Genomic DNA, 70,931 nt, shown 5'->3' on the forward strand with positions numbered 1-70,931 from the left:
GTGTGACCCAAAAAGAAAAACAAAGGGGAGCAAAGGAGTTTTCGGCGTTTCCTTCATTCCTTGTAACGCTGCCCAGGTTGGATAACCACAAGCCAGTATTAACTCCATTTCTTAACCCACAGAACTGAGGCAGACAGGTAGATGGGGGAAGCGTCCCCATGGCAATGGAACTCCGAGAAAGTGAACAAAAGCTTCATGGCCACCAAAAGACCACCTGAGGGCACGGGACCCAAGTTCTGGTCAAAATTAACCCACATTAGGAAGCCCAGAGCAGGCTGGATCCCCCGAGGGAATAGGAACAAAGGCCAGGAAAGGAATTTCTAAGAGAACCATGGACCACTCAACTCTACCCCCTTGGCAACCACCCTAGCAATGGACTCTAGGTAGCTAGAAACTCCCACCAGGGGCAGCCTGGGGAAATCCCTAGATTAGCCACCTTGAACCAAGGGAGGGCGCTCATGTGTGCCCGAGCCCAGGTACTGCTCTTGCCTATGAGGTCCATCATGTCACGGGCTTCTCCCCTCCTGAGGTGTGGACTTTCGAACTGAATGCAACCTAGCAACATAGCATGTTCAGTGGCTTTCTGCACCTCTGGAGAAGCCGCACTCTCTCTCGAGCGTGTTACTCCCTCCCTCCTTCCCCTTCCTAAAGGCCTCCAAATATAATGTTTCTGCTTCATGCTCATCTCCTGAAATGCTTTTCTGCGAGTAGGACAAAGGCCCGGGGGCCTGAGGAGTCGAGGATCGACTGCCTTTCCCTGAAAAGGGCAATCCCTCCCTCCGGCCCAAGACCCCGGGAAGGCCTAGTGGGCGTCGTGGGGCTGGCGGGGCTCATCGCGCTCAGCAGTGCCAGCGCTTCAGCCAGTCCCGGGGGAGTGACATCTTCTCCTCTGCTTCTCATCAGCCCCCGATGAGGGCCCACTGACTTCAGAGTCATTCCATATTTCAATAGAGAAGTCCGCAAGGGGCAGAGAGGCAGGACAGTGGGGAGGGCACTTGCCTTATATCCAGTTGTCCGGGGCTCGATCTCCGTCAGCACAGGGACGTTAGCCGGCCAGGGTCACCCCTGGGCACAGCCACGTATGGCCACCCCACCCCACCCCACCCCCAGCCCACCCCCAAAAATATATATATAACTAGTAAAAAACCTTAAACTAACTAAAGATTCAAAACTATCATACACTAAAGAACTGTTAGAGAAAAAAGCCGCCCGCACGCGGGCAGAAAGCCCAGAGGCTCAGATTCACCTGTGTCACACTGCACTCGCAGCTTCAGTACTGAGCTCTGCCAAACAGGCTCGTGCCAGTCTCGTGGAGAGACTGAAAATGGCAGTTGGAGTCTAGAATTTTCTGAGGTAGAACTAGAATTCAGCAAGGAGGAGGGCATCATGGGCCATTCTTAAAGGGGCAGGCGCCACCCTTCGTGATGTCAGTGTGTGGTTGAGGCTCCGGAGGGCTGCCCGGCAGACGTCAGCACTACATGGCCAACGAGCCTCTGGTCCCTGCGGGGCCCAGTTCTGGATCCCCGGGCCCTGTGAAAGTGGTTTCAGAAAACTTTTGACAAATGTTTGTCAGTTACAGATCTCCAACTGAGGTCATTCAGCATCCCCCGAGTGGGACCTGGACCCAGTGACCCTGCCCAGGGCCCTCCTCAGGAGCCGGGCCAGGAAATCTGTGAGCCGGGGGGGGGGGGGGGGCGGGCGGGTGGACAGAGCGACAGGGCAGAGGCCCTGAGCCCGACCCTGACAGCCCTGCTCTCTGTGACCCCAGTGCTGTGAGCAACACTGGCAGCACCGTGGCCAGGGAGTGGCCCAGCCCACTAAGGCCTGAGAGATGTACAGAGGAGTATGGCCTGGCCTGCTCCAGATGGGACACAAGCTGAATGAGTGCGGGTCCCCTCGAGGATGAGTGAGCGGGAACCGGGGAGTGGGGGGGAGGTGGGGAGTGCGGAGTGACCTAACCTGGGGCCTGAGGACGAGACATCTGATGGTGCTCAGGGCTGACTCTGATCCAGTCATGGGAGCTCATCCTGGCAGGACCTGGGTGGGGAGGGATGTACAGGGTGGGGTGGGGTCAGCCACAGGCAAGGCAGGCTCCTTGGCCCTGGGCTACCCTTCCGGGCAAGGATACCTATTTTCTTTCTTTCCTTTTGTTTTTTGGGACACTCGGCAGTGCTCAGGGTTACTCCTGCGTCTGCACTCGGGAATCACTCCTGGCGCTGCTCAGGGGACCTATGGGGTCAGCCATGCACCAGGCAAGCGCCAGTCTTCATGTCAAGGTGCCCACGAAACACAGTGTGCAACAAGGGACTCTACAGAGAACGTCAGGGCCAGCAAACGCTACGTGGCAATCAATCAATTCTGAAAAAACACAAAAAGATGCAAAAGGAGGGACTGGAGTGAGAGCACAGTGGGGAGGGGTTTGCCTTGCTCACAGCTGACCAAGATTCAATCACCAGTCCTGAACACTGCCAGGAGTAATTCCTGAGTGCCACATCTGGCGCTGCGAGGCTGAGCCAGGGGAGGGCCGTCAGGGTGAAATCAGCACTCGAGTCACACAGGGTTCCGTCATTCAGGAGATGGCATGAATGCGTGCGTTTATTCAGAGCATAAGTACAGACTTAAGTATGTTTCCACAGCCTACCCAAAAGAAGGAAAGGGGATGGGACATGGGAAAGTGGATGGGACAATGAGCAGAGCCATGCACAGTTGGCCAGCCACCTGGTGACCCTTTCGGCATAATGCTATTGGTCAGAACGAACTGCTTTGATATAGCTTTGACATATCTGCAAAGATTGTGCTGTTCCTCATACATCATTTACAAATCATTTACGAGGGTGCATTTTCCCCAAACTGAAACCTCCTGTACTGGGAGGTTGCCCAGCTTTGAGCGGGACAAAGGGGGAATGAAAAATCAAGCATTCTTTTACTTGGTCAGTAGGCAACACTGAGCATCACTGAGTGTGACCCAAAAAGTCAAAAAAAAAAAAAAAGAAGAGAGAAAAACAGCGCAAAACAAAATGTGTTTGAGCCTCACTGTCTCCCTGAGACTTGAACACTCAGTGCCGTGTGTGAGCCTAGTAGAGTCTCCGGCCTGAACAAGCCCCCACCCCTCCCTGACAAAGATGCTAGCAGGCTCATGCCCTGGAACGTCCCTGCTTCACACAGGCGTGGCACATGGGTCCTGGCCTGCTAGCGGCCGGCAGTGATTCGCCAGGAAGCAGAAGTGTGAGACTAAACATGGGTCAAGTCCATTCCTTCAGCTTGGAGGGGAGGAATGTACGAGAGGGGGTTTTGAGCACTGACTCACAAGCATGAGGTCCTGAATCCAAGCCCCCGGGGTCAACCGTGCACCTGGCACAAACCTGGCAGCTCTGCTGTCCCAGCACCACGCAGGAAGGGGGGTGACCCCAGGGGGAGGGCCACCGAGAGAGGAGGGGGACACCACAGAAAGGAGGAGTGAACTCAGGGCAGGAGTTGAGGACTGCAGGGCCGGGAGCACCGGGCAGAGAGCATCCCTGGGGAACAGGAGGACACGCGGGCGCCCTTGTCACTGGCCACTCGAGGCAGTCGCACAAGCTGTGTGCAGACCCATGAGGCTTACAGGGCGCCAGGGACGGGGAAACCCCAGCAAGGATTTTTCTTTAAGTTTTGGGCCTTGGGGCCAGAAGTCTAGTACAGCGGGGAGGGCATTTGCCTTGCACACAACTGACCCGGGTTCAATCCTGGCATTCCATAGGGACCCCCGAGCACCTCCAGGAGTAAGTCCTGAGTGCAAAGCCAGGAGTGACCCCGGAGCACGTCCAGGTGTGACCCAAAAACAAAACTACAGCAGAGCAAGCAGAAGGGCACGGAAGCTCCGAGCCACGGAAACGCCGAGGTTGGTGCCCACTCGCCACCGCCCCCTGGCAGGCCAGGCCTGCTGCGATCAAGGTGCCCGAGTGTTTCCAGACAGGATCTGCCTCAGCGGCTCGGTGCGTCATCTCAGCCTATCACCCAAATCGACTGGGATTGACTCTGGTTATCTCAATGACTGGTTATCTTGGGCATCTCAGGGGCCAGCCGCCAATCCCCGTCCTCCCACCTGCCCAGGGCGGGATCAGGTGTCAGCAGCTGGGCCCTGAACACCCCACCTGCCCGTCCAAACACAACGCGAGCCCAAAGGCCAGGCTCGCCCCCAACTCGTAGGACACGACCAAGCTAGGGGCCCCGGAGAGCACTGGGCCCGAGGATGGGTCCCAGAGATCCCCAAATCTCCCTTGATCGACGGCCCGGCCCAGCAATCTGCATCAACCACCGGGCCCAAACTCTTTGCTTTCCTTCTGCTTGCTCAGCGAAACGTGGAGGGGAGGAACTCCAAATTTTTTTTTTTTTTTGCTTTTTGGGTCACACCTGGCGATGCACAAGGGTTATTCCTGGCTCTGCACTCACAGGGGTTACTCCTGGCTCTGCACTCAGGAGTTACTCCTGGCTCTGCACGCAGGAGTTATTCCTGGCATTGCTCAGGGGACCATATGGATGCTGGGACTCGAACCCGGGTTGGCCATGTGAAAGGCAAACGCCCTACCCGCTGTGCTATCTCTCCAGCCCTGGAAATTTGAACCTTATATAGAAAACAATGTATTTCACAATGCCATTTCAGCCATTCTGATTGTTGGGGGGTAAATTCTAAGCAATCATGCTGCATCTTTTGTCAAAATAATGAATGTAATCAATGTAGAGAAGAGCTAATTAGAAATCATTTGCCTCATAGGCATTGGGTGGGTGGGAGGTGGGGTATATTGGGGTTCTTGGTGGTGAAAAATGAGTACTGGTGAAGGGTGAAGAAGACGGTGTTTGATCATTGTATGACCGAGACTTAAATCTGAAAGATTTGTAACTTTTCCCACAGTGATTCAATAAATAAATATAAGAAGAAGAAAGAAAGAAAGAAAGACAAAAAGAAAGAAAGAAAGAAAGAAAGAAAGAAAGAAAGAAAATTATGGAAAAAAAAGTAAGGTGGAGCTCATGCCCAATTCAATCAGCTAATCAGTGGCTGAATAAATAGCAGTACTCCTACATAAAAACACAAACCATCAAACAAAAATCACTGTACCTGTGAGGCGAGTGCATCAGCAGCCTGATGGCGCCTCCACACTTCCAGATACCCCAAAATTGCTGTCGTGCCTTTGGCCAGACCCCAAAAACTTGGGGCAAAGTTTACCTAGAAAGTAAATGGCCAAAAGTTAGGTATGTGGGAAACACACCCACAAATCACCTCCGGCTCAGCTGTATCATTGGAGGCATGGCCTCTCTGGGTCCTGATTGAACTGCTTAATGGCCATGATCCCAGAGACTCAGAAACAAATCTCGAAATCCAGTGGCTTTTGGCAGAAATGCGTCTGGTCCCTGCAGTGCTGGGCCCACGGTTTCGTGCCTTGGCCTGTTCCCTCTGGTGGCCAGGTGGCCGCCATCCTCTAGAGGCCACTGGACAGTCAGGCTTGGGACCTCAGTGACAAAACTTGTTGGGCCTCACAGGATGGGGTTGGAGCCAGTCCTGTCCTCCCTGTCCCCAAGAGACCCCAAGTCATTGCCCACGAACGGCCTTTCTGGCTCCTGATCAAGCTGCTTAATGACCATGATCCCAGAGACTCAGGAGCAATTCTCGGGAACCCGACAGGTTTTGACAGAAATCCCTCCAGATTTAAGTGTTCAAATGTCAGAATTTCAAAATCGTGCGGCCAGTACTGCAGCCACGAAACATCATATGTTATTCATAACCAGCAATAGAAAACAAATTGTCTACTGTTGCCTTTTCAGCAGATCTGAGTGTTGGGGCAAAATCTCAAATAATAATGGTGGGTCTGGTGTCAAAATATTGAATGTGATCAAAGTAGATAGAGAGTAATGTGGAAATCATCTGCCCCACTGGTAGGGGGAGGGTGTGGGATGGGGATATACTGGGGTTGTTGGGGGTGGAGAATGGGCACTGGTGAAGGTACGGGTGTTTCATTGTATGACGGAGACTTAGACCTGAAAGCTTTGTAACTGCTCTCACGGTGATTCAATAAATAAAATCATAAAAAGTGAAAAAAAAAGTAAGGTGGAATTCATGCACAATTCAATCAGCTAATCAGTGGCTGGATAAATAGCAGTACTCCTACATAAAAAAAAAAGAGAGAGAGAGAGAGAGAGAGAGAGAAATCCAGAAAAACGCGGCAAATCTGTACCCCAAGCACACTTCTCCCCAAATGATCCGTTTTCCCCCACCCGAGATAAAGCTGACACGCTATGGGTCACATCCTCCTGCCACTGACCCCCAAAACCCGACGCTCCCTCCTCCCACCCTGGGGACTGATGGCACAAACTCCATCTTTGTGTCACGCCGTACATGACACATTTGTCACTAGCACCTGATGACTCATTGCAGAACCTCAACAGAAGCCACAAAGATGGGGAGCACTGCTCGGGGAGCTCCATGCAGGGGCTTCTCAGACCTTCCCTCTACCTCTGTCCCCCGCCTGTTCTGGTGAAGATGTATAGACAAATGGCCGGGGGTTGAGAACAGAGGAACCAAGCTGGGAGGAAGCGGGTGCTTGTGTTTTGTTTTCTCTGGTGGCCTCTAACTACGGTTCCTCTTAAGAGACAAAGAAGGCCACAAATAAGCAAACACTCTGACCTCGGTTAGCACCCAACTCTGATTGAACGCCAAGATCTGCTCTAAATGAACTTTGAAAGGGCAAGCTAAATATCTTTCAGGGAAGCAAATAACCTTAGGGGATTATCTGCTCTGATACTAAAAATGGGGGGAAAAAAGTCTGTTTTGTATTTCTTGAAAATGTCAGCTTGACTCAAAGGCAGTTCTATTTCATCCCGCGGTACAAATGCTTCCTCCCAGCTAGAGCTTTGGCTCACGTCTGCCCAGCGTCTTCTGGACAGGGAAACACCAGCCCTGGGAGCTGTGGCGTGATGGGCAGCACCACACACCGTTCTATGAGGAAGTTACATAAATATCAGTCTTTCGTTCCAAACAAAATGTCAGGAGCTGCAGACACAGTTCAAGATTATATAGAGCCTGAAGGCACAGGACATATGCAAACGGCATCTATTCACTGTCATCAGCCAGCCCAGTCACCCACCTCAGGCTGGCATTCAACTTCAAAATATCCAGATAGAGGAAATTGTCACATGTAAGGGGGAAAAATCAGAGTTAGCAAGAGCTCGAAGAGAAGAGCAAGCCGGCAAATAGGACTGAAAGAAGGTGACTCGAGGTGAGGCGGGTCTCTGGCCTCACCCAGGTCCTAGCCCCAGATGCCCTACAGAACCCGCCAGGGGCGACCTAACATGCCTTGGAAGACTCACGGGCACCCCACATGCTATAGAATCCCCCCAACGCCCACAGTTGCTCAGTTCTGACTCACACCCGCCCTTCCATGCAAAAGACCCGAAGGAACAAGAATCCCAGGTCGAAGCTTCTAGTATTGGGGCTGGAACGATAGTACAGCAGTGAGGGCATTTGCCTTGCATGCAGCCAACGTGGGTTCGAATCCCAGCACCCCACATGGTCCCCTGAGCACCGCCAGGAGGAAATCCTGAGTGCAGAGCCAGGAGTAACCCCTGTGCATCACCGGGTGAAAAAATTAACAATAAAAAAATAACACCGTGGAGATGTGCAGACTGGGGGCGGGGTGCAGAGGGAGACCTCCCAAAGAGTGGCCCAGACTGAGCATAACATCCCCAAAGATTCCGTAGGATGGGTCCGCCAGGTCTGGGGTGCAGCCTCACACTGGAGTCTAAGCCACCCTGGTCAGGATGTCCAAAGAGTCCTCAGAAAAGGACCAGAAACTCTGCATTGGAGCAGAGTAGAGAGGATGATTCAGGGGAAGGAAAGCATTAGGGGGCATCTTTCGAACTGCTCAGGGGCCCAGGTGACTGTTCAGAGCGGGAACTGTGTCTGCCTGCGGATAGCGAAGCCGGCTCCTGCCCGGCCCTGCCCAGCCCCGAGCACCCAAACAAAACATTCATTTTGAAAAACGGCGTATTACTACAGAGACACCTCTAACAACTCCCACCCGGTGAGGCTCAGGGGATACCCCTGGCTCTGAACTCAGGAATTATTCTGGTGGTGCTTCGGGGGCCATATGGGATGCCGGGGATTGAACCTGGGTCAGCTGCGTGCAAGGCAAATGCCCTCCGAATGTATATAGCTCCAGCCCTTGCAATTCCTCTTTAACAGCTACTAGGGTCATAACTGGTGGTGAGTGGGTCCCTCCTGTCCTGAACCCGGGGCTCCCCAGGTGATGCTGGGGCTATAGCCCTCTAAGCTATCTCAACACCACCCATAATTCCGTAAGTAAAGTGAAAAAAGTAAAGGCCCTCCCATTGTTCGTCCATTTGCTCGAGCGGGCACAGTAATGTCTCCATTGGAGACTTTGTTTTTACTGAGTTTGGCATATCGAATACGTCACGCGGAGCTTGCCAGGCTCTGCCGGGCGGGCGAGATACGCTTGGTAGCTTGCCGGGCTCTCCGAGAGGGGTGGAGGAATCGAACTCGGGTCGGCCATGTTGGCTGCATGCAACGCAAATGCCCTGCCGCTGTAATATCGCTCCAGCCATAATTCCGTATTTAAAAAAATTTGTTTACGTTAACCACAGGGGCCGATGGCACAGCGAGGCCTGGATTCTTTCTCTTAAGGTGCTGCTGAGACCAACATGCTGAGGGGAAAGGGTGCCCGGAAATCTGGTGATGCACCTGCATTCTAGAAAGGTCGTGTCTTGATATCAGCAGCAGCAGTACCACAAATCAACTCACATGCCCAAGGAATGCAGGGAAATGCGGTCACATCTCAAACACACCTGCACAAGCTTCCAATGGCAGAGGGCGCAGAGGGCGCAGACAGGCACCGGAAGTGTTGGGGAAATGCACGGGTTTAGGCTGACTCCCTGGCTTGGCACTGGGGGTGACACTTGGTGGGGCTTGGGGGACCGTATGGGGTGCTTGGGAACGAACCCGGGTCTGCCAGGGGCAAGGCAAGTGCCCTACACACCTTACTATCTCTCTGGCCCTGGTGCGCTGTTTTTAGAAGACATTATCAAGCCAACGTGTTTCCCCCTTGCATCTTCCCCTTCATTCCAGTATTTATTTTCCCTTTCCCTCCCTTTCTCGCCGAGACCGAGGGTCGCACACTCTAGGTGGTGGTTACCCACTTGGTGGATGGGGGGTCTCACTCGGCCTGCCAGAACTCCAGCCATGCCCAATTTTCCCTATTTCCAGTGAAGAATATGCCACAGGAAAAACATCTGGTTGAAAACTCACATAAATCAATGCTTTTGGGTCTACAGATACTTTTAAGGGACTAAGCATGGAGAAACCTCACCGCACAGAAGATAGAGCCAGAGTTCTGGCCCGGGCGCCCTTAAGAGCCAAGCTGACACTTCGAAAGAGAAATTTTTCAGAAGTGCTCCCTGTAATAAAGATAGTAAACAAAACATATAAAATCATATTTGTAAACAAAAATCCACCTTTCAGAAAAAGACAACATTTAAAAAAGAAAATGTCCCGGGGACCCGACAGATAGTATAGTGCGAAGGTGCTTCCCAGGCATCAAAGAGTCAAATATGGACCCCTGAGGACCACCAAGAGTAATCCCTGAGCATCACCAGGTGAAGCCCCAAGCAAAAACCAAAGCAAAGCAAACAAATAAATATGTGCTGAAAATAACCAGTAGGAAACAGGCTGGGACGGGCGTGTGGGAGAAACAGAATTTCCCGCACACCCTGCACCCAGCCCTGAGGTCACACTGCAGAACCTCAAGTGTTTGAATGAAAAATGTAAGCAATTTTATTTCTAAAAATGAGAATGTAAGAAAAGAGTCTTCAGGTCTTGCCAAGACTCGATCAAGGTGAAAGGCGGGTCACGAAAACAAAATCACTCACAAACCTACGTTTCTTCTGCAGGCACCTGGGCAGCGGCTGCCGCTCCTCGAAGTGGGGGCCCGGGAGTATGTGCACAAATTCTTCGATTCTGCGCCAACCAGGCCGGGAGAGCAGCTGGGCCAGCCGCATGCTGAGGGAGGCATAGCCGAGATGTCCGTGGGGTTCTGCGGAGGATTCGAGAGCGACACCTGGAGTCAACCAACTCCTCTCTGCCCAATGGGCCATGGGATCTCTTTTTGTTTGTTTGTTTCGGTGGAGGCCATACCCTGCGGTGCTCAGGGCTCCCTCCTGGTGCTGCACTCAGGGATCACAACCTGGGTTGGCCGCATTAAAGGCAAACGTCCTCCACGCTGCCATCCTGGATTTGACTTTGGGGAGGAACACAGTGTGCTCCAGCCTACCCTGCTCAGCCCTGCCATCTCCACCCTCTACCCAATTTCCCAATCTCTCTCTTCTCTCCTTCTCTCTCTCTCTCTCTCCCCCCCACCCCTACCCCTACAGCTTTATGGATCAGACCTGGTGGTGCAGAGCTGACGCATGGCTCTGCCCTCACCTCTCCTGGCCCTGAGTCCTTCTGTCTCAAACCAATCTCAGAAAGCTGCTTGGTGCCCCTGTGTGCTGGAAGGTGCCAGTGCCCGGCAGCACGTGCAGAGGGCAGGTGCGTGGCCAAACCCCAGCACCGCTGGGTCTGAACATTCAACTGTCTGCCCGGGAAAGATTCCATCCGACCCCCACAGAAGAAAAACTGTTCATCGATTTGGTGAGAAACTTCTCCTATAGAAACTTGGCCCACTGGGGGGAGGCAATGTGGAGAGCTCTAAGCCCAGCCAAGCTACTCTCAGGCATTCTTCCAGGGGGCGAGGCCCCAGGGCACAGCCAAGCCCAAATCTCCCAAAGGTGAGAGTGACAGCCCCCAGCATCACAGTCACCCCCAGTCTGAAACCCCTCCCTCACAGTGACTCTGAGTCCAGCAGCCCCAACTGCCCACGGTGAGTCAGTTGTGTTGGTCCCCAATCCTCTTACTTGAGGCCGGCCTTTTCCCTGACTAGAGGCTTCCTTGAGTCCAGACCAGCCTCCCCTGCCCTGAGGCCTAAGTGGACAAGGGCCCCCGCTTCCCACCCCCCAGCCCCCATTTTCAAAGAGCATCCCCCAAAAAGCCCCTCTCAGTCCTGGCTTCTGCAAGGGCAGCGCCTTCCCACCAGCAGGATGCCACACCACTGGGGAAATGTGTGTGTGTATGTCTATGTATGTGTCTGTGTGTGTATGTTGGTCCGCATGCATGTGCGTGAAGGCTCAGCTCGCCTATTAGATGGCGTGCATGTGCATGCGTGTGCACGAAGACTCGGCTCACCTGCTCATTCACATCGTCCATCCAGAGGCGCAGGGTCTTCCGGATGGGGGGGTAGCTGTTCCTGCCCCACTGCTGGGGCCGCAGCAGCCCGGCCTTCTCCAGGTTCTGTAATGTCAGGATGTGCTCGTAGCCGTATGTCTGCCAGAGAAGTTGGGGAGCCTGCTAGATCTCCCACTTCCGAAGAGGGAGCGAACATTTTCAATCTCATTTTGATACTATTGTTTTTGAGTCATACCCGGCAGCATGCAAGACAAGTGCCTGACCCCTTTCTACCTCTTGGTTTGTTGGGTTTTTGTGTTTGTTTGTTTGTTTGTTTTGCTTTTCAGGTCACACCCGGCGATCCTCAGGGGTTACACCTGCCTTTGCACTCAGCAGTCACTCCTGGCAGTGCTCAGGATAACGTATGAGATGCTGGGAATCGAACCAGGGTCGGCTGCGTGCAAGGCAAACGCCCTACCCGCTGTGCTATTGCTCCAGCCCCTTTCTAGCTCTTTGGACCCCACATTTTCACTTTAAAGTCAGAATGCATGGGCCCAACGTAAGGAAGATAGATGACAGTGTACTGAAATAACTGAGTAAGAAAAGGAGGCCAACCACACCTCCTGACGTGCTACTGTCCAGATGTCTCCTTTGTTTTGTTTGCTTTTGCCCGCCCCCCCCACTTCCTGTGCTCAGGGATCAGTGCTGGTGGGGCTCAGGGAACCCATATGGGTGCCGGGGATCGAGCCCAGGTGGGCACATGCAAGGCCAACTGCCTTTTTAATAAATTTCTTCCTTGGCAAATGAGTCACTTAGAAACACTGACCTGGAGAATTTCTCTTTTGTAATAATCCAGAACCTTCTGCTTGACCCCACTGTTGCACACCGACTGCAGGCAAATGAGCCTGAGCACCTTGATGAGTGGATGCTTCTGGGCGATGCAGTCCTCCATGTAACTATTGACCTAGAGTCCTGGCAGATTCATGCGTGAGAGCCGGGTCTGGGCCTGCAGGCCTGGGCGTTCCCCGGCCCCTGAGAGGCCCAATCAAGGAGAGGCTGGAGATTGGCTCACACTCCTGCCCACACTCCCTGGACAACCTAAGCTCCGGGGCTAAGGGCGGCGGGTGCAACTGTCCCACTTGTCAGCGACACCTGAGCAGCATCAGTAAAGTATCAAGGACTGTGGTGAATTTGGGCGCTTGCTTGCTGCAAGTGAGAATGCGGGATTTATTGACAGGCAGACAGGAAAAGGGATCATATAACCCATGCTCTTAAATTATCCGTGATGGGCTTCAATAGTCTTGGGCTTCAGGGCTGGGTCTTGTTTCTCTGAGGACAGCGAACAGCAATGGAACACATGCACACACACACACAATGGAACACACACACACACACATGCACGCACACACACAAAATGGAACACACACACACACACAGATACACACCACCCCCGGTCAACAGAAACCTATCCCTTGGCAGAATCTCTTTCCGCACATTTTGCACTGCCCTGACAGGTATTTAGGCCAGACAGAGAAATCAAAGCGATTCCTTTCCTACCTCGAGTTCTGTTTGCCAATCTCATTAACTATCGGCTAAAACGGTTTTAGTGTTCAAGTACCTGATCAGTGTCTATTCCAGACATAAACTCCTGCTCCACGGTTAACATATCAAAGAAGTCTTCAGACGCTGAAACATAATGAACACATGAGCAACTCAGAAGTGGGATAAATGCTCATTTCTCCCAAAGGCATGCAAAGTAGCAAGCAAGCACCAAGTTTAAGTCATCACCGGGAAGGCACATTCCAGAACAGAGAAGCTGACAGCCTGTGCCCCGAGGTGCGCCTAGACACAGAGCCCCGGGACCTGGGCCCTAGCAGCTTCCTCTTCACACTTCATCACTTAACTTCCCGTTAGTCGTTGATTTGCTCGAGCGGGCTCCAGTAACATCTCCATTTGTCCCTGTCGCGTACTAGTGTAGCCCAATGGCATCTGTTCGCTCCGGGAACATGAAGGGCCTCAAACCGATCGTTCATGATCTTGACGAAGAAGTCTGACCATCTGGTAGGTGGGTGGCCACGCGGTCTTTTGACATCCCGTGGAATCCAATCGGTAACAGCTCTAGTCCAGCGGTCGTCTTTAAATCTCATTACGTGACCAGCCCATCTGATTTTCGACACCTTGGCAAATGAGACAGCATCCCTGATTCTTGATCGTCGACGGATGTCAGAACTCCGGATTCTTTCTCTCATTTGAGTGAAACGTGATATTCCAAGCATAACTCTTTCTATTCTTCTTTGGGAGACGTGAATAGCGTTCTCATCTTGTTTGCGTAGGGCCCAGGTCTCTGAGGCATATGTTAATGCAGGAAGAACAGTGGAATCAAAGAGATGTGCCCGGAGCCGGAGGTTCTTCGTCCTCTTAGCTATTTCTTCAACGTTCTTGAAGGCTTCCAAGCCGCTCTCTTCCTCCTGCGCAGCTCGGGTGCCAGGTCATTTGTCATGTTGACCTCTTGACCTAGGTACACATAGCTGTTGCATTCGGAGATGGTCGTTCCATTGAGAGGGAATGGGGCGTCAGGAACGAGGCTGACCTCTTCACACTAATTAAAGCAATTTCCCAAAGGCATTTTACTTTGGTTACTTTGGGGGCCACTCCCGGTGGTGCTCAGGGATCACTCCTGGCAGGCTTCAAAGACCATATGGGACTCCGGGATCCAACCCGGGCTGGCTGTGTGCCAGGCACTGCAGTACCGCTCCAACTCCAGCTCCTCGCCACATCAGACTGAAACCAACCTCAGCAAGTATTGCCAGGTCTGGCGAAGCAGTGCTGGCGCCACCCAGAGCCTGGGAGAGTCCTGCTGCACCACCTGACCCCGCAGAACCCAACAGTCACACTCGGAACATTTCTGTGAGGACACAGCGGCTGGCACAGGGAACAATGCACAAGTGAAAAAGTAGCCGGGGGCCCCCCCAGAAGTAGCAGGGAGCCAGTGACACACCCTGAGCCTGAGCCCGGGACAGGGCACTCACTCGTTACGTCCCTGATGAGCTCGGCGATGGAGGTGTGATTGGCCAGGGAGCCCCGTGTCACCTGCATGTGGGGTAGCTGGGAGACAATCTGCTTGATCTCGCCCACCGTCTTGGCGTTGTGCCTTTCCTGAGGGAGGGGAGAAGGTCACGACAGTACTGGGGACAGCACTCTGGGCCTCGCACACCTGTGCGTGTGCGCGTGTGCACACGCACACACACACATACACGGGGTGTACCCCAGTCACAGCCACAGCAGTGCTGGGAACGGCACCCAAGGCCACACACACACACACACACACACACACACACACACACAAAATGTGCCCCAGCCCCAGCCCTGGCTGCCAAGAGTGCATTTTTAAGAGTTTGGGTCTTTGGGTTGCCCAGGGCATGTTTGAATCACGTGCAAGGCAGTGCCCCGGGCTTCCTCCTGGCCTGGCACTCAGGGATCACTCCTGGCATGCACCGGACCACATGGAATGCTGGGAACTGAACCCTGGTCAGCTGCATGCAAGGTAAGCGCCTTACCCGCTGTGCTATCACTCCGGCTCCCCCAAATTAATTTTTTTTCTCTTTTTTTTTTTTTAGTATTAGTGAAGCACCATGAGGTACAGTTGTAGATTTACAAATCTTTGTGCTTGGGTTTCGGTCATACAATGATCAAATACCCATCCCTCCACCAGTGCCCATTTCCCCCCACCCCCCCTCCCACCCTGTCTCTGTGGCAGGGCATTCCCCTTTGTTCTCTCTCTCCTTTTGGGTGTTGTGGTCTGCAAAAGAGGCATTGAGTGGCAATCATGTTCAGTCCATAGTCTACGTTCAACATGCATTTCCCCTCCTGGGAGGATCATCCAAACACCCTTTATTTGGTGCTCCCCTCTCTATCTGAACTGCCCTTTCCCCTAGAATACCCGGCTGGCCTCTAAGCTATGGAGTAATCCTCCTGGTGTTGATCTCAGCTATTCTTAGGTATTGATCTCATATTTTGTTGCTTTATATCCCCCAGATGAATGCAATATTTCTATGTCTATCCCTCTCTTTCTGACCCATTTCGCTTAGCATGATACTTTCCATATTGTACCACTTGTATGTAAATTTCATGACTTCATCTTTTCTAAGAGCTACATAGTACTCCATTGTGTAGATGTACCAAAGTTTCTTTAACCAGTCATCTGTTCTTGGGCACTCAGGTTTCTTCCAGTTTCTGGCTATTGTAAAGAGTGCTGCAATGAACAAACAAGTGCAGATGCCCCCAACTTAATTTTTAGTGTGAGAAATGGACACAAAACGAATTAGGCTATAACCAGATCCCACAGCCACAGGAAAATAGAAAAGGCAGGTTGGTGGGTCCAGGTACTGCGACAGCCACATCCTGCAGCACTGGGAGACCATGTGGACGGGAGGGAGCCCAGGGCCCACGTAGGCTACACATGACACTGCATAGTCCCTGCCAGGGATGTGGAGCTCAGCAAACTGTGCCTTGAAGCCACAAAAGCTAACGATCGTATAGCCTGAGACCTCAACAATAGCAAATCAAGTGTAAAACGTTTCCTGGGTCCAAGCTATACAGTGTGGGAGGCGCTTGCTCAGTGCCCGGCCTCCCCACAGAACCCCGAGGCCTGCCAGGAGCCAGCCCTGAGCACTGGCAGCGGGAAGGGAGGGAACTGGACACCATGGCGAGCTCGGAGCTGGAACAGTGAATGCCTGACACTTCTTATCCATAGCTTTATAAGTCACGGTGAGGAAATAAAAAATTGAGGAACAAAACCCAAGTGAGACAAAAGCAACTTCAGAAATACAACAACCATGGGGTCAGAGTGACAGAACAGTGGCGAGGTGCTTGCCTTGCATGCGGCCAGCCTGGGTTCGATCCCCAGCATCCCATGTGGTTGCCTCAGCCCACCAGAAGTGATCCCTGAGCGCAGAGCCAGGAGTTAGCCCTGAGCACCTCTGGGTGTGCCTCCCCTCAAAAAACAAAAAAACCCAAAGAAATACAAATACTAATATTGTGGAGATAACTCCTAAAAAAGATGAAATCAGGAAATCACCCTTCAAGGGAAAAAGTGATTTTTAAAAACTTCCCCCAGAGTTAAAAAATTCAGCTTCTATCATTTTACGAATTCAGGTTTCAAAAGTGAGCTGAACCCAGAATAAACGAGCAGCAGGAGGGCGCGAGGTGCTAACGAAGCTGGGGGACGGGGACTGTGCTCTCATTATCACACGCCTTCCCAGCCTGCTCCGGCTGAACCCGGATTCCCTAGATGCAGGAGCTAGTGGAGATGCCGCCACCATCAGCGGCTGGGAGGAAGGAGGGAGGGACAGGGAGTGCAGATGATGACTGGCAAAGGACCTGACACCAGGAGAGGGCCTGGCACCACCTTTCCCCGGGCGCCCACAGCCCGCCTGCTGCTTGGCCCCAGGCCCCAGCCACCTCAAAGGCGGCCAAGATCACCTTGGCCTTCTTGCAGAGCATGGCGCCCACGGCGTTGAAGTTGCGGTCTCGGATCTTGGCGTAGAGCTCCTCAGCTGAGTCCAGCGGCAGCTTCTTGGCCTCTGTGGGCAGGTCCTGCCCATAACCCTGCCTCTTCAGGGCGAATTTTTCGGGTGGTAGCTTTACATGACCTGCACGGGAGGGGACACCCCAAGTGAGACTCCAGAGACTTCCTGTCAGGGGAGAGCACTAGGCTTTGAGTCACTAGATGCGCACGAGCGTAGGACGCTCATGCTTTTCACGCACGGCTTCCCTGGCCTGGTCCGCGGGACGCCTCCTGCTACTGCCAGCCCGAACCGAACTCAGGATGGGGCCACCCGAGGAAACATGCCCCAGGGTGGCCCACTGTCTTTCCTGCTGGCGCGTGCAAGTGCATGCCGTCTATACCGACATTTCAACAAGCCAAGAGGAGACCAGGATGGGGCAGGAGTGATAGCACAGCAGGGAGGGTGTTTGCCTGGCACAGGGCAGACCCAGGTTCGATTCCCAGCATCCCATATGCCCTCCTGAGCACCGCCAGGAGTAACTCCTGAGTGCAGCGCCAGGAGTAACCCCTGTGCATTGCCAAGTGTGACCCCTGTCACTGTCCTCCCATTGTTCATTGATTTTGCTCAAGCGGGCCCAGTAACATCTCCATTTTGAGACTTTTTACTTTGTTTGCCATATAGAACACGTCACGGGTAGCTTGCCAGGCTTTGCCATGCAGGGAAGATACTCTCCGAAAAAGAAAAAGAAAAAGAAAAAGAAAAAAAACAAGATCCCAGGAATCATCTCAGCACAGAAGTGTGCTTGAGGGCGGGAGACAGCTCCGACCGCTTCTTTCCTTTCTGTTTCCTTTCTCTGATTTTTGGGCCAAACCTGTCAGTGCTCAAGGCTTATTCCTGGCTCTGTGCTCTGGGCTAATTCTTGGCAGTGACTGGGGGAACCATATGCGGTCCTGGGGACCAAACTCACCCTAACTGCTGCACTGCCTCTAGCTCCAAGTTGGTTCCTTTCAAAAAAACATCCCCTCCACTTTCAACACAAATCCCGACGTGTCTACACACAATCAGCTCCACTGCTCTGGGTCCAGAGAGACGGGTCATCGGGGGCAGCGCATGCTCAAGTCCAGCTGTCTGTTCCTTTGAGCACTGCCCCATGTGGGACCTGAGCACTGTGGGGTGGGTGCTGAGAATCATAAAGCAACAAGAACTCCTGCATCGGAGAATGTGGGAGAGAAAGTGACCGACGGAAGAAAAATACTTCTCGGATGCTTTCCAAATCCTAAGCCCCTCGGAACAGCCCGGGCGCCAGCGTCTGGAGACAGCACGCCACGGTGGCCGCGGGACCCGGAGCCTGAGCACATGCTGAGATACACGAGGTCGGCAAGACCTCGCATTCCAGCTCAAAGCAGAGGGGCAGCCGCTGGCCCAGGCAGCCTGCACGCAGCTCCTGCACGGACCTGCCATCGCCCTCGGTCCAGCCATAGGCGCAGACCTGGGGGGTTATGGGGAAGCCCAATTTCCCCTTGTTTTTCAGATTTCTCTTAATGGTTTCTTTTGAGGGGGTCACACCCAGCAATGTACAGGAGTTACTCCTGACTCTGCACTCAGGAATTACTCCTGGCGGTGCTCAGGGCACCATATGGGATGCTGGGAATCGAACCCGGGCTTGAGCTGTGTGCAAGGCAAACGCCCTACCCGCTGTGCTATCACTCCAGCCCTCTCCCTTAATTAAATGTTTGATCAGAAGTAAGTGTGTGATGTGAAGAGACTGTGAGTTCCCGAAACTCCTTCCCCCCGGAGGCACCCCACGAGCCCCATCTCTCACACCTCTGCACCCAAAACCCCAGCACCTCTGCCACATCCATCAAGGGACTTGCAGAAGCACCAGGAGGCGGGGATCCCTCGCATGGGGTGCTCCCGTGCCAGTGAAAGCTCGGAGCAGGAGTCTGGGGAGGGGCTGTGTGTGTGGCATCACCCCCAGCTACTGCCAGGCACAGCCCGGGTGGGCGCAGGGCCACGGACTGGCCCCACAGAGCAGAAAATCACAGAGATCAGCCCCGCAGTCCCTTTGGCACTGCTTACGACTGTCCCCACAAAAGGAAGCAACTTAAGAAGTTATCCTTCGCAACAACTGGTCTAAAACGATTGGAAAAAAACCCCATAATCCTGAAAGAGCAGGAAAACGCTTTGTTGTGTGGAAATGCCTCCATGTGTGGTCCTGTTCTGCTTCCGTGGCCGCTGTCACTGAGCCACACATTCACCACTGCAGTGACATACACACTAACACACACGAACCCCCCCCCCCCCCCCCACACACACACCATCGCAATCCACTCTGCGATAACCAGCTTGGCACACTGGACAGACAGCACTGTCTGGACTCGGCCAGCACTCAGCAGCTGCAGGGCTCTGTGTCCGCAGAGAGACCCCATGCAGTTAGCTGCATCCCTGTCCTTCCAGACCCGGGCTCTATCCCCAGGGCTGTTTCCCTAGCCCCCGGCCAGGGCCACTCCTGAAGGCACCGGAGTTACCCCTCTTGCGGCCTGGGGCTCCCTGCTCTGAAGAAAAGACACGAATCAGACTGTGGGAAACTTCTCAGACTGTATCCCAGCAGGAGCTACTCCCGGCTCAGTGCTCACTGGACAGGCAGGAGCGCGGATGGAACTGAGCGCTGGCTGTGAGCCTGGCACTAGCCCCGTGAGCTTTCCTAGCCCCCACTCAGATCTGAAATGCTACAGAATCTAACATCCGGGGCCAACCCCCCCTGACCTCGGACCCAGGCACCCCTCAGAAACACTCTATTCCTCACGCCTCCTTGGGCGGCCCGAGCAGCGGGCCTACACACCGCATGGCCCTCTGCACAAGGCCTTAGCCTCGGTTTCCCCGATGGTGTCCTGGCTCGAGCTCGCTTTAACCTTGGGCTGAAAGTCAGTGCCTCACATTTTCAAGTATTCTGACTTACACACAAAGGCCACACCTTTAAAAACAGACACTTTTGAGATTGATTTTACTCAGCTAACCTATTAGTAAATGATGTCGCTTCACTTACTGTTCTGGATGCCATAAATTTCATCTATGAGTCCTTCGTATGTCAGCTGAGTCGCAAGGGGTGTTAATAAATCCACATTTCAATCAAGCAACAAGAGATTATCAAAATCAGGAAATATTGAATTCTGACTTTCTGTAAACTCTCTCTTCATCCTGATCATCATATTGGCCACTTGCTCGGAACAAAGTACAGAATCAGGCAGAGCCTTTTTAGCAATGGGCGGATTTTAAAATGAAGCTAAAAGGTGCCCGGAAATCCAAAATTTAAAAATAAGACGGAAAAAAATGGAACAATAAAATAAAACAAGACAGGCCTGAGACAGTATGGTGGGTAGGATGCTTGCCTTGCAGGTGGCTGACACAGGTTCAATTCCTGGCACCACATACGATCCCTCAAACCCTGCCAGGAGTGAGCCCCGAGCACTGCTGGGTACGGAGAGAGTGGGAGGAGGGAGAGGGCGAGAGAGGGAGGGAGAGTAGGGATGGAAAAGAAAAGATAAAGAACAGAAAAGAGAAAAGGAAAGAGGGCTGGGAGACAGCAGAGGGGCCAGGGGTCATGCCTTGCACGCAGACAGCCTCAGTTTGGTGGCCCCAGCACAGAGCCAAGAGCACTGCGAGGTGGAGCCCCAAACCCCACCCGCAGGAGAGAGGCCTCCCTCCCCGCCCCAGCTCACCCTGGCGCACTTGCCCTTGCCGAAGATCTAGGGGATGGTCCCGTACAGGCCTGCAGCGTCATCAGGCCCTTGGTCGCGTGGTACGTGCTTGTCTGTTCGCTGTCCAGGTAGCACTCCTGTGGGAGAGGGCCAGGCGTGTGGGCACAGGCTCTGTGAGTCAGTGCCGAGGCCCCAAGGCAGCACATCTACTGGGGGTGAGCATTGCTTGGCGGGCGAGGAATTGCTGGCCTCCGCATGCCCGCGTGACCACACAGCAGAACACTCTAGGCTTGTAGAAGTGCAGGCATCCTCTCCCACATATAGCAGCGAGTGTCACAGGGGACAGCAGGAGGGCAGCCACGGTCTCGGAGAAGGGCCACAAGATCCATTTAACACACAGACAAAAAGAAACATCTTTGGCCCAGAAAGAGCAAAGAGCATGCACGCGCCACCCAGCAGGGTGGTTCAGCAGGGCTGACAGAGCACAGACGGTCCCCAGCAGGGCCTCAAGATCACTCCTGTGCCTCAATCCCTTCATCCAGCAAGTGCAGAGAGCAGAGGAGAAAAATCACGCAACGCGCTTCACCTGCTCTCCACCTGATGGGGCAGCACTGTTGGTGCCCATCGCAGGACTCTTTTTTAATTTTTTTCTTTTTGGGTCACACCCGGCAATGTACTGGGGTTACTCCTGGCTCATGCACTCAAGAACTACTCCTAGTGGTGCTCGGGGGACCATATGGGATGCTGGGAATCGAACCCGTGTCTGCCGCATGCAAGGCAAACGCCCTACCTGCTGTGCTATTATTCCAGCTCCTCATTGTGGAATCTTTGACACTGTCTAAGGCAGCGGCCAACAGTCGTGCACCCCAACGGCATGAGGACGAGGAGGGCAGATTGAGGGCGGGGTGCAGAGAGAGACCTCCCAGAGAGCCTGGCCCAGAGTGAGCATAACATCCCCAAAGATCCCGTAGGATGTCTCTGCCAAGTTTGGGGTGCAGCCTCACACTTCAGTCCAAAACATCCTGGTCGGGATGTCCAAAGAGTCCTCAGAAAAGGACCAGAAGCTCCACATTGCAGCAGAGCAGAGAGGAAGATTCAGTGGAAGGAAAGCATTAGGGGGCCTCTTTTGAACTGCTCAGGGGCCCAGGTGACTGTTCAGAGCGGGAACTGTGTCTGCCTGCGGACAGCTCAGCCGGCTCCTGCCCGGCCTGCCAAGCCCCGAGCACCCAAACAAAATATTCATTTTGAAAAATAGCGTATTACTACAGAGACACCTCTAACAACTCCCACCCGGTGAGGCTCAGGGGATACCCCTGGCTCTGCACTCAGGAATTATTCTGGTGGTGCTTCGGGGACCATATGGGATGCCGGGGATTGAACCTGGGTCAGCTGCGTGCAAGGCAAATGCCCTCCGAATGTATATAGCTCCAGCCCTTGGAATTCCTCTTTAAAAGCCCCTAGGGTCATAACTGGTGGTGTGTGGGTCCCTCCTGTCCTGAACACGGGACTCCCCAGGTGATGCGGGCTCGGGGGCCTTCGTGGTTCAGGGCAGGAGAGAAGGCGTGAATGCAGCATCCACGGGCGGATGTGGGGCCCTTGGCTCCGACCTGTCTCGGGTCTGTCTGCTGGGATGGCCTTGCCCCGCCCACGCAGGGCCAGGACCAACCCTGCGTGTGACCGAGACAGCTCCTATCCTCAGCTGGGGTGACCAAGACGCTTCCTCAACGCTTCTGCACTGCTGACTGGGAAAGGGAGCAGAGAAGCCGCTCCCAGACCTGCAATGGCTCAGATGGAAGGCGAAATCCTAGTCCAGTCACCACACAGGGCCGGGCAGGCCCCTGTCCTGTCACCAGAGAGGGGCAGGCAGGCCCGTATCCTATTACTACATAGGGGCATGCAGGCCTGTGTCCTGTCACCACACAAGGGCATGCAAGCCCCTCCCTGCTTCATGACTGGGGTGGGGAGAGACCATTAGGGGAGCCCAGGAAAGTTCTGGATTCCACAGGCTGAAGCCCAGAGACATGAGCAAACCCACAGGGAGCTGGGTGACAGCAGCCCAGAACCCAAGCGAGACCCAGGTTCTTTCTCTTAAGGTGCTGCTGAGACCAACGTGCCGAGGGGAAATGGTGCGCGGAAATCTGGTGATGCACCTGCATTCTAGAAAGGTCATGTCTTGAGACCAGCAGCAGCAGTACCACAAATCAACTCACACGCCCAAGGAATGTAGGGAAAAGCAGTCGCATCTCAAACACACCTGCACAAGATTCCAATGATAGAGGACGCAGAGGGCACAGACAGGCACCGGGAGCGTTGGGGCCGTGCATGGGTTCAGGCTGACACCCTGGCTTGGCTCTGGGGGTGATACCTGGCAGGGCTTAGGGGACCGTATGGAGTGCTTGCGAACGAACCTGGGTCTCCAAGGGACAAGGCAAGTGCCCTACCCACCTTACTATCTCTCTGGCCCTGGTATGCCGGTTTTAGAAGACATTATCAAGCTAATGTGTTTCCCCCTTGCATCTTCCCCTTCATTCCGGTATTTATTTTCCCTTTCCCTCCCTTTCTCGCTGAGGCTGAGGGTCGCACAATTTAGGTGGTGGTTACCCACTGGGGGGGTCCCCCACTCGGCCTGCCAGAACTCCAGCCATGCCCAATTTTCCCTTTTTACAGTGAAGAATATGCCATAGGAAAAACATCTGGTTGAAAACTCACGTAAATCAATGCTTTTGGGTCTACAGATTCTCTTAAGGGACTAAGCATGGAGAAACCTCACCGCACAGAAGATAGAGCCAGAGTTCTGGCCCAGGCACCCCTAAGAGCCAAGCTGGCACTTTGAAAGAGAAATTGTTCAGAAGTGCTCCCTGTCATAAAGATAGTAAACAAAACATATAAAATCATATTTGCAAACAAAAAAACAACCTTCCAGAAAAAGACAATATTTAAAAAAGAAAAACTCCGGGGGGCCAGATAGATAGTATAGTGGGAAGGTGCTTCCCTGGCATCAAAGAGTCAAATATGGACCCCTGAGGACCCACAAGAGTAAACCCTGAGCATCACCAGGTGAGGCCTCAAGCAAAAACTAAAGCAAAGCAAACAAATAAATATGTGCTGAAAATAACCAGTAGGAAACAGGCTGGGACGGGCGTGGGGGAGAAACAGAATTTCCCACACACCCTGCACCCAGCCCTGAGGTTACACTGCAGAACCTCAAGAGTTTGAATGAAAAAATGTAAGCAATTTTATTTCTAGAAAATGAGAATGTAAGAAAAGAGTCTTCAGGTCTTGCCAAGGCTCAATCAAGGGGAAAGGCGGGTCATGGAAACAAAATCACTCACAAAGGGCTAACTGGAAAAACGCAGTGACAGACTTGACTATTTCAGGCTGGAGCGGCCCTGCCTTCCACTCTCAAAGCTTCCTCCACAGCCACAGTGAATTCAGGGTGGGACGGGCACAAGGACAAACATCGAACAGCAGCAGAGAAACACCAGAAATAAACACATTTAAAGACAACTGATTTTTGAGAATTCAGTAAGGGCAACAACAATTTTAAGCAAATTTGTTGAAACAGGAGGGTCTCCATAAGCAAGAGGAGCAGCGGCCCGAGAGGCAGCACAGGGGAAGGCGCTGGTCTTGCACGCAGCCAATCTGGGTTCTAGCCCCAGCACCACATATGGTCCCCGAGCATGCGCAGGAGTGATCCTTGAGCACAGAACCAGGAGTAAACCTTGAGCACTGCTGGGTGTGGCCCAACTCCCATCTCTCCCCAAAAGGAAGAAACTGGACACTTCCAGGAATCACTAAAATGCCAGTGTGAGTGTCACCATCACAAACGAGGCAGAAACAAGTGTCAAGATCAAAGGGCAAACACTGAACTTACTCTGAAGGCGCCCTCCGACTCCATGGAAAAAAGGTCCCCGTCGAAGGGAATGAGGTCCAGGCTGTACTCCTCCCTACGGATGAAGGAGCCCAGGACGCCCAGGTCCTTCAGCCGCTGCTCACACAGCAGGCTACGCCGGGGCACAAACAAAATGTGGAAATCTCTTGTGGGGCCACGTCTGTCTTCACTGCAAGAGAAGGACCGTGCCTTGGCCCGAGGCCCCGACGCGAGGACTGCTCCCCAGGGCCCCACCTGTGCCTGACACACAGTGGGCTCTAAAGAGACCCTTATGAGCTAACCCCCACTACTGACTCGGCCCAAGTTTTTAGTTTTCCTGCTCTCTTGATGTGATGCTTTTTCTGGAAACCGCTCACCTATGCTCTGCCAAGGGGCAGTGCTGCTTTCTCTTGGGCCATTGATGGGACATGAAAACTCTCAGGGTTGGGCCTGGAGCAACAGTGCAGCGGGTAGGGTGTTTGCCTTGCATGCGGCCGACTCGGATTCGATTCCCAGTTCCCAACATCCTATATGGTCCCCTGAGCACCACCGGGGGTAATTCCTGACTACAGAGCCAGGAGTAACCCCTGTGCATTGCCGGGTGTCACCCAAAAAGAGAAAAAAAAAAAGAAAAACCTCTCAGGGTTATTGCAACGGACATCTGTTTCTTGCAGAAAAAAAAAATGTTTCTATTTAATCAAGCGATGTCTCTAGGAAAATAAAAGGTTGCTCTAAACCGTGCCCGATCTTGCGCAAATACCCCACATGCTTTTAAGTCCTTAGGGGCCATGTCGATCAAACGTAATGCAGACTGGGCTGGTGCACTTCCTCCATAGATGCTGCAGCATTAAATATTAATCATCTTCTCCTGACGTTGCTTATGAAATTTGAGCATATGGTATTCAGTACTTGAAAAAGAACCACTAGCTGTTTTTCTTTTTATAAAAAAATCTGGGTCCTTCTACTGAGACAGGCCGGAGCTTCCTACTGTCCTGAGAGAGTGGGTTTCTGTGGTTTGCCCTGCCTCCCCAAGCCCCAATCCACAAAGTTTCCTATTCTCTATTTATAGTTTTTGGGGCACACCTGCAGGTGCTCAGGGATAACTCCTGGCTATGCACTCAGAAGTCACTCCCAGAAGACTTGGGGACCACACTGGGTTCCGAGGATCTATCCATGTCTGACTGCAGAGTATCCTACCCCTGACCCCCCATTCTCCTCCGACACACTCTCACATCTGTCCAAAGATCCACTTCCTAAAGCGCTGGCAAGCAAAGGTGTCCTGATGAGCACTAAAAGCACTAGAGGAATGATTCCGTATAGACCATGCATCGGCTCTGAGATACCTAAGCACATTTTCAGCAATTATATCCATCAGTTCTAGCCGGGCTCTGACGAAAAAAATGATATTTTTGACATTCGCTGCTCACTAGCGGCTTCCTTTGAGTGTGAACATTTTCTCCACCTCATGTTCTTAAGAAAGCACACATACAAATGGTGAACAAAACCCCTAAAGCTTAGCAGCCGACCCAAACGCGGACATCACTGCAGGCAGCCAACACGGGTTGGATTGCCGGCCTCCCACACCGTCCCCAAACACCACCAAGAGTCATTCCTGAGTGCAGAGCTAGGGGTAAGTCTGAGCACTGCCAGGGGTGGCCCAAACAAAACAGATCAACAACAAAAACTCAGGTGTTCTAACACTCCCACTCCAAAGCACAGTAGACTTTAGTGTTGAGTCAGAGAATGCAGGGGTTATGGTACATGCCTGACACATGACTGCCAACTTCGCCCCCTGGCACCACAAGGGTCTCAAGCATTGCCATGTGCATCCCAAGAGAGGCCACTGGAGTGGCCTGGGATATCCCTGCCACCACAGCGCCAAGCCTCATCGAACTGCTAAGACTCACCACCAGGAGGTGCCCTGGGGCAGTGCTCAGGAGACCCGGGGCCAGGGAGATAGTACAGTGGGTAAGGTGCTTGCTTTGCATTCAGCTGACCCGGGGTTCTATCCCCAGCACCCCATACTGTCCACTGAGCACTGCCAGGAGTGATCCTAAGTGCAAAGCCAGGAGTAAGTCCTGAGCACTGCCTGGCACAAGCCCCCAAATAAAATTCAAAACCGCTTTAGGATAAAAATTTAGATTCCCCAAAGGCAGGTGTATAAATTCAGGCTGAAGTAACCAATCCTGTGTCTGAAAAACTTGGAGCCACATGAAGTAACAATCAGAAGACATGCCGCTCCGTCGAGGAGAAGAGGGGGGTGCAGACCCACCCTTGAAAGGTCCACTGAAGGCTCCTATGCTGCCCGAGTCCCTGAGCTGCTTGTGCCCATGTAGCCGAGCAAATGCGGTGCCCGCAGCTCTCCTTGAGATGGGGACTTTTGTGCTTTCCGTTCTAATGTTGGGATGTGTGTAGGGGCTCTCTCTGTCTTTGGAGAAGCCCACGGTCTCTCCTGAAATGTTACTCTCTCTCCGCTCGTCCTCTTCCTAAAGGTCACCAAATAAAATGTTTTTTTTTTACTTCAAATAAATAAACAAAAGGTCCACAGAAGATAAAACATTTACCACTCATAACAGCGTCAGTGATTCTAAAAACCAGACAGCTCTGCACACCACTTACTCCAGAAGTGGAACATCATATTACTCTTGCTAGAGTCCAGAATGACAGTTTCAAAAAAAGTAATAATAATCAAAACCTGGTGCTAAGATGTCAGGGCGACCCCTGCCCGGGCAGCCCCTGGACACCGCGGGTGGGGCGTAGAACATTGGTTTTGTTTTTTTGGTTGAAATAAAATAAAGAGAAGGGTCCAGAGCGACCGCACAGCGGTTAGGAAGTTTGCCTTGCACACGGCCTACCCAGGTTCGATCCCCAGCATGCCATAGGGTCCCCCAAGCAACGCCAGGCTTAATTCCTGAGTGCAGAGCCAGGAGTAAGCCCTGAGCATCTCTCGATGTGACCCAAAAAGCAAAATAAATAAATAAAAGAAACAAAATGACTAAAGATAAAATTGGTCTTCGTCCGGCTTAACAGTCTCACCTTCAGGGGCTGGAGATAGTACAGGGATTAAGGCATTTGCCTGCGGGCGGGATATGCTTCATATGCTTCAGCCCCTGCAGCCCCCCAAAGAACGCTGATGATTAAGACTCCGTTTGGACCAGGGAGAGGCGCCAAGCTTCGGAAGCTTCTGGAGCGTGGGAGCTGACTCCCACCACAGCTGCCCGGTGAGGCTTTGCTAGCATCGCTCACCAGCCCACTGCACTGCTGCTCGCTCAAAATTTCAAGATTGACTTAAATTTGTTTTTTCTTTTTAAAAATGTTATTTTCTTTTGAAATTTTTTTAATCCTAATGAAATACACAGAGTTGATCATGATTGGATTTCAGTCATATCATGTTCCAACACCTGTCCCTTCACCAGTGTACATTGCTCACCACCAATGTTCCCAGTCTCCCTACTCCCCCAGGCAGGGAAGGCACCTCTCTCTACTCCCTCCTTTCTGCAGTGCTCTCTCTCCACTCCCTCTCTCCCTCTTTTCTCTCTCCGCCTCTCTCTGACACATGCCTTTTGGTTTACAATACAGGGGGACCTTATGGGGTGCCGGGATTCGACCCCGAGTCTTCTGCACGCCAAGCAAGTGCCCTGTCTGCTGTAGTGTCTCTGGCTCCCAGACGCTTCTTTTAAAGAATCAAGAACTTGGGGGCAGAGAGGCAGCACAGGGGTCTGCGCCACATGGTCCCCAAGCACTGCTGCAGCTGGGATGGCCCCCGCGACTCACCCGCCCAGACTACAGCAGGGGCTGCAGGCAGGCCCCAGCCCAGAGGGCCCAGGTCACCAAGGTCTCTGTGACCCCCATGCAGAAGCAGAAGCGCCCCCAGCTCTGACCCCAGGGCCCCATGCCCCCTCATCTCCCACCGTCCCGCTAGGGGTGCCGGGGGTGCCCCACCGAGCCAGGGCACAGGCCGCCGAGACTCAGCGCTCCCCGGGGGCTGTATAGACCCCCCAGACCCCCAGCAGAGCCGGGGCACAGCGCTTCCTCTGCTCCCTTGGAGGGACCCTCCCGGGAAGCTGGGGGCGGGGGGGACGAGGGCGCCCTGGCGTCATCTCCCCTGCACTGCCAGCTGGCCTTGCGAGGGCATGTTCCCCGCCCCCCACCCCGGCTCCTGGGAACGGTCTCAGGGGGTCCTCGGGTTCCCCTGGCCATCGCCGGGTCCTGCCCAGTGAGTGATTGACCTGCAGCCCCAGCAGGCCCGTGAGCGGCTCGCGCCGCCCTCTGCTGGCCGCCGTGCGAACTGCACAGGTGCCGGGCCCTGCCTGGCGCTGGGGTCCCGCCCACCCGCACCCAGCAGCGCCTCGCTCAGGCCCGCGTCCCGGGGGTTCCCTGCCCGCCCCTCGGGGGCCGGCCCGTGGCTGCGGAGCCGCAGGAGGGGGCACTGCCGGCGCAGCAGTCCCTGGGGGGCCTCCGGCCGGATGCCCGAGCTCCGTGGCGCCAGGTTGGTTGGCGGGGGCCGGAGCAGGGTCGCCGGCTCCTGGCGGGCGACCCCCGTCGCCCGTCTCCCCGCGCGGGGCGGACCCCAGCCCCCGGCGCCCAGCGAGGCGCACCCCGAGGCCACGTGACCGACTTTCCTCGGGGCGGGGGCAGCGGCGGGCGGGCCGCGGGGAACGCAGGGCGCGCGAGTCCTGGGGCGCGGGCGCGGACCCCCTCGGGGGTCTGAGTCCTGAGGCGTCTGTCCGCGGGCCCGGGCGGCGGCCAAGGCTTCCGGCCCCTCGGGCGGGGTGGGGCGGGCGGGCAGGGGCCCCTGGAGTGTGGCGCAGGGTCCGGGTCTGGCGGCAGCGTCGGGCTCAGTCTTCGGACTCCACATCTCCCTCCTTGGGGGCGCCCGGCTCTGCGCGGTCTAGGAGATGGGGGTCAGCGGCGACCCAGGCGGCCCGCACTTGCCGGCAGGGGGCTGTCCCCGCTGCAGCGCCCCCGCCCCAGACTCACCACGCACCCACTCGCCTGCTAGGGGGCGCCCTCCACTCCAGGTGGGAAAACCCCCAGCCAACTGAGCCTCCTAGGGCCCGCTGGCCAAGGACTGCTGGTCACAGGCCCTGAGGGTCCTCATGGCCCCTGGGGCCTCGACTTCCCTTCCTGTACCAGAAATCAACCCAGAGAGAGGCCAGTGCACAACTGCCCTAAAACCCAGGCTCAACGGCTCCCAGGACTATTGCGGGGGGAGGGGCCCAGGCTTTGATGCTTACACAAGTTTAGTGAAATTTTACTGACTGTGAGGGAGAAAAAGTTTGCCTGTGTGTACATGCCAGAACCAGCGTATCATTGTGTCCATTTGAATTTAAAGAAACAAGTTCATACCTTTGCGAGATGGAGAACAGAAAGAAAAAAAAAAGAACTTGTTGCAGCCCCACCCCACCCCCCAAAAAAGAATTCTTTTAAACACCTAATCCCAGGAAGAAGTGCTATTTCTTGAATAAATTATTACCAAGCAATGACAACAATTAAAACACACAGAAAAGGACGTGTGGTGGGTAGCACAAGGTGGGGACGGACGTTCAGTCAAGACTGGGCAATGCCACAGCCTGGAAAGGACATGAGAGGGGACAGAAGTGTGGCTCGTGGGATGCATATTTGGAGAGAGACAGAGGTGCGTGTGAAGTGGGGGATCTCATTAAAGTCTGGGGTCCAGGACAGCTGTGGATGTTCGTGTCCTACTCAGTGGTTCAAATCTGTGTGCCTTGGGGATGGAGGGAATGTGCACTCCTGGGAGAAGCTGGGAGGGCCACTGGGTATTCCCTCCAACCCACCTTGCGGCACTGGGTCATGCATGTTTAGATCACATGCTCTGGGCCATAGCACCAGTGATGCGGGCAGGTGACACATTGAATGAGGCATAACTTACAGCAACAAGCCGAGTCTCTCTGGTCCCCGGGTGAGTGGGTGAACGAAGAGCATGTTCCGAGTGTCAGATGCCTCCCAAAACTGACAGGAGGAATCGGAGACTGAGGCCCACGTTAGAAATGGCAGAATGTATGTCTGGTTAGTGAGACCCAAGATATCCGCACACACATTACAGAATTCTCATGGGTTTACGGCAAACGGGAATTCTCACAGAGATGAAAAGAGAAGTGTGTATTTCTCTCAGCGCCTGGCTCACACTTACACTCCAGATCATTAAATAGAAAGCAAAGAATCTGAGACTAACAGAGATCTCCTGAATTCAACACCCAAGGGCTGGAAATACACCGGAAAGGGTGGACTTCTGTGCAGTTAAGCTATTACATGAGCAACACCTCGCTAGGGAATAGGATCTTGTTTAGGTGGAAATAAGAGCGTTTTAGTGGAAAGGAAATCTCTGATGCGACCCTGTGGGTCAGGAATCTTGACTTTCCTATGGCATGTGTTTGGGGCTGGGCTGGGGTCTACGCTTCACAGACAGGAGAGCTGGGTTGGTCCCCAGCACTGCATGGTCTCTGGAGGCAGGAATGACTGAAGAGCACTGTGTCCCCAAAGCAAAACAAAACAAACGTACTTGGTAACTGATCCCACCATAAGATTATTTTAAGAGTTCCTTGCTCTAAATCTAACACATACTTAGAAAGTCTGATTTTAAATGTTTATTCAAAGTGAAGGGGTTTAAGGAGGATGAGCAGAGTCTCCTGCCCCCGCGCCTGGCTGTCCTCGCCGGGACCCTTTGGAGGGGAGCAGGTTGAGTTTCCCTCCCCACCCCGACCAGGGCTCCGGCAGCCGAAGACCTCCACAACCAGCCACCACCATGCTGAGACCACTCTCCACAGGCATGAAGGTACTGGCAGAGGAACAAAGGCATGCGTGTCCTGGGGCTGAGATCTCCAAGCCTGCTCGGATTGGGGCTGAGCATCCTCCACTCAGATCCTCCATATTCCAGTAGGCAGGGGTTACACCCACCAACTGCCCCCCTTGTGCCCTGTAATCCCATCAACGGCCAAGACCCAGAGACTATAAAACCCAGCTCCCGGAAGCATCTTATTATCTCATTCTTTCTTTGGACAAACTGGCAGGCTACCGAATGTAACCTGCCCACACGGCAGAGTCTGGCAAACTCCCCGTGGCTTACCCAATATGCCAAATACCAGTAACAATGATGAGGCTCGTTCTACTAACGCGGAAAGAGCCTTGAATATGGCACTTTTTAAAAAATTCTCAGGGCTAGGACAAAGGAGACATTACTGGGGCCTGTTCGAGGCAATCGACGAACAACAGGATGGTTGTGATCGTGATCGTGAGCAGATTCCAATTTTTGGGGGGGAGGAGGGGGTCATACCGAGAGATCTCAGAGGATCCTCCTGGTTGTGCACTCAGGAATTACTCCTGGCATTGCTTGGGGGACCATATGGGATGCCAAGGATCGAACCCAATTTGGCCGTGTGCAAGGCAAACGCTCTCCACGCTGGAATGTCGCTCCAGTCCCACATTCCCATTCTTTGGTCAGGACTATCCAACTAGCCTGAGCCATCAGCTCTGAGGCAGGAGGGGAGGGCAGATTCCTTGGCGTGTTCCTGACACAAGCCTGGAACATTGCATAATCACCTGGCAGCCTTTCCTCGAGTGGGCACGTGTGGCGACCCCTACATGGACACGGCCAAACAGACCCCGGCAGCTGCTCCTGCTGACCAGTCCTCACGGCGAATTCCTTTGGTCTCTTCTCAGCTCTGACTTCTACCGTGCAATCCACAAGTGGCTGGAGGACATCGGGCCTCTTTACCGATGCCCGAGTCACAAATACATGGGCCCCTTTAAAGCCACACGCTTTAGATTTGGTGTCATGAGCAACAGCAGAGGGAGGAGAGCCGGAAGGGAGGTGTCCAGGGCCAGAAACCTTTCCCAAGGGATCACACTATCCAGATTCTTTCCTTACGACTTTCATAAGAAATAAATCTCAGTCATGATGCAAATGCCTTAAAGTGTTACTGGGCAGCCTTTCAAAATGCAAAAAACAAGAACCACATATTAGAAACTAAAAAAAATATGAAATTTATTATAACGTGGATAGAGTTTCTTTAGTCTTTCCATCAAAGACACACAGATAGAGCAAAGGAAGCAGGAGTGGGAGGAAAAAGAGAGGGTGAGGTGAGCACGACAGCGCGTGAGCGCAGAGACAGCCAGACATCAGCACACACAGTGAGCTCAGGACCGCGGACGCTGCCTCCCGGACCCGCAGAGTTCCTGACCAAAGCCCGAGCCTGACATTCTGGTTCTGGTATCTGTCCTTGGCCGTCAGGGAAGTGGGGTACGCCGAACAGGACCACCCCGCTCCCGTCTGCTCTGGGCTTTAGCAGTGGTCGGAGCAGGGCAGGACTGGCCCTGCCTTCCTCAGCTGGACCTGTTTTATTTTATTTATTTATTTATTTATTTTTTAAATTTTATTTATTTATTTTTATTGAATCACCATGAGAAACTTACAATCTTTCATGTTTGGGCTACAATCACACAATGATCAAACACCCATCTTTCCACCAGTGCACATTCCCCACCACCAATCTCCCAGGTATACCGCCCCCCTTCTACACCCACCCCTTGCCTCCATGGCAGACAATATTCCCCATACTCTCTCTCTACTTTTGGACATTATGGTTTGCAATACAGACACTGAGAGGTCATCATGTTTGGTCCATTATCTACTTTCATCACAAATCTCCCATCCCGACAGATCTGGACCTGTTTTCAACCTGTCTGAAAACCTAACTTGGAGACAAGCTCCCGAAAGAAACGCTGACTTTCACCTTTGGCACACATCGCGTGCAGCTAAGCTGGAGATAACTACAGTCTGGGGAAAACCCGCAGCATACCCAGGGGCTGGGTGAGTGTAGGCGACGTCCTCTCTCAGAGGCAGCAGTTCTGCGCCTCCATGTGGGAGCCCAGGATGGAGAGAGCCTTCGCCATCAGGACTGCATGCCAACAAGGCCCTTGGGGGCAGGCAGCGGTTTCTGCATGAACCCAGGGAAACTGGACCTAAACCCTTCTAGGCTTTCAACCTGAGAGCAGAGCAAATTCCTTTTAGCACTTTATGTACCATCACACTCAGACCTACATCTGAATCCTTTACAATCTCTACCTGCCGATGAAGATCCTGAGATTAGCTACAATTGAGTTGTCTTCAGATTTCTGAATCAGACACAGCTTGCCATGATTAACGAGAAGAAACAGTTCAATATTTGTTTTAAAATTTTTTAATAGTTTTAAATTTTTTTACTCCCACAAAAAAAAAATAAAGTCATCATTTGTTCCTTAGATTCACTGAAAGTTTTTTTCCTTCGGGGTGGATGGGTGCACACCTGGCCATGCTCAGGGTTTACCATGGCTCTGGGCTCAGGGTACCACATGGGGTGCCAAGGATTGAACCCAACTCAGCTGTGTACAAGACAAGATAGTACCAGTTCTACGACTTCCCCAGCCCCTGAAAGAATGACTTTCCATGGATGGCTGCATAAACATTCCTGGGACATAGGGGGAGAAGGGGAACAGAGGTGATGAGACAGCAGAGGGAAATGGACAAGTGGTTAAATGGGTCTTTTATTTTTTAAAATTTATTTATGTATTTATTTTTGCCGGGGGTCACGCCCGGCGATGCACAGGGTTACTCCTGGCTCTGCACTCAGGAATTACTCCTGGTGTTGCTCAGGAGACCATATGGGATGCTGGGAATCGAACCCGGGTCGGCCGCGTGCAAGGCCCTACCCTGCTGTGCTACTGCTCCAGCACTAAGTTGTATGCCAAGACGAGTGTTTTAAAAAACAAAACCAAAATGAAACAAAAAACTGCTTCCCGTTCTGACGGATGGTTCCTCCTCAAGCCAGGGGCGCCAGCCTTGATTCTGGGGGGCTGTGCGTTGTGGGGAGCGCGGGGGAGGATGGGACTCTGGTGTCTGTGTGCCCCCAACTTGGGAGTTGTCTCCTGCAAATAGCACCAGGGATGAACCGACCATTTGGGACCAGCTGTGGGGGGCTGGGAGGATGAGCAGATGGAAGGACCTGAGATGGGTGGCAACCGTGGACGCGCAGCAGACCCCGACAATTGCCACTCAAGAGTACAGAGGAGGGGGTCTCCCCGCAACCAGAACTGACGGTGGGGGTGGGGTGGGGGAGCGCTCTGTCACAGGGAATTACAGCACATTAGATTTCATGGGAAACGCATTTCCCTTCCTTGTGTCCTCCATCTTCGGCAGCCTGGCAGTGGGCTGGCCTTGGGGATACTCCTGGCTCCTTGCTGGGGGCTGGGTGGAGGGAGGGAACTCTGCCTCCTGCAAAGCCTGTGCTCCCTGTGGCCCAAGACTTCAGAGCAAAGCTCAGATATGCTTAGGCCCGTCTGCCTTTTTCTTTTCTTTTGTTTTGGGGCCACACCTCGTGATGTGAGGGGCTTCCTCCTGGCGATGCGCTCAAGGATCACTCCTGGCGGGGGAGGGTCCACCTGGGATGCTGGGGATCAGGGATCGACCCTGGGTTGGCCTCAAACAAGGCAAGTTCCCTGCCCGCTGTGCTATCCTGCACTTCCCCTATTTGTCCTTTTCATTCTGACTTTCGTTTGCATTTCTGCAGGAAGTTCAAATTCTGGGCCTATCTGCCCCACCTCAGTTCAAGATTTTTTCCATCCTGTTGAAGTATGTCTTTTTCTCCTGATACTCTGGTTGAAGTTTTTGTTCTCCTTAGTCATAACAGTACATGCAGAAAACGAATCTGTAACAAGATAGTTCTTTTTTGTGGCACATTTGGCGGTGTTCGGGGCTTACCCCTGGCTCTGTGCTCAGAGAACACTCCTGGCGGTGCTCGGGGGACCATACAGAGTGCAGGAATTAAGCAGCACATGGGCTCCTTTGTTCAAGGTGGCCTTTATAGGGTTTCTCCAACCTGCCCCCACGTAGGGCTTCTTCCCAGGTAAAAGTCCGTTGCTAAGGAGGTTACCAGGGAGGTCCAAAAAGAGGAATTTCATGGGGAGGAGGCCTTTATCCTCAGGGTCTGCGGATGGTCTTATCGGGCCTTTGCTTTCTGTATCCACAAGGTGGCTCATTCCTAGAATTCTTCTTCCATGAAACTTTGTTTCATTGCAAAGGGCCTTTCCCCATCTACCTGCCTACATCACAACCATTATTGCCATACTGGTCCCTACTCTATCCTAAGCATCCTCTGTCCCCTACACGTGTGTTTTTTTCCAATCATTGACAAGGCCTCCTGGCCTAAATTTTTCTAGCCTTGGATATCAATCTCATGTGTGTGTGTGTGTGTGTGTGTGTGTGTGTGTGTGTGTATTATGGGCTGGAGCCATAGCACAGCGGGTAGGGCGTTTGCCTTGCACGCAGCCAACATGGCCGACCCGAGTTCGATTCCTCCGCCCCTCTCGGAGAGCCTGGCAAGCTACCGAGAGTATCTCGCCCGCAAGGCAAAGCCTGGCAAGCTACCCTTGACATATTCAATATGCCAAACACAGTAACAACAAGTCTCACGATGGAGACGTTACTGGACCCGCTCAAGCAAATCAATGAACAACGGGAGGACTGTGACCATATATATCATATTCCACAATATGGGTGCTTACTTATATTTGTGAAGGGACTTGGGAATCATATCCAGCAGTGCTGAGGCTCCTCTGGGCTCTGCTCAGGCATCACTCCTAGAGGGGATACTGGGGACCCTATGAAGTGCCAGGGAAAAGAATCTGGGTTTGCTGCTTGCTAGGCATCAGCCTTGCCCCAGGGCTCTCTCTCCAATCTACAGTTTACTTACTTACAACGTAGTATTACAGAATACTCACAGTACGATGTAATAATATTTGGATATCCTGCAAAGTAACCATGATTCATGTATAGACCGTTTGAATTCCCTACCATAGATTCTAAGGTCAAGGACTGCTATTGGGTATTATGAAGGCTGACAGTAACAGTCCTACTCAAGTTCTTTTTCCAGAAATCTCAACGTGAGGACATGTGCTTCAAACGTACAGGAGTTGGTGCTTATAAGCATATTTGGTTCTGTTCATTTTGGGTTAATAATATAGCAATGTCCAGTTCTTTCCCAGACTTTATGGATTGATGGTGTTTGTACTGCTTGGTGTCCCTTCATTTTTGTCTTGTGAAGAATCACTGAAGGCATTCATTTTAAGGTTGACTAGGAAGCTTTGCAATAATGCAAGAAAGGTTTTGTTTGTTTTGGGGTTTTTTTTTTTTTGCTTTTAAACCTCACCCAGTGGTTTTCTTTTCATTTTTTATAATTTTATTGATTGAATCACCATGAGAGCAGTTACAAAACTTTCGCGTTTAAGTCTTGGTCATAAAATGAAACACCCGTACTTTCATCAGGTCCCATTCTCCACCACCAAAAACCCCAGTATAGACCCATCCCACACCCTCCCCCTACCTGTAGAGGAGATAATTTCCATATTACTCTCTCTGCTTTGATTACATTCAATATATTGACACCGGACCCACCATTATTATTTGGTGCTCAGATCTGCTGTAAAGGCAACAGTAGACAATTTGTTTTCTACTCCTGGTTATGAATAACATATGACATCGCGTGGCTGCTGTAGTGGCTGCGCGATTTTGAAATTCCACAATTTTAACCATTAAATCTGGAGGAATTTCTTGCCAAAACCTGCTGGGTTCCAAGATGAAATCAGCAGCCAGAGAGGCCGTTTGTGGGTGACGACTTGGGGTCTCGTTGGGGAGGAAAGGGCCAGCTCCACCCACATCCCGTGAGGCCCTACGTGTCTCGTCACTGTGAGCCCAAACCTGACTGTCCAGTGGCCTCTGGAGGATGGCGGCCAGCGGGCTGCCAGGGGGAACGGGCCAAGGCACGAAATCTATTCCCACCTGGGGTGGCCCAGTGCCTGTAACTTACTTCAGGGACTGGACACATTTCTGCCCAAAGCTGTTGGGTTTCGAGATTTGTTTCTGAGTCTCTGGGATCATGGCCGTTAAGCAGTTCAATCAGGAACCAGAGAGGCCATGCCTCCAATTATATAGCTGGACTGGAGGTGGTTTGTGTCTGTGTCTCCCACATACCTAACTTTTGCCTGTTTACTTTCTTGGTAAACTCTGCCCCACGTTTTTGGGGTCTGGCCCAAGGCACAGCAGCAAATAGGGGGTACCTGGAAGTCTGAAGGCGCCATCAGACTGCTGATGCACTCACCTCACAGGTACAGAGAGACCTGCTCGTGGCACCATACCCCCAACCCAGTGCTTCTTACGGTTTACTCCTGCCTCTGCACTTAGCGATTGCTCCTGCCGGGGCACAGATGACTGGATGGGATTCCTGCGATTCAACCCAGATCAGCCACATGCAAGATAAGAAACCTACTCACTGTACTACCTCTTTATCCCAAGATAAACACTTTTAAGAAAATGGCATACAGGCACAGAGCAATAGTTCAGCTGGTAGGGCATGTGCTTTGGCCAATCTGGCTTCAATCCCTGACGTTTCGTATCGTCTGCCCAAGCACTGTCAGGAGTGATTCCTGAGTGCAGAGCCATGAATAAGCACTAAGACATCACCAGGTGTGGCACAAACATAAAGAAACTAAAAGAAATTGGTGTATCAGAATTCCATTGTAGAAACTCTTTGACTTCTTTGACTCTATAGTTCTTGATTGCTAGCCAAAAATCTTTTATAAATAAACCGGAGAATAATCAGTTATCACTGGCAAAAAGGAAATAATTTTATTCAAGTAGATAAAGAACATTGTTTGCTCAAATTTTAATACTGCTTTACATAGTTTGTGAAACAATTTCAATCGTGTTTATTACTCAAAATGTCAATGGATTACGATCTTTCACTGGTGAGACACTTGATAATCTCCAGAGGAAAATACATCAAAAGCATATATATAATTATAGAAGTTCTTATAATCCATGTAGCCCTGATGGTACATTATTTATCACGTTTTACAGAACTAGAAAACATTCAAATGAACATAAAGAGATTCAGACTGGATGATAAACTTCTGATGGTTCAGGTCCTTCATTTAATTTTTTCTGATAAGAAAATCCAAAATTATTAATGTTGAATTTCTCATCATACATTCATCTAAAACCACAGTGGAAAAAAATAAACTTTGTAAAGACAGTAAATTGGTTGTTTTAGGTGTTTCACAAGTAGCTTGCTATCTAATCCAGGAACTGCTGGAGATTTCTGCAGAGTTCAGAGAATGAGGTGGCTGGGCCGAAGTTTTTGTTGTCGTAATTGTTGAGGTCATCCCCGTTCCCTTTGAGAGCCGCCTCGGACATCATCTCCACTTTCATGTTGAGGTCCTGATTCTTTCTTTGGAGGTCCACAATCACGGAATTCAGGAAATCAATCTGTGTTCAAGGAGAGCGTGAGACGGTGAGCCATCTGCGGGAGCCATGGGAGCCCGCCACAGAGGAGGCTGGGCCCCGCTTCCAGTCCCTGCCCCAGGGTTGGAGGCAGCCAGAGCTCCCCTTTCCCTTCCTGAGCGCAAGCTCCCGGGTGCCCAGGGAAGACCCCAGGAAGAGATGCTGGTACCCCTCGGTTCTTCTCAGAGCAGGGAGTCAAGAGGGGTCTTCCCTCTCCTACAAAGACAAACTCACTTCTTTCAAATGAATGGGGCGGGGGGAAATCCCACTTTACAAAAGCAAGCATGACTGTAGGCACAAACATTCATGTTTCACTTGAAAACTGGCAGGCGCGTTGGGTCTGAGTGATAGCACAGCGGGAAAGGTGCTTGCCTCGCACGCAGCCAACCCAGGTTTGATTCCTGGCATCCTATAGGGGCCGCCGGAGAGCAGCCAGGAGTGATTAATGAGTTCAGAGCCAGGAGGAAGCCTGGAGTATCGCCAGGTGTGGCCCCCAAAGAAAGTGTAAATAAAACCAGAAAAACAGACTGATTCTTTTTCTCCCTCAGGGCAAGTTCTGATGGCCAGTCTCTGAGAGTGCCCAGGCCATCCCACACTAGAGCCAAGAAACGCAGATCTCTCTTCCTCCAGCTGAAAACAAAACAAAACAAAACAAAACAAAACAAAACATGGAAATGTTCAGTTCCCAACAAACCCATACAGGGTCCACCTGCACAGCCCACATGCAAAGTTCACTTCAGCCCACAAGTGCCCTCCAGGACCACCGGCTGTTAAGTACAGAAGTGCAGGAAGTGAGGGTGTGCGGGAACTCCTCAGGGCACTGGGACCCAGATGGTCCCCTTCCTTGGAGAGGATTCAAACGATAAAGCGCTGCAGACCCGGGTGGGATGGAAGGGGGGTTGGGGAAGGAGAGACATCAAGGAGGCCCCAAGGCTGACTCCTGCTGCAGGCCAGACCCGAGCCTGGTGATGGTAGGTGCAGGCACCGGACTGCAGCCAAGTGTGCAAACCCCGGAGGACCCCACCCAGCTGTCTCCCTTGACAGGAGCAAGAAGCAGGAAGGCAGCCCAGAGGACCAGACTCCCCCAGCTCTGGGACTAGAGCATGCGCAAAGAGGCTGGAAAAGCCACATGCTGGTGGGCGTTTCCATTTGCGACTGAACCTTCCTGGCAGGGAAGAAGCCCTCCAAAGTGGTGTTCGACTCTGGCAAAGTGAAGATTTGCCAATGTGATAGGAGCCCGAAGCCCAGGTTCTGGGAGAGCAGCAAGAGGAAGGGCATTGGAGGGCTCTGGCAAGGACATGACCCCTTGACTGAAGGGATGTGTCCTTGTCCAAGGGGCCTCTCACTCCTTAAGCATCATCTCTTGTGCTGGGAGCGTGTGGGGGTGGGGTTCCGGCGGCATGTGCGCGGCCCCTGGTTCTCACGGGCGCCAGGGGAGCACAGCCCCTTCTTCCTCAGCTTCCCTCTTTTTGGCTTCTGTTATTTTAATGAATCAATTAATTTGGGGAGGGGGTTTTTGGGTCACAATCCGGCGTTGCTCAGGAGTGACTCCAGGCTCTGCACCCAGGAAGTACTCCTGGCGGTGCTTCGGGGACCATATGGGATGCCGGGGATGGAACCTGGGTTGGCCATGTGCAAGGCCAACACCCTACCTGCTATGCTATTGCTCCGGCATCATTCTCGGATATTTTAAATGGTAGATATTCCCCGACTCTTTTGAAGCATACACGCATATATACATATATACATGTCTGTGTATGTATACATGCTTATCTAGAACCTTTGTGGGTAGTCAGTTTGGTTTGTTTGGGGCCACACCCGGTGGGGTAGGGAATAAACCCTAGCTCTGTGCTCAGGGATCACTCCTGGCTAGGGTGGAACAGCTCAGGCTGTCAGCCGTCACTTGAGCCCGGGAAAGTGGGGCTGTGAGTTCAGAGGGCACTGGCTCACCTACAACTGCACTCAGGAATTACTCCTGGCGGTGCTCAGGGGACCATATGGGATGCCGGGGATTGAACCTGGGAATTCGGTGTGTAAGTCAAACGCCCTCCCCGCTGTGCTATCACTATGGCCCAGGATATGGTTTCTCTCAAGGCTGAGGCCGGGCCTACACAGCCCTGGTCACTACCATCACCCACCTTACTCTGCATCATCGCATTGGTGTTCCTGGTGTCCTCCAGGGAGACCAGGGCCTGCAGGGACGCCTCCCGCTCGGCCAGCAGCTCAGTCTGCTGCGCCTCCAGCAGCGCCTGGTCTTTCAGCAGCCAGTGCAGCTGCCGCTGGAGCTTCGTGGCCTTCTGGCCCAGCAGCTCCTTCTCAGAGCCAAGGCTCTTCAGCTGCTCATGCAGGGCCGACTCCACACGGGCGGCCTCCTCCTTCTCAGCCGTGAGCTCCTCGATCTCTTGCACCAGCGACTTCTGATCCCGAGCCAGCTCCTCGGAGGAGCACTGCAGCTTCTGGATGATGTTGTCCTTGTCCTTGGCCAGGGATAGGTTGTCCAGAACCAGCTTCTTGACATGCTCCTCCAGCTGGCCCCTCTCCTCCAGGCCCTTGTTACACTCGGCCACCAGGCTGCTCTTGCTCATCTGCAGCTCCTCCACCAGGGCCTGCAGCCCCAGCTTGGCGACCTGCAGTGCGTCCTTCTCCGCGCCCACCCTCTGGAGCTCCTCCTGCACCGCCCTGCCCTCTTCCAGCACTTTCTCTTTCTCCGCCTCGAGGGCTTCTCGGTCCAGCCGCTCCTGCTGGCAGAGCTTCTCCGCGGCCCACCTGGCCTCGATGACCTTCTCCTTATCCATGCGAATCGCTTGGTTCAACAGCCAGAGCTTCCTCTGCTCTTCCCGCAGCGAAGAGTTTTTGGCCTCCGCTTCTCTGAGTTTCAATTGAAACCACCCTCTCTCGGACTTCAGACAGAGCTTCTCCTTCGCCAGCAATTCATTCTCTGACCTCAGGGCCCTGCGATCCTCTGACATCAGCTCCATCTCTTCTTTGGCCGAGCTTAATAAGCAAGTTAAGGACTGCAGAAACAAAAAGCGGGGAAGAATGGAAACAAGAATGAGATCAAGCAGGCACAAGCAAGCCAAGCACTTCATGTGGCCTAAATACCAGAAATGAAAATGGCAGAGTAGTCTTACCTGCACACGCGTGTATACGCGCACGCGCACACACTCACACACACACACACACACACAGACTCAGGATGGAGAGGCTCAGACACAGTTAGCTTCTTAGCGTCAACATAACTACCTGCCTATTTTGTGGATGGGGGCCCCACACCTGCTGGTGTTCGGGTCTCGCTCAGGGTTCTGTGTTCAGGGATCACTGCTGGCAGGGCCGGAGGACGGGATGCTGGGGATCAACCCCAAGTTGGCCGAGTACAAGGCAGCACCCTACCCATTCTACTATCAGCCGAGTTGATTTTTGAAATGCCATCTGAAATGATTCCTGACAGCTCCCCGGAAGGTGTAAGTACAGTTGGATCTTGACATTGGGGCATAAGATTTTTTCCCCCCACTTCAATTCTTCTGTTATAAAATCCATCACTCTGTCCTATAAGGGATGCATTCAAAAACTAGTTTTCAATACAATTCAAAGAACTACAAAAAGTATTTTGTTTTGGAACTTTGTGCAGGAGGGGAAGGGAAAAGCAACCACTGCTTGTCAAACGATTTTCACAGGGACAAACAGAGGCAGGAAATGGACTTAGTCCCAAAAGTTATACACTTTATAGAAAATCCGGACGAATCCACCAAGCTTTGGAGACTGAAGCCAACAGTTTTTGCTTGCCAAACACAGTAACAAGTCTCAAAATGGAGACATTAGTGGGCCCGCTCGAGCCAATCGATGAGCAATGGGAGGGCAGTGTTTGCAGTCATTTGGGAGGGGCCCAGGGGCTCCAGGAGGACTGGCCGCACACGGGTCAGGGTCTCCCTCACCTGCTCTCCCTGCCCGTCAGCAACGGGTTGTGCGTTTTCATTTCTGAGTCTCAATGTACACCCCAGTTGAACCGCCATGTACTTTCCAGAACTTTCTGCAGCAAGGGCTATCTTCTCTGTCCAGCTCAGCAGCCATGAGCCGCAGCAGGCTACTGGTGTGTGCTGGGCAGCTGACCGCTGACGGCCATGTTACCGGAATGGGACTGACCTGAGCATGCACACGAGGCTGCTGGCCACAGAACTGGGCCAGCAGGTGGTCCAGAGAGGAGACGTAGCCCTGGCTGCGGTGCGTGGTGGAAAGAGGCCGCACCAACACACACACGGGCCACGGCCGCCATCAGCCGCGGCGCTGCACTGCGGCCACCCACCTTGGCCTTGTCGGCTTGTGTCTTCAGCTCGGCCACCTCCCGCAGCAGTCTCCCGTTCTCCGCCTGCACCGCCTGCAGCTTCTCCTTCGCCTGCAGCAGCAGCTGCTGAAGGGCCTGCGGCGCCTCCTCGTGGTGCCCCTGGATCTCCACGCTGGCCTTGGTGAGCTCGGCCTGTAGAGCCTGGCACTGGCTGCGGCACACGTCCACCTTCTCCTCCTGCGGGGACCCGGGGGCCACCGTCAGCCGCCGGCCCCCTGCCCGCTCCCAGCACACACGCACAAACACGAACTCACACACACACAACGCAAACACACAAACATACACACTCGCACACACACAGCCCCTCTGCTCTGCTCACCAGCATGCACACACAAACACACATGCACACACACACGTGCGCACACACGGCCCCTCAGCTTGGCCGCTTTCGTTCAAGTTCTCCTGAAGACTACGAAGCGCTAGCCCCTTCCCCTGCAGCTCCTCGGCCAGGCTATCGGCCTACCAGAGTCACAAGGATGGAGTGAATGGACCAAGGAGACAAACAGGAATGGGAAGGGGAAAACAAAACAGAAAACACGTATGAGAATCCCATGACCCAACACAACCCCAAAGAACAGAGGCGTGAGGTGAGCGTGATTGCCTGAAGCTCGCGAAGCCAAGGGCTTGGCGCCGGCAGTTCTGGTGATGACTGTCTAGTGGTTATTGGAAACGGCCCAAACAGAGGCGTTTTCTAGACCTAACTTTGGCATGACCAGAAAATAAGAAAGCCTATGAGAAAGACTGACTTTCCAGGGCCGGGGAGACGGCACAAAGGGCTGGAGTACACACCAGGCCCGAGTTGGAACTGCAGCACCACTGGACGAGACTGAGATCGGTCCACAAGCTGAAAAGCCCCACTACTGCTGGGCGGGAGGACCCCAGAGCCCAGAGCATGGCTTGGCGAGGAAGAAGGAAGTAAGCAAGGGAGGAGGGAAGCTAAGGATAGGAAGGAGGGAGGGAGGAAACAGGGAAGAAAGGGAAAGGGAGGGAAGGGAGGGAATAAAAGGTTATCTTTTTTTTTTCTTTTGGCTTTTACGGTCACCCTAAATGCTCAGGAATTTCTCCTTGGCAGTAACCCGGCCAGCTCACCGAGAGTATCTCGCCTGCAGGCAAAGCCTGCCAAGCTCCCCGTGATGTATTCGATATGACAAACACAGTAACAAGTGTCACAATGGAGACGTTACTGGGTCCCCTCGAGCTAATCGATAAACAACGGGAGGGTAGAGACAATGACAGTGACCCTATGGGATGATGGAGATCGAACCCACGTGGGCCGCGTGCAAGGCAAATGCCCTTCCCATTGTACTATCATTCCGGCCCCCAAGATTTACTATCTTGTAGTTTCTTTTCTGTGACTTTAAAAGTCTGAGGGGTTTCAATATGAAATTTAAAATGAAGAACCTCTAATCCACTAGACAGCAGTCACCCGAACTTGACGTTTGTTACATCTTGATGCGAACAAGTGGGTCAGCTATCCCCTGCTGTGTCCTAGGAATTGATTCCATTTGTTTCAGCCGATGTTTCTGGAATGCCAGCCAAGGAGTCCTGAGTCCTGAGAGGAACTCCCGGGGATCTCGGGGCCCTTCTGTTATGTCTGTCAGTCCTGTCTACAAAGCCCACAGCCCTTCCATCTTGGCCAACAGAGAAGTTTCTCCAACAAAGTGCCCAGCGCGAGGGGAGCGGGGGGGGGGGGGGGGGTTGAGGGCACGTCCCTGCCACCACAATCCTATAGGAGGAAAAGGGCATCTCTCGGGGCTCCTTGGTGAGAACTGCAGCTTCCTCGGCTTGGCCCAGATCTCACTGTCTCGTCCTTCCCCAGGGTCAGGGCTACCATGAGAGTCCATGCCTGTGGCCAGCAGGGGGCCATGCTGGAAGGCGGACTTGGTCCAAGCACCCCTTAGAGGCTGAAAGGGATGAAATCTCTGCAGGGCTGCGCGGGGGCTTGTGCTGCAGGGAGGGAGGGGCTGGCAATGAGAAATACCAAGATGGGTCACGTCACCAGCCCTGAGGGAGCTCAGAGGCTCAGAGGCATTGAGCACCAGCTGGGAACTGAGGCGCCTCGGGGAGAGGAGGGCAAAGCCCGTCACACGAGCAGGTGGTCAGCAAGGTCAGGGAAATACCCTCGCGGCCTGACTCGAGCCCAAGTGTCTGGGCGGACTCGGCGAGTATGCAGCGGGCCCAAGGGGTGGGGGGCAGAGGTCTGCTCTGGGGGCTCCTATCTTGTTTTCTCACTGGCCTCGTGAAGAATTCTCTGTTTCAGAAAGACCCCAGATGGGCCCGATTAGCCAGGGCCAAGGCTAGCACGGCATCCGGGTGCTGGGGACCAATGACAGCCCCAGAATCGTGCCGACACCTTCTCAGTCCCATCAGAGGGAACCGCACGGGACGTGACCGGGAGACCTGTCAGCACCAAGCCGGAACACGGCGGCGAGCAGACTGACACACAGCATGCAGGGAGCGAGCGTGGAAGTGGGCGAGGGCGCCCGAGTACCAACCTGCAGCTCTCGGCCCGCTTTGCATTCTCTAACTCCTGAATCTGCTGCTCAGCCACCTGGAGCTGCTGCCTGAGCTTCTCCATTCCCAATTGACCTTAGGAACTGGCCTTCCAGAGCCCATCGAGCTGCAAGAGCTTCTGCTGGGTGGCCTCCAGCTGTGCCGTGGCATTGGCCAGGGCCTGGGCTTGCTGACTACTCACGGCCCGCAACCCGTCCAGGTGCTTTACCTTCGTCTCCGCCTCCTGCAGCTTGTTCAGGGCGTCCTCCATCTCCACCAGGTGCTGGTCCTCGATCTGGTCGAGCTTGGCCCGTGCGGCCTCCAGGCTGTTCTTCTGCTCCTGGGCCGTCCTGAACAGCCGCGACCTGAGCGTCTTCAGCTCAGAGGCATGCGCTGCACGCTCAGCCGCCTGCTGGGCCTTCAGGCTCTCCACCTCCTGCTGGTACTCGAACTGTAGCCTCTCGATCTGCATCTTGAGCTCGGCCAGCTCGGCCGCCTCAGCGCCCACGCCCTGGCTCACGGATGCCTTCGGCTCGCCCATGGCCTGTTGGTGCGGGTTGATGGCCGTCTCCAGCTTGGACTTCCACAGGGCGATCACGTCCGCATTCTCCTTGTTGGCATGGTCCAGCTTGGTCCTCAGGCACTCGTTCTCCTTGGCGAGCTTCTCAGAGGCCGCCTGCAGGGACTTCACATCCATCTGGTGGGAAAACAAAATTTCCATGAACTTAAAACAGGAAGGAAAAGAAGCAGAAATAGAAATTTGTCTTTTTCAAACTGACTCTTTGCTTCGTCTTGTTTTAAGGAAAACCTTCTAAAAAATGGGGTTCTAAAGGATTTGATTTGTGCTGCTCGACTGAAAATCAAAGCTGAGGCAAAGGCATAGACCCGACTGTCAGAACGAGAGAAAAACGCTCATCAAGAACAGCCTCCAGCCCCAAGGAGCAGAGATGTGTCAGCCAGGCCCTGCCAGGTGCATGAACCCAGGTATCCCTGTCTGATTCGGAGTCTCCAGCAGAAGTGGTCCCGGCGGGGTTGGCCAGGCTGCCCCGCATCCTTGCCTGCACCCTGCAAGCCTCCGGGACCTGCCCGGGCTTTACCTCCATGTCGCCTTTGGTGATGGACTCCTCCTCGACTCGGAACTGGAGGTCTTCCACTTTCCTGTGGGGGAGAGGGAGACGTTGTGAGGGGCGTCACTGCTGCGCCCCAAGAGGGCCACCATCTTGTAGATGCGCCTGACCCAGCCCCCGGCTCCACACACAGGAGGGCTGAGAGAGTCGGGGAGGGCCAGAGCGAGAGTCCAGCAGGCAGGGCGTTTGTCTTGCACGTGGCCGACCCGGGTTCAATTCCCAGCATACCACTGTGGACCCCGGAGCAATGCCTGGAGTAATTCCTGAGTGCCGAGGCAGGAGTAACCCCTGAGCATCGCTGGGTTGACCCAAAAAGAAAAAAAAGAAAGTCAGCGAGTCCCCTCAGCTTCGAGCACTGGGTGGGACCCGCAGGCTACAGGAGGAAGTTAGGCCGAGCCAACACCAGGTGCAGTGTCATATCAACCCTTTCTGCCTCGCAGCTAACAGAGGTGGTTAAAAACTGACCCGCGGCGCCTGCCAGTCCCTCCCAGCCAGCGCCTGTCCCCACATCAGGACAACAACTGAGCCCCTGGGGGAGAAGCAGCCAATGACTCGGGGGCGGGGGAGAGGGGGAGGCGGGGGGGAGGGGCTCCCAGTGACTGTCGAGTTGGCATGTGGAGCTGAGGGGCTGAGCCAGGCACTCGCAGTGCCCCTGGGCACCACAATGCCGGGAGCCCACCTGAAAAGGCGGTCTCGGCCAGCACCCCGTGTCCATCTGTCTGCAGCCAGGCCTCAGCCCCGCGTCCGTCTGTCTGCAGCCTGGCCTGAGCCCCGTGTCTGTCTGTCTGCAGCCTAGCCTGAGCCCTGTCTGTCTGCTGTCGTGCCCCATGGGTACTGTGGGTTTCCTCCCGCCTGGGACTTAACCACAGGGACTCCCACAGGGCCCCACTGGGTTAGGACAGTTCCTTGCCACCCAGCACAGGCCTCCTGAATACCAGGCCAGGTGGACACAGCAGGGAGGGCCGGGGGTGGCTTGGCTCCACTGAGTTCCGCCCCCAGTCCTCCCGGTGAGGCCGTGCTCAGGACTGGGCACCCGTTGGTTTCTGGTTCTCACAGCCCTGGAAGGCCAGGAGTGCCCCACCCGAGGGAGCCCCCAGCTCCGGGCACGGCCTCACCTCTTCTCCTCCTCCAGCTGGTTCAGCAGCTCCACCTTCTCCCAGTCGGCCGCTTCCAGCATGGCCCGCAGGTCGTCGTTCTTGGCCTCCAGCTCCAGGACGTGCTGTAGAGGCAACGGCGCGTGAGTGGCCTCGCCCGCCCCCTACAGCCCTCTGTGGGCTGCCATCGCCATCTGTCACCACGGCAAGCTGAATGCATCTCCCACCTAAGCTACAGCGTTTCTGGAAGGCCAGAGGGGAACCACACCACGAAAGCACCGATGCGGACAACTCGGCACTCCCTAAACCCCCACAGGGTGAGCAGAAGGCGCATGCGATCAAACCACGCGCCGGATGCCACCGCAACGACGGCAGACGGGGACCCACGGCCTCTCCTTGCACCGCCTGCACCAATCTCGCGCCCAGCCTCTACCGCAGGCGTCTCTCGGCCCCAGCACTGCCGTCTGCACAGACGTCACCTGGTCGTGCCCGTTCCGGCCAGGGCCAGCTCCTGCTCTATCTCCCCCATGTGGCTCGTGGCCTTGGCCACCTCCGCCCGCTCTAGGTCCCGCTCGGCCAGCAGCTTCTCAATGTGCTGCTGCTTCTCCTTCAGCGCCTCCTGGAGGGCGGTGGTGCCGGAGATCTTGTGCCCGAAGCGGGAGGAGGTTTCCGGCAACTGCAAAGGAAAAAGAGACGTGAAGGGGATGGGGCCGGCCGACACGGGCATGCTCGCGGTGATCCTCGGCAAAGCACATGGAGCAGTGCTGCATCCTTGCATATGGGCCAGCGACTCTCAGCAGAAACGTCTTGAAACCTTCCCGAAGATCCTTGGACGGGACCTGGGTTCCACTGACCTCGGGCCTCGTGGGAATCCAGAGATCTTCTGCAGAGCCGGAGGCAGCCCCCTCCACAGTCCGCTCTGGCCTGAGCTTCCTTAAGGATGAGCCCTCGGCATGAGCTTGAGGCCAGCTCCAGCATCTTCAGCCTTGCAGGTCCGTCAGGGTCTCCCTGGGCAGCCTGTCCCTTCTCTCTTCCTTTTCCTTCCAGCTCACCTCGCTCTCCCGGGCACCCGCCCCATGCCTGAATAGCAGTAACCAGAGACTCTTGTCTCTGGGAATGGCCCCATGCCCCCGGGGGTCACTGGGTGTGAACCTATAAAAGACCCCTGTGCCATCTGCCTTCGAAAATGGGGGATGAGAGGCTAGAATGATAAAGTTGCGGGAAAGGCGCTGGCCTTGCACGCCGCTGACCCGAGCTGGATAACAGGTACCCACCCCATAGGGTCCCGAGCCCACCAGGAGTGACTCCTGAGTGCAGAGTCCAGAGTAAGTCCTGAGTATTGCTGGGGCATGGCCAAAGTCCAGGGAAAAAAAAAGGAAAAGTGGTGGGTGAGAATGTGTGAGGGCTCACGACCAGCGAGCAGGACAGCAAGGGCAGCTCAGGGAAAGACCAAGCACAAAGGGAAGGAGAGAAGAGGCAAAGACAGTGAGGAGGGGAGGGGAGTGGGCTGAAGGGCTGCGGGGACCGGGGGTCCTGTCCGTTCTATCCTGGGCTCGTGGTTGCTCATGGTCGCTCTGCAGACCCAGATCCCTCTCTGCACAACGGCCCCTGCAGGAGGGGACAAGGCGGGACCTGATCTTCATTCTTCGGGCACATGGTGGCGGGGGCTGCGGCGGGGGTGGCCAGGACTTCCGCTCCTTCTGCCCGGCCATCCCTGTTCCATCGCCCTGCTGCGGTCCAGCCACAGGTTCTCTTGCCGCTTTCCCGCATCATCTGAGCTGCTGCCAAACGCCTCCTGACCGACTGGCCCAGCAGGGCCCAGGCTGTCCACTGCTGCTTTGCCTGCTGGGAGCTCTTGAGCCACCTGGTTCTGTCCGGAGAGTGGGATCATCCTTGCCTGTGCATAAGGACCTGGCCGTGATTTCCCGATACACTTAAAGTATATCTGGTCCGATTAAATGCCCTCCCCAGGGCCAAAGAGTCTGTTGGGGGGGGGGAAGGTGCTTGCAGAGGTTCAAGATCCAGCACCATCAGGAGTGACCCCACCCCCCAAGCAGAGAGCCAGGAATAAGCCCTGAGCACCCCTGGGTGTGGCCCCAAAACCAAATAATAACTAAAATTTCTAGGAGCACACAAGCTCTCGGGCCAGTCATGCGCAGTGCTCCCGGGAACTGCGGTCAACTCGGATTTCAAGGGGTGGCTGGGAAGAGCTTGCCAGCCTTGGGGGTCTAACACCAAGACCCGGGCTCTAACCCCCTCCACCGGGAGCAGCCCCCAAGCACCACGCCTGGAGTCCCTGAGCACTGCCAGGTGAACCCCAAAGAGCAAAAATAAAAACAAGGAAAGGCGGGCGGCGGTGTTCCCTGAGCCTCCTGGCTTGAGCGGGTGGGGCAGGCCAGATGCACGCGCTTCCTGGGCCCGAGACAGCTCCCTGAGGAAACCAGCACAGGAGCGATGGTCTTCTTTCAGCCAACTATGGAGACGAGACTGTGAGGTTCAGGCACCGGAGCAGGGAGAAAGCAGCACCCCTAGCATGGGGGGAGGCGCGTGCTGAGGGGCTGGGTAAGGTCGGGGCCAAGAGCTGAACTCAGGATGCTGATGCCAAAGCCTCTGCCCTGCGCGTGGTTTGTGAGGCCCCAGGCTCCATCCCAGCAAGGCCAGGCCTTCTGTGGGAGCCTGGTACCTCAGAAGAGCAACTCAGCCAACAGACGAACAGGGAGGCCTCCACAGGGCACGCACGGACCCGTGTGCATGTATGTATGCATGCATGTATGTTCTGGTGGGCATATCTACACGCACCTGTGTGCATGTGCACGTTGTGTTTATGCATGTATGTGCCTGTGTGTGTATACCCATAAGCCTGTGTATATACGGTATGCACTACGTGTACATGTATGAGTGACTGTGTGTATGAACGCTTGTGTGTGCACTTATGGAATTATGTTGTCGAGGTATACTTCCGTGAAGCCACACAGAATCTTTCTATATTCCTGTCATAGACGCTAACGGTGATGTTCAGTTTAGGAGTGAGCTCCACCCTGCATAAAGATATGCAATGCAGGGGCCAAAGAGCTGGAGAGCGAAGCCCCAGCGCTGCCCAGGCTCAATCCCGGAGGCCCGCCAGGAATAATCCCGAGCACAGAGGTGGGAGAAAGCCCTGAGCTCTGCCAAGTGTGACCCCAAAACAGAACAAAACAAGATAGCGGGGGGAGGCTGGAGATACGTCTCAGGCGTAGGGCTCTTGCTTGGAGGTGGGAGGCCCCGGCACAACCCCAGCACTGCAAATGGCCCCTTGAAGCACTGTATGGTATGGCCCACAGTCAAGCAGAAAAACAAAACCAAATTCCACAAATGGGCTGGCTCGCGAGGGAAGGAGAGGGGCTTCTGAGTCTGCTCCCCTCCTAAATGGTGAGGCGAAGGGAAGGAGGAGTCGGACGTGAGGATGCAGGTGGGGCAGGGAAACCTAGTGGTGGTCGAGCAAGACAGGACTGGCCCCAGGCCTGTGCCCACGGCGTGTGGCCTCCTGGCTCCCGTTCCCGTGTCATCTGTTTTGTATCTTCCGTTGCACACACACTCACTCCCTCCTCTTCCGCATCGAGGGTCAATGCACGGAGCAGAGGCAGCGGCAGGAAGCGCAGCCCCCAGCAAAGTCAGCCCCCCGGGACACACTCTCCATCGTGGGCCCGTTTCCCTGTGGACAATATCTCAGGGCACCCTTGCATATTCAGACACACTTTAGTGTTTATGACTCAGATAGACGTGAGGGGAGAAGCCACGAGGCCCAAGCTTTGAATTGCGGCACCGCAATGGACAGAAGTCGAGGCCACTCTGCATGTGGACAGCGGTGCAGAGGGACAGGAGGGAGCAGGGAGAGACGGAGAGAGCAAAGAAGCAAGATGAAGGGCCAAGCGTTCCCCAGAGTCTCTGGGCCCTGCTCTGACCCTCAGGCACCCCTTCAGCTACCCCACTTCATCCCTAAGGTGGCCTGAGGCCAGAGAGGAGCCCTGAGCACCCCAGGAAAGGCCCATCCCTGCTCCTGTCACCGGTGGTGGCTGGGAAGCCACTCGCCTGCCACCCGGAGCTGCTCAGCCCACGTGCTCCTGCTCCGCCTCTTGCCCCTGGGGCTGTGGGAGTCTGTGGGGGCTCGAGCACCCCGCAGTGGTGGGGGGCTTCTTACTAGTCCCGTGCGACCGGGCCTGCTGCTCACGGATGAGGCCCCGGAGCTCACGGAGCTGAGCGAGGAGGCCGAAGGGCTGCGCTTCAGGCTGGCGGGGGTGGTGGCCATCACACGCCTCACAGCGGCCACCTTGCCCTTGGCCGGCATCGTGGACGGGAAGCCGATCTTGGTGACTTTGTGAATGGGAGCAAACAAGCCATACTTGGGCTGACACTGGAAGTACCTGCGGACAACGAGGAGGGGGGGACAAAAACACCTTCGGCAAGAGACCAAGAGACACAAGCGCCGACCCAGAAGTTCACTGAGTCCCACAGTCTCACACCCCCACAAACGAACACGCTCCCACAGCCCCACATGCCCACCCACTCACACCCCGACAAACACACTCACACACGCACCCCAAACAACACTCCCACACTCTCACACTCCCACCCCAACAAACACACTCACACTCACACCGCAACAAACACACTCACACTCACTCCCCAACAAACATCATACCCTCTACCAGCCCACACTCACACACACTCACAACCCAACAAACACACACACACCCCAACCAACACTCCCACACATAAACACCACAACCAACACACACTTACACTCACACCCCAACCAACACTCCCACACTTCCACACTCTCACAGCCCAACAAACACACTCACACCCCAACCAACACTCCCATACTCTCACACTCCCACCCCGTCAAACACACACACTCACACCCCAACAGACACTCCCACATGTCCACAGCCCCACACTCACACACACTCACTCCCCAGAAACACACATACTCACACCCAAACCAACACACACTCACACTCACACCCCACCGACACTCCCACACCCACACACACTCACACCCCAACCAACACTCCCACAGACCCACAGCCCCACAGTAACACACATGCACACCCCAACCAACACTTGCACGCTCTCAAACCAACACTGATACGCTCTCACTCCCCCACAAACACGCTAACACCTCCACAATCACTCTCATGCCCACGCCCCCACCAACACTCTCACAGCCCCACACTCACACGCTCACATACACACTCCCTCATACATTGACACCCACACTCTCTCGCACGCCGCCCACCCCCACCACGCAAACCAAGGGCGATTCCAAGCAGCCTCCCTGGCATCTGAAGGGCGACAGCAGGCCCGGGGGGTTCCTGCGGCCCGAGCACAGCTGCATGTAGGGGGCCCCAGGCTGTACCCACATCCCTGCAGGGTCCCCGAGTGCCAACGGAAGTGGCCCCGCCTAAGAACCAAGAGAAGTGGCCTGCAGTCCCCTCAGCGCCTCCCGGGCACCCTGCATGGCCCCAGGCTGTCTGGGGGGGCAGGGGGACCCACCTCGTTCCGGCCACGGCACCATCGTTCTTGCCCAGTGGCTTGTCCAGCTCTACGCCGCACCAATCCCCCTTGGCGAAGTCCGTCTCCCCGAGGACGCGCACCACACGGGCCTCCATGCCTCCCACCTGCTGGAGGGATGGAGGGACGTGGGTCAGGCACCCTGGACTGCGCACAGCGCCCCCACCCCCGCAAACGAACATTCTGGCTTCAGAGTCGGGATTTCCTGAAGAAACCCCAAAGGTCAAGGTGCCATTTCCCCCCGCAACCCCTACAGGGTGAGCAGACACTGCTGCTCAGTGTCCAGGCAAGGCAGCGGCATTCACACCCACTCGCTGTCACTGGTGGCCTGGCTGACCAAACCCCCGGGAATCTCTGACCCAGGCCAGCCACCTGGTGTGGCGAGGGGGTCGCTGCCCCGTGGGTGTGGGAGCGGAGCAGTGGCAACCCCACCGCTGGAGAACAATTAAGCCAGAAACCAGCTAAAGGAAAGTGACTATGCTCGTATCTTAGCAGAGTTCGATTTTCCAGTTCTCCTTCACTATGCCTTGGCTTGACGCTTGGCTCCCGGGACACAGAGCAAAACAGAATCAAAGCGCTGGACAATGACGGGAATGCTGACAAACAGGGCTGGAGAACCAGGGGAAGGGCACTGGCTTTGTGTGCGACCACCCTGTGACGCCCCAAACAAAAACATCGAAAACCAGAGAAATAGAACCGATATCCAACTTTGTTCATTGGTTTGTTTTTGAGTCACAGTCAGAGTGCTCAGGGCTTACTCTTGGCTTGGTGCTCAGGGATCCCTCCGGGATGTGCTTGGGGGACTGTACATGGGACCAAGACTTAAACCCCGGGTCAGAGGCGTGCCAAGCATGACCCCTCCCCACGGCATGACCCCTCCACCCTGTTTTGGCTAAACTGGTAAAACTGGCAGCATCCCCGCACGCATCCATCACGCTGGAAACTGCAGGACCAGGCGTCCCGGCTGCTCCTGCTTCCACCCAAACCGCGAGTCTGGAGGAAATGATGGACCAGACAGGCGAATGGACAGCCACCCGCGACCGCTGCCCTCGGCACTCACCAGCACCCGGTCCCCAAGCTTCAGCTCCCGCTCCCCTTTCTTGAGGGAGCCGGCCTCAGAGAGGTTGGAGATGGACTCGCTGGCCGTCCTGGTCAGGCTGCTGATGTGAGGGGTGGCCGGTGACTCCTTCGCGGGGGACTGGGGCACCTTCGCGGTGCTGGCAGGGGCCGGGGAGGCCGACAGGGGCGGTGTGGCCCAGGCGGCAGGCGCTGGCTGCCGGCAGTTGGTCTCATCGTCGGCCTGCAAGCTCCTACTCAGCTTGGACGGCCGGGTGAAGATGCCCTTCAACGGCTCGCACTGGAAGTAGCGCACACCCGCCACCGAGCCGTCGTTCTTGCCGATGGGCTCGTCCAAGACGATCCCGGCCCACTGACCAGGGGCAAACTGGGTCTCCCCGAGGAACTGGATGAATCCAGGCTTGTTCCCGTTCACCCAGACTCGTTCCCCGACCTGGAAGTCGCCCACAAACTCCTCCTGCATCTCCGATGAGGGGGCGATGGGGGTTTTTTCCCCAGGCATGGTCTTCTCAACGGGAGCAGCAGCTGGAACAGCAGAAAGGGTCAGAAGGGACAGGAAGGGCCTGTGCAGGTCCAGTTAAAGTGTGGTTGGGGGGGAGGGAAACCCAGCAGTGCTCGGGATTACTCCCAGCCAATGACGGGGGCTGCTTGTGGCGAAGCCTGGCTGGGCCTGCCGTGAAGCGGACGTGCTCACCTACCGCAGCATCCCAGGCCGCAGTCATACTTTGGGCAGCTCAGGGGAAATCTTTGGATACACCCCGTGATACTACGGACCAAGCCAGGTGAAAGCTCGAACCCAGTGTCTTATTTCTGCTGTGTCCACTGGCCCATCTTCTTTTTCTTTTGGGCGGGGAGCAACCCAGCCAATGCTCAGGGCCTATTTCTGGTTCTCCGTTCAGGGTTACTCATGGTGAGGTTGAGGTTGGAGAGTCACATGGGGTGCCAGTTGCCCTCCCCACTGTACTGTGGCTTTGGCCGGCAATGAGGCCCTCTAGTCCAGGTGAGTCCACCTCCCTAAGCCTGTCCCCAAGCCTGGGCAAGGGAGCTAGCAGTTAGAAGGGAGCGTGTTGGTCGCCTCAGCTGTCACCGGTTGCCGTGACAGTAAACTCACAGAACGTGACACTCGTGTGTGAGAGCTGTCCCCAGAGCCATGGACTTGTCTACAGCTCAGGGAGCCCTTCCCGGGCGAGGACTCGGGATGGGGTTCCCGGGTGGGAATGAGTCTCCCTTGGCCTGGACTGAGCGCACTTACTGGCCGAGGGTGCCTTCAGGGCCCAGCTCCCATGCTTGAGGATCTTGGTGGGGGACTTCAGCCCGCTGGGCCTCAGCAGACTCATGGTCAGGCGGTCAGACGCTGCCGCGGCCACTACCAGGCCCCAACCATCGAGCCCACTGTGGGGCCTTCTGAGGCACACTCGTTCTCAGGACTAAATCTCTGAAGAGCAGAGGAGAGAGTCTGTCTCAGGGGAGCGACCACAGCAGCTTCCGGAGCCCAGAGAGCTGCCAGTCTGGCACTCGACACCCCGAGTGCGACCACCAGTCTCCCGCACAGCCCCCTGAGCGCACCAAGTGTCATTCCTGCACAAAAACTCAACCCAAAACAGACAAACAAACAACTGCCGATTCAGGGCCAGAGAGCAGAGGGGACAGGTACTTGCCCTGCGGGCAGCTGACCATCACGCCCTCCCTGCCATCACTCCCACCACCAAACACATTCAGGAGCCAGAAATCATCCCTAAGCACCGCGAGTGTCACTGACCACCTCCCCGTCCAGACACTGACGAGCCGGCAGGCGACTCAGCAGTGATGGCTGGTCTTCTGTGTGCGTGTGTGCGTATGTGTATGTGCGAGAGGCCCGGGGTTACACGTAGAAGCTAAGGCAAGCAACAGGCACACTTTTTTCTATGGGCTGAGAACTGCCAGGGAAAAGGGCCCAGCAAGACTGCGCCATGGGGGGCTGGAGAGCGATAGCACAGTGGGAAGGGCATTTGCCTTGCACGCGGCCGACTCAGGTTCGATTCCCAGCATCCCATATGGTCCTCTAAGCACTGCCAGGAGTGATTCCCGAGTGCAGACCCAGGAGTAAACCCTGTGCATCACCAGGTGTGACCCAAAAAGAAAAAAAAATTGCGCCAAAGGGGAGCGAAGGAGTTTTCGGCGTTTCCTACGTTCCTTGTGACGCTGCCCAAGTTGGATAACCACAAGGCAGTATTAACTCCATTTCTTAACCCACAGGACTGAGGCAGACAGGTAGATGGGGGAAGCGTCCCCATGGCAATGGAACTCCGAGGAAGTCAACAAAAGCTTCATGGCCACCAAAAGACCACCTGAGGGCACGGAACCCAAAGTCTGGTCAAAATTAACCCATATTAGGAGGCCCAGAGCAGGCTGGACCCCCCGAGGGAATAGGAACAAAGCCCAGGAAAGGAATTTCTAAGAGGACCATGGACCACTCAACTCTACCCCCTTGGCAACCACCCTAGCAACGGACTCTAGGTAGCTAGAAACTCCTACCAGGGGCAGCCTGGGGAAATCCCTAGATTAGCCACCTTGAACCAAGGGAGGGCGCTCATGTGTGCCCGAGCCCAGGTACTGCTCTTGCCTATGAGGTCGGTCATGTGACGGGCTTCTCCCCTCCTGAGGTGTGGACTTTCAGACCTAATGCAACCTAGCAACATAACATGTTCAGTGGCTTTCTGCACCTCTGGAGAAGCCGCACTCTCTCTCGAGCGTGTTACTCCCTCCCTCCTTCCCCTTCCTAAAGGCCTCCAAATAAAATGTTTCTGCTTCATGCTCATCTCCTGAAATGCTTTTCTGCGAGAAGGACAAAGGCCCGGGGGCCTGAGGAGGTCGAGGATCGACTCCCTTTCCCTGTAAAGGGCAACCCCTCACTCCGGCCCAAGACCCCGGGAAGGCCTAGTGGGCGTCATGGGGCTGGCGGGGCTCATCGCACTCAGCAGTGCCAGCGCTCCAGCCAGTCCCGGGGGAGTGATATCTTCTCCTCTGCTTCTCATCAGCCCCCCATGAGGGCCCACTGACTTCAGAGTCATTCCATATTTCAATAGAGAAGTCCGCAAGGGGCAGAGAGGCAGGACAGTGGGGAGGGCACTTGCCTTATATCCAGTTGTCCTGGGCTCGATCTCCGTCAGCACAGGGACGTTAGCCGGCCAGGGTCACCCCTGGGCACAGCCAGGTATGGCCACCCCACCCCACCCCGCCCCCACACCACCCAAATATATATATATATATATATATAACTAGTAAAAAAACTTAAACTAACTAAAGATTCAAAACTGTCATACACTAAAGAACTGTTAGAGAAAAAAGCCGCCCGCACGCGGGCAGAAAGCCCAGAGACTCAGATTCACCTGTGTCACACTGCACTCGCAGCTTCAGTACTGAGCTCTGCCAAACAGGCTCGTGCCAGTCTCGTGGAGAGACTGAAAATGGCAGTTGGAGTCTAGAATGTTCTGAGGTAGAACTAGAATTCAGCAAGGAGGAGGGCATCATGGGCCATTCTTAAAGGGGCAGGCGCCACCCTTCGTGATGTCAGTGTCTGGCTGAGGCTCCGGAGGGCTGCCCTTGCAGACGTCAGCACTACATGGCCAACGAGCCTCTGGTCCCTGCGGGGCCCAGTTCTGGATCCCCGGGCCCTGTGAAAGTGGTTTCAGAAAACTTTTGACAAATGTTTGTCAGTTACAGATCTCCAACTGAGGTCATTCAGCATCCCCCGAGTGGGACCTGGACCCAGTGACCCAGCCCAGGGACCCCCTCAGGAGCCGGGCCAGGAAATCTGTGAGCCGGGGGGGGGGCGCGGGGGGCAGAGCGACAGGGCAGAGGCCCTGAGCTCGACCCTGACAGCCCTGCTCTCTGTGACCCCAGTGCTGTGAGCAACACCGGCCGCACCGTGGCCAGAGAGTAGCCCATCCCACTAAGGCCGGAGAGCTGTACAGAGGAGTATGGCCTGGCCTGCTCCGGATGGGAGCACAAGCTGAATGAGTGCGGGTCCCCTCGAGGATGAGTGAGCGGGAACCGGGGAGTGGGGGGAGGTGGGGAGGGCGGAGTGACCTAACCTGGGGGCTGAGGACGGGACATCTGACAGTGCTCAGGGCTGACTCTGATCCAGTCATGGGAGCTCATCCTGGCAGGACCTGGGTGGGAAGGGACGTACAGGGTGGGGTGGGGTCAACCACAGGCAAGGCAGGCTCTTTGGCCCTGGGCTACCCTTCCGGGCAAGGATACGTATTTTCTTTCTTTCCTTTTGTTTTTTGGGACACTCGGCAGTGCTCAGGGTTACTCCTGGGTCTGCACTCGGGAATCACTCCTGGCGGTGCTCAGGGGACCTATGGGGTCAGCCATGCACCAGGCAAGCGCCAAGTCTTCATGTCAAGGTGCCCACGAAACACAGTGTGCAACAAGGGACTCTGCAGAGGACATCAGGGCCAGCAAACGCTACTTGGAAATCAATCAATTCTGAAAATAACACAAAAAGATGCAAAAGGAGGGTCTGGAGTGAGAGCACAGTGGGGAGGGATTTGCCTTGCTCACGGCTGACCAAGATTCGATCACCAGTCCTGAGCACTGCCAGGAGGAATTCCTGAGTGCCACGTCCGGCGCTGCGGGGCAGAGCCAGGGGAGGGCCGTCAGGGTGAAATCAGCACTCGAGTCACACAGGGTTCGTCATTCACGAGATGGCATGAATGCGTGCGTTTATTCAGAGCATAAGTACAGACTTAAGTATGTTTCCACAGCCCACCCAAAAGAAGGAAAGGGGATGGGACGTGGGAAAGTGGATGGGACAATGAGCAGAGCCATGCACTGTTGGTCAGCCACCTGGTGACCCTTTCGGCATAATGCTATTGGTCAGAACGACCTGCTTTGATATAGCTTTGACATAACTGCAAAGATTGTGCTGTTCCTCATACACCATTTACAAATCATTTACGAGTGTGCATTTTCCCCAAACTGAAACCTCCTGTACTGGGAAGTTGCCCAGCTTTGAGAAGGACAAATGGGGAATGAAAAATCAAGCATTCTTTTACTTGGTCAGTAGGCAACACTGAGCATCACTGAGTGTGACCCAAAAAGCCAAAAAAAAAAAAAGAGAGAAAAAAACAGCGCAAAAGAAAATGTGTTTGAGCCTCACTGTCTCCCTGAGACTTGAGCACTCAATGCTGTGTGTGAGCCTAGTAGAGTCTCCGGCCTGAACAAGCCCCCACCCCCCCACCCCCATGCTCCTGTGTTTGGACCCTGACCCTAAATCCTGTGATGGGACCACGTGTGTCCATGACAAAGACGCTAGCAGGCTCACGCCCTGGAACGTCCCTGCTTCACACAGGCGTGGCACACGGGTCCTGGCCTGCTAGCGGCCGGCAGTGATTCGGCAGGAAGCAGAAGTGTGAGCCTGAACGTGGGTCAAGTCCATTCCTTCAGCTTGGAGGGGAGTAATGTACAAGAGGGGGTTTTGAGCACTGCCTCACAAGCAGGAGGTCCTGAATCCAAGCCCCCGGGGTCAACCGTGCACCTGGCACAAAGCCGGCACAAACCCGGCAGCTCTGCTGTCCCAGCACCACGCAGGAAGGGGGGTGACCCCAGGGGGAGGGCCACCGAGAGAGGAGGGGGACACCACAGAAAGGAGGAGTGAACACAGGGCAGGAGTTGAGGACTGCAGGGCCGGGAGCACCGGGCAGAGAGCAGCCCTGGGGAGCAGGAGGACACGCGGGCGCCCTTGTCACTGGCCACTCGAGGCAGTCGCACAAGCCGTGTGCAGACCCACAAGGCTGACAGGACGCTAGGGACGGGGAAATCCCAGCAAGGATTTTTCTTTAAGTTTTGGGCCTTGGGGCCAGAAGTCTAGTACAGCGGGGAGGGAATTTGCCTTGCACACAACTGACCCGGGTTCAATCCCGGCATCCCATAGGGACCCCCGAGCACCTCCAGGAGTAAGTCCTGAGTGCAGAGCCAAGAGTGACCCCGGAGCACGTCCAGGTGTGACCCAAAAACAAAACTACAGCAGAGCAAGCCGAAGGGCACGGAAGCTCTGAGCCACGGAAACACCGAGGTTGGTGCCCACTCGCCCCCGCCCCCCGCCAGGTCAGGCCTGCCTGCGATCAAGGTGCCCGAGTGTCTCCAGACAGGATCTGCCTCAGCGGCTCGGTGCGTCATCTCAGCCTATCACCCAACTCGACTGGGATTGACTCTGGTTATCTCCTTGTCTAGTTATCTTGGGCATCTCAGGGGCCAGCCGCCAATCTCCGTCCTCCCACCTGGCCAGGGCGGGATCAGGTGTCAGCAGCTGGGCCCTGAACACCCCACCTGCCCGTCCAAACACAACGCGAGCCCAAAGGCCAGGCTCGCCCCCAACTCGTAGGACACGACCAAGCTAGGGGCCGAGCACTGGGCCCGAGGATGGGTCCCAGAGATCCCCAAATCTCCCTTGATCGACGGCCTGGCCCAGCAATCTGCATCAACCACCGGGCCCAAGCTCTTTGCTTTCCTTCTGCTTGCTGAGCGAAACTTGGAGGGGAGGAACTCCAAACTTTTTTTTTTTTTTTGCTTTTTGGGTCACACCTGGCGATGCACAAGGGTTATTCCTGGCTCTGCACTCACAGGGGTTACTCCTGGCTCCGCACTCAGGAGTTACTCCTGGCATTGCTCAGGGGACCATATGGATGCTGGGACTCGAACCCGGTTGGCCACGTGAAAGGCAAACGCCCTACCCGCTGTGCTATCTCTCCAGCCCTGGAACTCCGAACCTTATATAGAAAACAATGTATTTCACAATGCCATTTCAGCCATTCTGATTGTTGGGGGGTAAATTCTAAGCAATCATGGAGCATCTTTTGTCGAAATAATGAATGTAATCAATGTAGAGAAGAGTTAGTTAGAAATCATTTGCCTCATAGGCATTGGGTGGGTGGGAGGTTCGGTATATTGGGGTTCTTGGTGGTGAAAAATGAGTACTGGTGAAGGGTGAAGAAGAGAGTGTTTGATCATTGTATGACCGAGACTTAAATCTGAAAACTTTGTAACTTTTCCCACAGTGATTCAATAAATAAATATAAGAAGAAAAAAGAAAGAAAGAAAGAAAGAAAGAAAGAAAGAAAGAAAGAAAGAAAATTATGGGAAAAAATGTAAGGTGGAGTTCATGCCCAATTCAATCAGCTAATCAGTGGCTGAATAAATAGCAGTACTCCTACATAAAAACACAAACCATGAAACAAAAATCACTGTACCTGTGAGGCGAGTGCATCAGCAGCCTGATGGCGCCTCCACACTTCCAGATACCCCAAAATTGCTGTTGTGCCTTTGGCCAGATCCCAAAAACTTGGGGCAAAGGTTACCAAGAAAGTAAATGGCCAAAAGTTAGGTATGTGGGAAACACACCCACAAATCACCTCTGGCTCAGCTAGATCATTGGAGGCATGGCCTCTCTGGGTCCTGATTGAACTGCTTAATTGACCATGATCCCAGAGACTCAGAAAAAATCTCGAAACCCAGTGGCTTTTGGCAGAAATGCGTCTGGTCCCTGCAGTGCTGGGCCCACGGTTTCATGCCTTGGCCTGTTCCCTCTGGTGGCCCGGTGGCCGCCATCCTCCAGAGGCCACTGGACAGTCAGGCTTGGGACCTCAGTAACAAAACTTGTTGGGCCTCACAGGATGGGGGTGGAGCCAGTCCTGTCCTCCCCGTTCCCAAGAGACCCCAAGTCATTGCCCACGAACGGCCTTTCTGGCTCCTGATCAAGCTGCTTAACGACCATCATCCCAGAGACTCAGGAGCAATTCTCGGGAACCCAACAGGTTTTGACAGAAATCCCTCCAGATTTAAGTGTTCAAATGTCAGAATTTCAAAATCGTGCGGCCAGTACTGCAGCCACGAAACATCATATGTTATTCATAACCAGCAATAGAAAACAAGTTGTCTACTGTTGCCTTTTCAGCAGATCTGAGTGTTGGGGCAAAATCTCAAATAATAATGGTGGGTCTGGTGTCAAAATATTGAATGTGATCAAAGTAGAGAGAGAGTAATGTGGAAATCATCTGCCCCACTGGTAGGGGGAGGGTGTGGGATGGGGATATACTGGGGTTGTTGGGGGTGGAGAATGGGCACTGGTGAAGGTACGGGTGTTTCATTGTATGACGGAGACTTAGACCTGAAAGCTTTGTAACTGCTCTCACGGTGATTCAATAAATAAAATCATAAAAAGTGAAAAAAAAAGTAAGGTGGAGTTCATGCACAGTTCAATCAGCTAATCAGTGGCTGGATAAATAGCAGTACTCCTACATAAAAGAGAGAGAGAGAGAGAGAGAGAGAGAGAGAGAGAGAGAGAGAGAGAGATCCAGAAAAATGCGGCAAATCTGTACCCCAAGCACACTTCTCCCCAAACGATCCGTTTTCCCCCACCCGAGATAAAGCCGACACGCTATGGGTCACATCCTCCTGCCACTGACCCCCAAAACCCGATGCTCCCTCCTCCCACCCTAGGGACTGATGGCACAAACTCCATCTTTGTGTCACGCCATACATGACACATTTGTCACTAGCACCTGATGACTCATTTCAGAACCTCAACAGAAGCCACAAAGATGGGGAGCACTGTTCAGGGAGCACCATGCAGGGGCTTCTCAGACCTTCCCTCTACCTCTGTCCCCCGCCTGTTCTGGGGAAGATGTATAGACATGGCCAGGGGTTGAGAACAGAGGAACCAAGCTGGGAGGAAGCGGGTGCTTGTGTTTTGTTTTCTCTGGTGGCCTCTAACTACGGTTCCTCTTAAGAGACAAAGAAGGCCACAAATAAGCAAACACTCTGACCTCAGTTACCACCCAACTCTGATTGAACGCCAAGATCTGCTCTAAATGAACTTTGAAAGGGCAAGCTAAATATCTTTCAGGGAAGCAAATAACCTTAGGGGATTATCTGCTCTGGTACTAAAAATGGGGGGGAAAAAAGTCTGTTTTGTATCTCTTGAAAATGTCAGCTTGACTCAAAGGCAGTTCGATTTCATCCCGCGGTACAAATGCTTCCTCCCAGCTAGAGCTTTGGCTCACGTCTGTCCAGCATTTTCTGGACAGGGAAACACCAGCCCTGGGAGCTGTGGCGTGATGGGCAGCACCACACACCGATCTATGAGGAAGTTACATAAATATCAGTCTTTCGTTCCAAACAAAATGTCAGGAGCTGCAGACACAGTTCAAGACTATATATAGCCTGAAGGCACAGGACATATGCAAACGGCACCTACTCAATGTCATCAGCCATCCCAGTCACCCACCTCACGCTGGCATTCAACTTCAAAATATCCAGATAGAGGAAATTGTCACATGTAAGGGGGAAAAATCAGAGTTAGCAAGAGCTCGTAGAGAAGAGCAAGCCGGCAAACAGGACTGAGAGAAGGTGACCGGAGGTGAGGCAGGTCTCTGGCCTAACCCAGGTCCTAGCCCCAGCTGCCCTGCAGAACCTGCCAGGGGCGACCTCACATGCCTTGGAAGACTCACGGGCACCCCACATGCTATAGAATCCCCCCAACGCCCACAGTCGCTCAGTTCTAACTCACACCCACCCTTCCATGCAAAAGACCCGAAGGAACAAGAATCCCAGGCCGAAGCTTCTAGTATTGGGGCTGGAACGATAGTACAGCAGTGAGGGCATTTGCCTTGCATGCAGCCAACGTGGGTTCGAATTCCAGCACCCCACATGGTCCCCTGAGCACCGCCAGGAGTAAATCCTGAGTGCAGAGCCAGGAGTAACCCCTGTGCATCACCGGGTGAAAAAATTAACAATAAAAATATAACACCGTGGAGATGTGCAGACTGGGGGCGGGGTGCAGAGGGAGACCTCCCAAAGAGTGGCCCAGACTGAGCATAACATCCCCAAAGATTCCGTAGGATGGGTCCGCCAGGTCTGGGGTGCAGCCTCACACTTGAGTCTAAGCCACCCTGGTCAGGATGTCCAAAGAGTCCTCAGAAAAGGACCAGAAACTCTGCATTGGAGCAGAGTAGAGAGGATGATTCAGGGGAAGGAGAGCATTAGGGGGCATCTTTCGAACTGCTCAAGGGCCCAGGTGACTGTTCAGAGCGGGAACTGTGTCTGCCTGCGGACAGCTAAGCCGGCTCCTGCCCAGCCCTGCCCAGCCCCGAGCACCCAAACAAAACATTCATTTTGAAAAACGGCGTATTACTACAGAGACGCCTGTAACAACTCCCACCCGGCGAGGCTCAGGGGATACCCCTGGCTCAGCACTCAGGAATTATTCTGGTGGTGCTTTGGGGACCATATGTGATGCCGGGGATTGAACCTGGGTCAGCTGCGTACAAGGCAAATGCCCTCCGAATGTATATAGCTCCAGCCCTTGCAATTCCTCTTTAAAAGCCCCTAGGGTCATAACTGGTGGTGTGTGGGTCCCTCCTGTCCTGAACCCGGGGCTCCCCAGGTGATGCTGGGCCTCTAGCCTTCTAAGCTATCTCCACACCACTCAGAAATCTGTAAGTAAAGTGAAAAAAGTAAAGGCCCTCCCGTTGTTCGTCCATTTGCTCGAGCGGGCCCAGTAACGTCTCCATTGGAGACTTTGTTGTTACTGAGTTTGGCATATCGAATACGTCACGGGGAGCTTGCCAGGCTCTGCCGGGCGGGCGAGATACGCTTGGTAGCTTGCCGGGCTCTCCGAGAGGGGTGGAGGAATCGAACTCGGGTTGGCCATGTTGGCTGCGTGCAACGCAAACGCCCGTCCACTGTAATATCGCTCCAGCCATAATTCCGTATTAAAAAAAATTTGTTTACGTTAACCACAGGGGCCGATGGCACAGAGAGGCCCGGGTTCTTTCTCTTAAGGTGCTGCTGAGACCAACATGCTGAGGGGAAAGGGTGCCCGGAAATCTGGTGATGCACCTGCGTTCTAGAAAGGTCGTGTCTTGAGACCAGCAGCAGCAGTACCACAAATCAACGCACACACCCAGGAAAGCAGGGAAACGCGGTCACATCTCAAACACACCTGCACAAGCTTCCAATGGCAGAGGGCACAGAGGGCACAGACAGGCACCGGAAGCGTTGGGGAAGTGCACGGGTTCAGGCTGACTCCCTGGCTTGGCACTGGGGGTGACACTTGGCGGGCTTGGGGGACCGTATGGGGTGCTTGGGAACGAACCCGGGTCTGCCAGGGGCAAGGCAAGTGCCCTACCCACCTTACTATCTCTCTGGCCCTGGTACGCTGTTTTTAGAAGACATTATCAAGCCGATGTGTTTCCCCCTTGCATCTTCCCCTTCATTCCAGTATTTATTTTCCCTTTCCCTCCCTTTCTCGCTGAGGCTGAGGTTCGCACACTCTAGATGGCGGTTACCCACTTGGGGGGTGGGGGGTCTCACTCGGCCTGCCAGAACTCCAGCCATGCCCAATTTTCCCTATTTCCAGTGAAGAATATGCCATAGGAAAAACATCTGGTTGAAAACTCACATAAATCAATGCTTTTGGGTCTACAGATACTCTTAAGGGACTAAGCATGGAGAAACCTCACCGCACAGAAGATAGAGCCAGAGTTCTGGCCTGGGCGCCCCTAAGAGCCAAGCTGACACTTCGAATGAGAAAGTTTTCAGAAGTGCTCCCTGTCATAAAGATAGTAAACAAAACATATAAAATCATATTTGTAAACCAAAAACCAACTTTCAGAAAAAGACAACATTTAAAAAAGAAAATGTCCCAGGGACCCGACAGATAGTTCAGTGCGAAGGTGCTTCCCAGGCATCAAAGAGTCAAATATGGACCCCTGGGGACCACCAAGAGTAATCCCTGAGCATCACCAGGTGAAGCCCCAAGCAAAAACCAAAGCAAAGCAAACAAATAAATATGTGCTGAAAATAACCAGTAGGAAACAGGCTGGGACGGGCGTGTGGGAGAAACAGAATTTCCCGCACACCCTGCACCCAGCCCTGAGGTCACACTGCAGAACCTCAAGAGTTTGAATGAAAAATGTAAGCAATTTTATTTCTAAAAATGAGAATGTAAGATGAAAGTCTTCAGGTCTTGCCAAGACTCAATCAAGGGGAAAGGCGGGTCACGAAAACAAAATCACTCACAAACCTACGTTTCTTCTGCAGGCACCTGGGCAGCGGCTGCCACTCCTCGAAGTGGGGACCCGGGAGGATGTGCAGAAATTCCTCGATTCTGCGCCAACCAGGCCGGGAGAGCAGCTGGGCCAGCCGCATGCTGAGGGAGGCATAGCCGAGATGTCCGTGGGGTTCTGCGGAGGATTCGAGAGCGACACCTGGAGTCAACCAACTCCTCTCTGCCCAATGGGCCATGGGATCTCTTTTTGTTTGTTTGTTTCGGCGGAGGCCATACCCTGCGGTGCTCAGGGCTCCCTCCTGGTGCTGCACTCAGGGATCACAACCTGGGTTGGCCGCATTAAAGGCAAACGTCCTCCACGCTGCCATCCTGGATTTGACTTTGGGGAGGAACACAGTGTGCTCCAGCCTACCCCGCTCAGCCCTGCCATCTCCACCCTCTACCCAATTTCCCAATCTCTCTCTTCTCTCCTTCTCTCTCTCTCTCTCTCCCCCACCCCCGCCCCTACAGCTTTATGGATCAGACCTGGTGGTGCAGAGCTGACGCATGGCTCTGCCATCTTCCTTCTGGCCTGGCACTCAGGAATCACTGCTGGCATGCACCGGGACCACATGGAAGGCTGGGGAGTGAGTCCAGGTCAGCTGCATGCAAGGTAAGCGCCTTACCTGCTGTGCTATCACTCCGGCTCCCCCAACTTAATTTTTAGTGTGAGAAATGGACACAAAACGAATTAGGCTATAACCAGATCCCACAGCCACAGGAAAATAGAAAAGGCAGGTTGGTGGGTCCAGGTACTGCGACAGCCACATCCTGCAGCACTGGGAGACCATGTGGACGGGAGGGAGCCCAGGGCCCACGCAGGCCACACCTGACACTGCATGGTTCCTGCCACAGATGTGGAGCTCAGCAAACTGTGCCTTGAAGCCACAAAAGCTAACGCTCGTATAGCCTGAGACCTCAACAATAGCAAATCAAGTGTAAAACGTTTACTGGGTCCAAGCTATACAGTGTGGGAGGCGCTTGCTCAGTGCCCGGCCTCCCCACAGAACCCCGAGGCCTGCCAGGAGCCAGCCCTGAGCACTGGCAGCGGGAAGGGAGGGAACTGGACACCATGGCGAGCTCGGAGCTGGAACAGTGAATGCCTGACACTTCTTATCCATAGTTTTATAAGTCACGGTGAGGAAATAAAAAATTGAGGAACAAAACCCAACTGAGACAAAAGCAACTTCAGAAATACAACAACCATGGGGTCAGAGTGACAGAACAGTGTCAAGGCGCTTGCCTTGCATGCGGCCAGCCTGGGTTCGATCCCCAGCATCCCATGTGGTTGCCTCAGCCCACCAGAAGTGATCCCTGAGCGCAGAGCCAGGAGTTAGCCCTGAGCACCTCTGGGTGTGCCTCCCCTCAAAAAACAAACAAACAAAAAAAAAACCCAAAGAAATACAAATACTGATATTGTGGAGATAACTCCTAAAAAAGATGAAATCAGGAAATCAGCCTTCAAGGGAAAAAGTGATTTTTAAAAACTTCCCCCAGAGTTAAAAAATTCAGCTTCTATCATTTTACTGATTCAGGTTTCAAAAGTGAGCTGAACCCAAAATAAATGAGCAGCAGGAGGGCGCGAGGTGCTAAGGAAGCTGGGGGCCGGGGTCTGTGCTCTCATTATCACACGCCTTCCCAGCCTGCTCCGGCTGAACCCGGATTCCGTAGATGCAGGAGCTAGTGGAGATGCCGCCACCGCCAGCAGCTGGGAGGAAGGAAGGAGGGACAGGGAATGCAGATGATGACTGGCAAAGGACCTGACACCAGGAGAGGGCCTGGCACCACCTTTCCCCGGGCGCCCACAGCCCGCCTGCCGCCTGGCGCCAGGCCCCAGTCACCTCAAAGGCGGCCAAGATCACCTTGGCCTTCTTGCTGAGCACGGCGCCCACGGCGTTGAAGTTGCGGTCTTGGATCTCAGCGTAGAGCTCCTCGGCTGAGTTCAGCGGCAGCTTCTTGGACTCTGTGGGCAGGTCCTGCCCGTCACCCTGCCTCTTCAGGGCGAATTTCTCGGGTGGCAGCTTTACATGACCTGCACGGGAGGGGACACCCAAGTGAGACTCCAGAGACTTCCTGTCAGGGGAGAGCACTGGGCTTTGAGTCACTAGATGCGCATGAGCGTAGGACGCTCACGCTTTTCACGCACAGCTTCCCTGCCCTGGCCCGCGGGACGCCTCCTGCCACTGCCAGCCCGAACTGAACTCAGGATGGGGCCACCCGAGGAAACATGCCCCAGGGCGGCCTAACTGCAGGTCTGTCCTGCTGGCGCGTGCAAGTGCATGCCGTCTATACCGCCATTTCAACAAGGCAAGAGGAGCCCAGGATGGGGCTGGAGTGATAGCACAGCAGGGAAGGTGATTGCTTTGCACGGGGCAGACCCAGGTTCGAGTCCCAGCATCCCATATGGCCCCCTGAGCACCGCCAGGAGTAACTCCTGAGTGCAGCACCAGGAGTAACCCCTGTGCATTGCCAAGTGTGACCCCTGTCACTGTCCTCCCAATGTTCATAGATTTTGCTCAAGTGGGCCCAGTAACGTCTCCATTTTGAGACTTGTTACTGTGTTTGCCATATAGAACACGTCACGGGTAGCTTGCCAGACTTTGCCATGCAGGCAAGATACTCTCCGAAAAAGAAAAAGAAAAGTCAAAAGAAAAAGAAAAACAAAATCAAAAACAAGATCCCAGGAATCATTTCAGCATGGAAGTTTGCTTGAGGCCGGAGACAGCTCCAACGGCTTCTTTCCTTTCTGTTTCCTTTCTCTGATTTTGGGGCCAAACCTGTCAGTGCTCAAGGCTTATTCCTGGCTCTGTGCTCTGGGCTAATTCTTGGCAGTGACTGGGGGAACCATATGCGGTCCTGGGGACCAAACTCACCCTAACTGCTGCACTGCCTCTAGCTCCAAGTTGGTTCCTTTCAAAAAATCATCTCCTCCACTTTCAACACAAATCCCGACGTGTCTACACACAATCAGCTCCACTGCTGTGGGTCCAGAGAGACGGGTCATCGGGGGCAGCGCACGCTCAAGTCCAGCTGTCTGTTCCTCTGAGCACTGCCCCGTGTGGGCCCTGAGCACTGTGGGGTGGGTGCTGAGAATCATAAAGCAACAAGAAGAACTCCTGCATCGGAGAATGTGGGGAGAGAAAGTGACCGACGGAAGAAAAATACTTCTTGGATGCTTTCCAAATCCTAAGCCCCTCGGAACAGCCCGGGCACCAGCGTCTGGAGACAGCACGCCACGGTGGCCGCGGGACCCGGGGCCTGAGCACATGCTGAGATACACGAGGTCGGCCAGACCTCGCATTCCAGCTCAAAGCAGAGGGGCAGCCGCTGGCCCAGGCAGCCTGCACGCTGCTCCTGCACGGGCCTGGCATCGCCCTCGGTCCAGCCACGGGCGCAGAGCTGGGGGTTATGGGGAAGCCCAATTTCTCCTTGTTTTTCAGATTTCTCTTAATTTTTTCTTTTTTGGGGGGGTCACACCCAGCAATGCACAGGAGTCACTAGTGGCTCTGCACTCAGGAATTACTCCTGATGGTGCTCAGGGGACACTATGGGATGCTGGGAATCGAACCCGGGCTGAGCCGCGTGCAAGGAAAATGCCCTACCCGCTGTACTATCACTCCAGCCCTCTCACTTAATTAAATGTTTCATCAGAAGTAAGTGTGTGATGTGAAGAGACTGTGAGCTCCCAAAACGCCTTCCCCCCGGAGGCACCCCACAAGTCCCATCTCTCACACCTCCGCACCAGCCACCCCAGCACCTCTGCCAGATCCCTCGAGGGACTTGCAGAAGCACCAGGAGGTGGGGACCCCTCGCACGGGGTGCTCCCGTGCCAGTGAAAGCTCGGAGCCTGAGTCTGGGGAGGGACTGTGTGTGTGGCATCACCCCCAGCCGCTGCCAGGCACAAGCCCGGTGGCCCCAGGGCCACGGACTGGCCCCACAGAGCAGAAAATCACCGAGATCAGCCCCACATTCCCTTGGGCACTGCTTACGACTGTCCCCACAAAAGGAAGCAACTTAAGAAGTTATCCTTTGGAACAACTGGTAAAAAACAAACCGGAAACACCCCCATAATCATGAAAGAGCAGGAAAACGCTTTGTTGTGTGGAAATGCCTCCATGTGTGGTCCTGTTCTGCTTCCGTGGCCGCTGTCACTGAGCCACGCATTCACCACTGCAGTGACATACAGACTAACACACACGAACACACACACACACACACACACACACACACACACACACACACACGCCATCACAATCCACTCTGCGATAACCAGCTTGGCACACTGGACAGACAGCACTGTCTGGACTCGGCCAGCACTCAGCAGCTGCAGGGCACTGTGTCCCCAGAGAGACCCCATGCAATTAGCTGCATCCCCGTCCTTCCAGACCGGGGCTCTATCCCCAAGGCTGTTTCCCCAGCCCCCGGCCAGGGCCACTCCTGAAGTCGCAGGAGTTACCCCTCTTGCGGCCTAAGGCTCCCTGTTCTGAAGAAAAGACACAATCAG

At 54.3% G+C, this 70,931-nt stretch overlaps 1 protein-coding gene and 1 pseudogene across 1 annotated transcript; both read right to left on the reverse strand.

The window, feature by feature from the left end:
• Positions 1–9,380: 9,380 nt before the first annotated feature.
• On the reverse strand, positions 9,381–25,783 carry LOC130024861 (vacuolar protein sorting-associated protein 33A-like; annotated as a pseudogene).
• A 42-nt stretch (positions 25,784–25,825) lies between these two features.
• Positions 25,826–55,670, reverse strand: LOC130024552 (CAP-Gly domain-containing linker protein 1-like). The gene is made up of 8 exons (XM_056115272.1): positions 55,586–55,670; positions 54,317–54,858; positions 53,239–53,363; positions 51,881–52,103; positions 48,320–48,379; positions 43,041–43,121; positions 28,657–28,843; positions 25,826–25,860 (listed from the first exon to the last, which is right to left on the reverse strand). The coding sequence occupies exons 1-8, from the start codon at positions 55,668–55,670 to the stop codon at positions 25,826–25,828; spliced, it is 1,338 nt and encodes a 445-aa protein (XP_055971247.1).
• Positions 55,671–70,931: the final 15,261 nt, after the last annotated feature.

This window comes from Sorex fumeus, unplaced genomic scaffold (genome assembly GCF_029834395.1).
Source record: "Sorex fumeus unplaced genomic scaffold, SorFum_2.1 ptg000029l, whole genome shotgun sequence".
NCBI classification, from domain to species: domain Eukaryota; kingdom Metazoa; phylum Chordata; class Mammalia; order Eulipotyphla; family Soricidae; genus Sorex; species Sorex fumeus.

Excerpts from the sequence above, each read along its gene's own strand:
- LOC130024552 (XM_056115272.1), bottom strand. The coding sequence starts at position 55,670 with ATGAGTCTGCTGAGGCCCAGCGGGCTGAAGTCCCCCACCAAGATCCTC. Across the intron at positions 53,364-54,316 it reads AGCTTGGGGACCGGGTGCTG|GTGGGAGGCATGGAGGCCCG; the intron begins GTGAGTGCCGAG and ends TCCCTCCAGCAG. Across the intron at positions 43,122-48,319 it reads GCACCACCGCCCTCCAGGAG|GCCGAGCTCACCAAGGCCAG; the intron begins GCGCTGAAGGAG and ends CAGGCTCTACAG.